The 71,269-nt window shown below is 41.3% G+C and overlaps 4 protein-coding genes across 9 annotated transcripts in view; all 4 read left to right on the top strand.

The window, feature by feature from the left end:
* The first annotated feature begins 6,968 nt into the window (after positions 1-6,968).
* Positions 6,969-12,706, top strand: LOC115386703 (macrophage mannose receptor 1-like). Its single transcript, XM_030089169.1, has 5 exons — positions 6,969-7,108; positions 9,959-10,177; positions 10,488-10,708; positions 10,884-11,209; positions 12,351-12,706. The coding sequence occupies exons 1-5, from the start codon at positions 6,969-6,971 to the stop codon at positions 12,546-12,548; spliced, it is 1,104 nt and encodes a 367-aa protein (XP_029945029.1). The 3' UTR covers positions 12,549-12,706.
* Positions 12,707-14,890: 2,184 nt separating this feature from the next.
* LOC115390766 (macrophage mannose receptor 1-like) lies at positions 14,891-20,989 on the top strand. Its single transcript, XM_030094765.1, has 6 exons — positions 14,891-14,961; positions 15,137-15,298; positions 16,029-16,241; positions 19,018-19,235; positions 19,679-20,004; positions 20,302-20,989. The coding sequence occupies exons 2-6, from the start codon at positions 15,144-15,146 to the stop codon at positions 20,488-20,490; spliced, it is 1,101 nt and encodes a 366-aa protein (XP_029950625.1). The 5' UTR covers positions 14,891-14,961; positions 15,137-15,143; the 3' UTR covers positions 20,491-20,989.
* Positions 20,990-26,954: 5,965 nt separating this feature from the next.
* Positions 26,955-54,096, top strand: LOC115387999 (lymphocyte-specific protein 1-like). The gene is made up of 14 exons (XM_030090918.1): positions 26,955-27,120; positions 36,614-36,754; positions 38,474-38,741; positions 39,108-39,244; positions 39,932-40,208; positions 41,058-41,183; positions 41,372-41,395; positions 42,278-42,319; positions 42,919-42,950; positions 43,228-43,312; positions 43,467-43,607; positions 43,902-44,000; positions 44,997-45,102; positions 53,752-54,096. Exons 1-14 carry the CDS (start codon positions 27,062-27,064, stop codon positions 53,775-53,777), a joined length of 1,563 nt encoding a protein of 520 aa, XP_029946778.1. The 5' UTR covers positions 26,955-27,061; the 3' UTR covers positions 53,778-54,096.
* An 8,912-nt stretch (positions 54,097-63,008) lies between these two features.
* The window catches only part of LOC115393225 (troponin T, fast skeletal muscle isoforms-like), a 15,078-nt gene continuing 6,817 nt past the window's right edge, over positions 63,009-71,269 (top strand). Inside the window, exons 1-5 of one of the 6 annotated variants that reach the window (XM_030098120.1) lie at positions 63,009-63,183; positions 66,850-66,889; positions 66,998-67,011; positions 67,427-67,435; positions 69,015-69,137. In XM_030098120.1, the coding sequence (XP_029953980.1) occupies positions 66,870-66,889; positions 66,998-67,011; positions 67,427-67,435; positions 69,015-69,137 (166 nt within the window). In that variant the 5' untranslated portion in view covers positions 63,009-63,183; positions 66,850-66,869. The remainder of the gene's footprint in view (positions 63,184-66,849; positions 66,890-66,997; positions 67,012-67,426; positions 67,436-69,014; positions 69,138-71,269) is intronic. The other 5 variants (XM_030098092.1, XM_030098127.1, XM_030098101.1 and 2 more) reach the window with 5 other exon arrangements.

The following is a 71,269-nucleotide window of genomic DNA, read 5'->3' as shown; positions in this document are numbered from 1 at the left end:
ATCAGGTGAGCACCTGGGTTCCCCTCCCGTTTTGGGGAGCGTGTCTGACGAGCGCCCTCTTGCAGTGGTTTTGCACCCCCGTGTCACAACCCCTGGTGTGCAGAGGTTGAGAGGGGACGCCATTGTTCCTTTGTTCTCAAGAGACCGAGGCATGCATGTGGTGGTGGTGGACCCCTCCTCCCCCACCTTCCCCCTCCTTTGTCCTGGAGGGGGTCTGGCGAGGGTCTGAGGCCTGTGGCCTGCTTCATCTTTGTGAAGCAGACAGGGTTCACTGAAAACATGCTTCTGGTCATCCTATGAGCCCCAACACAACTATTCTGTACTTCAGGTTTTTTTTTTTTTTTTTTTGATGCATTGTCATATCACAAATTGTCTATGACAATAAATGTAAACTGTGTTGTAGTTGTGTGGCATGGTGTCCCCATGCACTCCCCTCCACTAGAGGCAGCATGGCTTGTAATTACCTGGTGTCTATAAATACACCTGCTCCGCCCTTCCTCTTCCTCTTCTTCCCTCATGGGGCTGACACACATGTGGCTGCCGTCCTGACACCTGTGTGGGATCTGCTGATTTTAACTTTTAGGATTTAATAAAGTTTGCTTTAATTTGCTTAATTAATTAAATTTGCTTAATTAAATTAATTTAATTTAATTTGAAATCACGTCTTTGGTCTGGTGAATCGTTTGAACCTGTGGGTCTTTGTTTTTTTTGTTTTTTTAAATTTTATTTATCATTCAGATCCTGGGGTGCACGTCCCCAGGTGGCGTTGTCCTGGATTTCTTTCTGCTTTTTGTTCACCTCACCACTTGTTCTTCCACATTCGCTCTGTTTCTTTGTTGTTGTTTATTTTTTTATATACTTTGTGAAATGCTATACATGTGTCAAGGTACCTCTTTGGGGGTGTATTAGGTTGTGCGCCTTCTCTTCATTTGCCAGCAGTCAAATTTTGCCCACAGATGCACAGGCAGGCAGCAGATTGTTGATTTGCATGTGTCTTGTAATCACATCAACTTGTATTTGATGTGATTCATGCAGCATCAAGTTGGAAGTTGGTGTCACAGAGATTTTCAGAGACTTATTAAGCATCACAGCCTATTCTTCACTGTTAAGGCTCAATTAGACACATTGAGCCATCACAACAGGTAATGGCACCACATTAACCCTTTAACTTTTCACAAGCTGGTGTAAATTATTTTGAATATCCTTTTAATAGTAACAGGCAATAATTGCCATTTGTTCTAATCTTCGTGAGATGTTGAAATATTCTATTCTGTTGTCCTGTCACTTAACATGATGGATGTTTATGATGGAGGTCGATGATGATGATGATGGGGATGAAGAGCAGCAGCTTGTCAAGAGCCCTGATTGTCCTCGTCCTGAGCAGCAGCACAGTGTCCAGACTGGGATCAATGATTTTCAAATATTACATGAATCACGCAGCTCACTACACCTGGCTTGAAGCCCAGTCCTACTGCAGGCAGTAAGCTTTTCTACTGTTCCTACTTCTGTGATGCCCACCAGTGTGTGCCCACTTGTGTAAATGTATTTTTGTGTTTATTCGAGTTTGCCTTTTGATGTGTTTGTATTATTTTGTGAAAAAGATTTTTAAAAGGTATGATCTGTGAAATGGACATGCAGTCACAACCTTCCAGCTGGTAGGAAGCACTGTGAGCCTGTGGTTTCTGTCATCTGTGGATCACTCTCATAGCTGCATGATCTGGCAAAGGAGAAGCCACTGCTCCCCTTGTCATCATTTCTACTTTATCGTTTCAGGTATAAAACATACTCAGAAAGTGAGAGTGTCCAGGAGACTTGTAAATGTTTTGAGTTTGGGTTTTTGACGAGATGCAATCAACTAGAATGATCAGTAGAGCTCTTAATTTTGTGTTTTTGGGACCACATGGCGGTCAGAAGTGGCCAAGATGGCGGTGTGTCATGCAGATACGGTTAAAAGATATTGTAACAGAGTGGTGTGCCTGGTCAATTTGGATGATTGTATGTTCCTCTCAGCTTTCCCAGTGACACAGAAGGACACACAGGTTCACCGGTTGACAAAAGGAGTACAAAGGTTCCAAGTTGACAATAATTTATTCTCTTCTTAGTTGAGTTTGTTTAAATTATCGTTTTGAAATACACTTAGAAGCGAGCGCTTCATTTCAGTCAAAAGTCCCGTGCGTGGTTGGGTTAGCTCACACCAACACGCCACCGTATCAAGGACACGATTCAGGATAAACATTTAACATAACAGCAGCTCCAGGACGGACAAAGACAGTCGTGGTGTGCCTGCGCTGGGAACGGGGCTCGAACAGGGCAGAACCTAAAATAAGGGTTTCTTACAGCCTGCACACCTGTTGATTAACGTAAAGTTACCACAACAAAATACCGCTTCCTACATCTGTTAGCGGGGCAAATGCTCAAACCAGCACCAGACCATCGGGACCCACGCGCCCGACCTACAGCTGCTGCGGCATGCGCTTGACACGCTCCCCCGGAGCCATTGCGATACTGCAAGGCATAACTTCCATCAGGACCAATACGATGTATATCATAGAAGGGGAATTAGCCTTTACCTGCTCTCACGGAACACCGCTACCAGCCAGCACCAACCCGGAAGTGCAAGAACCAGAGGACAACACAGACGTACAAGGGGTTTTTATAGCGCCCCCAGCCAATAGGCGGAGAACAACACTGTACACTCACTCATCCTGCCACAATATCATATTTATTTGTATGGGCAGCACGACTCATTTCTGTTGGGTAAAGAATGTTTTTATGATTTAACTGGCTCCATGGCATGATTTCATTAAATTTGGTTGGTGAGTATTTAAAGAAAGTGTTAAAAAGAAGTTAAATAGTAAAATGTTCGTTAAAAGGAAGTAAATTCATGTTGTTGATCTGGTTAAAAAATCTTAAAGTTGTGTCTATTTACATGATTCTGTGTTGCACAAGTCCATGAGTATACTACAGTATTTAAATGAGGTGCATATCAAGTGCATGTGTTGCCATGATATTATTTGGTGTGGATTGTGGAAGAATGACTTGTAAAGATGTGACAGATTTGTTTATATTTTGCAAAATGTGATGATGTGAGAGAAACACATGTACTGTGAACTTGTGAATATTTCTTCAGAGATAACAAGAAACAGTGATTTGCTGTTACCTATGAAAATGGACAATGTGAATAAACAGTAAATAGCACGTGTTAAATAAAAATAGCTGCATGATCTGGCGAAGGAGAAGCCACGGCTCCCGTGTCATCATTTGTACTTTATCGTTTCAGCTACATATAACTGCCCACAGGGGCTGCACCCGGTACCAGTAACACTTCACCATAGGCTTGAACACGTAGAGGCTGACAGTCATTTGTTTTAATTTAAGACTTGATTGTTAGATGTAAATTATATGGAAAAAAGCAAGACAAATTCCACTCCTTCCCAACAGGATGCAAATTCTCTGTGAGTTCTACTTCATCCCTACTGACTGCCAAAAGGCTGTGTTGAGTACACGGAATGTTCCCTTCGCGCATGCTTCACGCACAGGCCTTATAAGCCTTGCATTTGCTTCTGCTGTGTAAGTGAGGTACACCCCCTTCCCTAAGTTAATTGCACTGACCATTGTTTTGCTGCTGAGACCACCCCCAGCTCCCGATGGGTGGCGTCACTATAGCCCCTTTCACACTGGCCAAAAAAACAGTTTAAACCCGTTAACAGTGTTGGGAATAACGGCGTTAGAATAAACGGCGTTAGTAACGGCGTTATTTTTTTCAGTAACGAATAATCTAATAAGTTACTTTTCCCATCGTTGCAACGCCGTTACCGTTACTAAAAATATGAAGTGGCGCGTTACTACTGACTGAATGAAGCGCGAGTGTCCGCTGCTGCCGCACACATCAGCTGCAGGAGAGAGCAGGGAGGAGGGGGGAGAGGGGAAGGGGGGGGGGGGGGGGGGTGATGAAGACGCGATGCTGATTGGCTGGTGGGCGGGCATGCCCTGCCCACGTGTCTCACTCGCTGCACGCGCTGACCGGTAAACACAAGACAGAGACGTGGAGCTCGAGCCCAGGACATAGAAAGGTAGCGTTCTGAAACTGGAAGCCTCACTAGAAGACTTTATCCACGTCTGCCACATGCTAGCATGACACTTGTTGCTGCTGCTGCTAACCCGACCCCGAGTCCAAACGCAGCAGGAGGGAGACGAGCCGCTCTGCAACAAGCAGCCAGCAGGCGGCCAGAGCCGAGCTGAACACACTGACTGCAGGTCCACTGGAACACAGTAGGCCTAATGTACAGTTACAGAGATTTGCAATACTTAATGGCCATAAGTTTACATTTGTGTTTTCTTAACAGGCTGCAATTTAGTTCAAATAAATACTAAATGTTCTAAAATACTGTATAAAGTGTTTTTATTCTTCAATCAGTTGATATAAACATCTTTGATGTTATAGATGTTATAGAATGTGGTAATGTGTAGAACATGAAAAATAACGTCAGTTACTTTGCTGAGTAACTAATTACTTTTTCAGTGAGGTAACTGAGTTACTAACTCAATTACTTTTTGGGAGAAGTAATTTGTAATTCTAACTAATTACTTTTTTAAAGTAACTTGCCCAACACTGCCCGTTAATAATCGGCTCCTCATGGCAGTGTGAAAGGGTTTAATCGGCATTTGGACCCGGGTCTTTATACTCTACAATCGACCCGGGGTTTTTAGCGAGTCGGCTTTGTATCAGCTTTTAGTGGGAGGGATACATCCGGGAACTTACATGATGACGTTGACGCAGCGTGGCTATGTTAGCACGCTAGTTGTTGTTCCTGGACGCAGCGTGAGACATCCTTCGTCAAGATGACCCGGCATTGTCAAAATAGCGAGACCAGAGAGCTTCTCTTGATCCGTGGGGAAGAGGAGATTCGTCCACAGGTAATGGGGACTCTGTTCCGCTGCATTGTTTACTTTTGTCGCGCTGATGATGTCATCAATGTGGGACACCATCAGCACAAACACAAGTTTGCCCCCCCCCGCTCATCTGTCCGCCAAGGATGTTGTATAGCGGACTGGCCGACACAGTACGTCGTCTTGTGGAAGTTCGTCACCAGGGTCAAGGGGTCCAGTGTCTCATCAAGTGGGGAATAAAACCGAGAATTGTATTAAAACCATGTTTAAACCACACACTCATGCCTTTGCTTGCCTTCTGCATTTGAGCCTCAGTACAGTCCCATAACATTTCTACTGTCATGGTTCATGTTGCATGCTCAAAGTTCACTTGTATGTTTCACCCTTGTGGTCAATGTTTTTGTGGATGTTGTATGTCTGCTTTACCAAAGTTGTCTGCCCCTCCATTTTGTCAAGAGAGCAAAAACCTCGCATTCAGTTCAGGATTTGCACATTCTTTTCCTGTTAACCGACCACTTACTTCAGTTTCGTCGCAGTATGATATTGATGCATATTGATATTGATGAAAAACTTGTTCTTCACGTTCTAGTAGAATCATAGAATCATTCTATGCTATGGAGGCTCAGGGCCTGCGATTAGGCTGGGCATCCTGGGCACTTGCCCAGGGGAATCGCTCCCCCCCCACCAAACCCACCCCCCGCTCGACAACTCAGCAATTACCCCCCCACGGGGCGTTCGTGTCGGGCTCGCCCAGGGCGCCTGAGAAGCCCGCGCCAGCCCTGTGGAGGCTTTATTTTATGGTCTGCTCATTTTCTCTGATTAACCAGAAGAACAATATGGTCAAGTGCAAACATCACATTTTGTAATTTTTTTTCCCATGCTTTTTAAAAATTGGATATTGGTCAGAATGTAGACTTTTCTGATTAATATGTTAATATATTATGTTTGATCCAGTTTTATCAGTTGTGAGGCCTTTGCATTTCAAAACAATCACTGTGACACCTATTTTTTTCATTAAAACTATTGAATTTGCCAGCATCCTGTGTGTTTCTGTGGGCAAAATGTTTGGTCTTCAAAGTGTCGGTGGAAAGATCCACTTCATTTGCTAACAGTCAAATACTTTACGAGGATGCAGCTTACAGGCAGAGGACTGTTGTTTTAAGTTTTATCTAATTCAAATGATTGTTCTTATGCCTGAGAATCAAAGTAAAGAAACGTCCAGTTGGTTGTTTGGAGGCTCGTCGTGCAGCATCGGCTCCTCGTTGCTGAACTGTTTTCTGCAACAACTCAAAACAAAGCGTCAGGACAGGTAATTGCATCAACAATTGTTCAGTCTGAGTTAATTAAACCCTCTGACATTTGCAGAGTTTACAGTTTTATGAGGTTCACAAGACCAAGAAGGGCAGGTCTGCCTTTAAATCTGTTTTAACATGTGTACAATGTGGAATTCTGGTTAAGACTGATAATTTAAGATGTTATTGACAATAATATGTAGCCATAATATGTTTAATTTTTGAGCCTGCAGTTGAGCTTACTCACATATCGACACCTTTATTTTATGTGCTTGTGACTCTTTTATATATGGAGAGGCCAGAAAAAAAGAAAATTATCTGCTCAAAACATCATTTATAGACAAATGTCAGCACATTTAAAATACATACTGCTAAAAAATAGTCTCAAACTGAGAAAATTTTAATCTCTGGTTAAAAAATTGATTTTGTCAAATATTTTCTTTTACGGTTATGAAATTTTGTATCTTTTAATTACATTCATGAAAGATTCACCGTTCCATATTTTACAGTTTAATTTTATGAGATGACTAGACTTTGAGAAGAAATAAGCCAAAGCAGAATAGCATCAGAAATGCAGCCTCGTAGGAATATTTTGTTTTGTTTATACTGTGATCACTTTTTTCTTTCAATGAAGAATTGAAATAGTCTTTTTATTGCAATGAATACAATCTGTCTCAAATACAAACTTATTAGATATGTGAAGGCTTGATGAAACATGAAATGTTTTGACTTTCCACAAGGACAAATAACTGCTTTCTCTGAAACAGAGTTTCAACAGTGGTGATGATGAAGCGTTTCCTGTTTGGACCCTTTGTCTTCCTCCTCCTGAGCAGCACGGCATCAGGTCTGGGATCAGTGGTCTCCAGATTTTACGTGTACAATAAAAGTTACTACACATGGCAAGAAGCCCAAACCTACTGCAGGAGGTAAGATTTTCTCTCACTGTCTGCCAGTACTACTACTTGTACTGGCCACCAGTCCTTACAAATAACATGATTTCTATTCTTCAGGAAGTTTGCTGTTAAATCAGTCTGTTTACTATTTGTTTGACTTGAAGAAACATAATAGTTACTAGGCGTAACTACTGTTCTACGAGTGTGTGCGTGTCCACCTACGGGCTTCGCTATTGGTAACCTCCTTTGGCACCAGCAAGACACTCAGACAGATCAAAAAAGTTGCCGTGCCAACCATGCCCGGGCGCTGGCACACGCCCCACCCTGCTCCAAGGCAACATAAGCCGAGCAGCTTCCTAAATCTCCCTTCTTGGAATCAGCCTAGGAGAATAGAAGCAGTCCAGTTGGGCTTGCAGGTAGGTGGGCACGCACACACTCGTAGAACTGTAGTTACATCTAGTAACTATTATTTCTACTTTGTGTGGTGCTTAGCCCACCTACAGGCTTCGCTATTGGCTATTGGTAACCTACCAAGGTGGACGCCGTTCATCATTCCCAGAACGGCCCCTGCCTGGTGGACCCGTACCACGGGTGACGCAGTCAGGGCCCGAGCGAGGGAATAGCCGAAAGGGAGGCGGTCGTACTGAAAACACCGGTCTCCAACGGCAAACCTTAGGAACTTCCTGTGCCTCATCAAAATGGGGATTTGAAAATAGGCGTCCCTGAGGTCGATTGACGTCTTCCAATCCCTGGGACAGACGCTTTCCAGGAGGTGTTTGACCATAGCAAACACCTCCTGGTGGTCATATGAGTGTAGAGGATGCGTGAGTCCAGGATGGGTCTTACTCCCCCTTGTTTCTTGGGAGCCAGGAAATAAGGGGAGTAGAAGCCTGAGTGCGCCTCCTCTGCCTCAACTACGTTATCACGCCCCGGCATAGGAGTGAAGACACTTCCTCCATAGGCGCGGCTGTTCCCAAAGGGCAAACGAGCCACATGCGGAGGATCCCATTGAAAGGAGGAGGACGGCGTGTAAATTGAAAGGCGTAACCAGTCCTTAGCGTCCTGGACAACCAGGGTGAAAGCGGACCCAGCATTTCCCGCCATACGTGAAAGTGAAGCGTCAGTGGCTGCACCGCGTTCACATCCAGGAGCCCCGGCTCGCCCGCCCTCTTGGAACATAGAGGCGGGGGGATCATCATAAAAGGGCTGCGTGTGGCATGGATCAGGAGGCAGCGGGGAAGCCAGCCATTCAGGCGGTCCCTGGCGCCCCGCGGCAGCCTAAGCGGGTGAAGGAGGCGTGGTCCCAAGCTGCGTCGGGCCAGTGACCCCGCTGACAACCCTGGTCAGAGGGAAGGCACCACCAAACTGTCCCACTGCAGGGGTGCTGCTAATCACGGTTCTGGCGCCGTGAAGTTCCTCCCCACTCCATCGCAAACCTGTTGGAGGAGGGCGGGTGAAAGGAGCACTCCTAGCAGGGATACGGACAGGCAACGCGAGCAGGGGGGCATTACACATCCCAGTGGGAGCCAGCCTGGGTCTATTATGAACGGTCGCCGTGTCACCAGAGGCTCCCCTCTTCTGCGATCCCACGAGCGCCGGTGGTTGAGCGCGGTGGGGGGGGTCCTCCCTCGAAAGGGCCATGCGCGGCCTCAGCTAGGGGTGGGAGGAGAAGCCAGGTGTCCTTCCAACCCTTGTCAAACCGTGGCAGCTGATGCAGGCAAAGTGGCCATGAGCTCGAGTCGCGTTGAGCCAGTGGCGCCATGATCAGACCTTGGCAGCGGGGCATCCGTCCAGCGCCGCCAGCATTGTCAGGGAGAGACGCTCAGCACTCCTGGCCAGAAAAGGCCTCGGGTGTGTGAGCGGGGGGCGTGTCACATGCAGCCCCCTTGGCGAGCGCGGTGCATATGGCCCCAGCCAGAGTGCCCCCTGGCCGCCCCTGTCCACCGCTTCTCCCGTGTAGCAGCCGAAGAAGAGGAGGAGACACCCCTGTCGAGCTCAGTGTGCCTCTGTAGCGTGAGCGCGATCAGTAGAGGTGTGTTGTGGAAGTAGGATTGCTCTTTAGAGATGTAACGGGCCTGACGGCCTTATTACATATATTACGGTAGAGGAGTGAGCGGGAGGAGGCCTCCATGACGCCGGAGCCTCGTTCCATTTCGCGTGTTCGGCACCCAGGGAAGGCTGCGGTGAACAGAGCTACGAGACGCTCCCCCGGTTCATGGTTCGGAAGCTGGAAACACGGCTCCCATGAAGGCAGCCCGGCGCTCGACTTCTTCCAGCAAGAAGAAGAAGGCAGGCCAACCATGAAGAATGCTGAGCTAGAGGCTTATCTCAGAAGCAGCGGTCGTGCCGGTCCCTCTCGTGCAGCGGAGTCTAGCAGCTGCGGCAGGTAAAGAGCCCAACGCCAGATGGCGACTCGTTTCAGCTCTTTGTCTTTGTCTTTAATCAAGGAATGATCTTATCTCGGGGTGAGAAAAAGGAAGGGAGATTTAGGAAGCTGCTCGGCTTATACGCCTTGGAGCGGGGCGTGTGCCAGCGCCCGGGCATGATTGGCGCGGCAACTCTTTTGATCTGTCTCAGTGTCTGGCTGGCGCCAAAGGAGGTTACCAATAGCGAAGCCCGTAGGTGGGCTAAGTACCACACGAAGTAGAATCTTGGATTTGTAAATGGGTGGTGCCTCCTGATCTTTCTCATTCAAGCTCCACCCATGTCATAAAACTCAGAAGTACAATATATTACAGTCTAGAGCAGGTTTCTGTTTCAAAATGGCCACAGAGCCACAAATCGCCTGCATGTTGCATGTTGGACACCTTTGAACAAGACTGTTGATGATGGGAGTGCATGGCTGCCTTGTTTTTAATCTATCAATGCTTTCTGTTCTAACAGCTTCCACACAGACTTGGCCATCCTCTTGGAGTTGTCTGATGGAGACAAAATGGTCATGGAGCAGTATGATGCGTGGACCGGTCTGCACAGGGGTGGAGAAGGCACACAGGCAGATGACTGGAAGTGGTCTACTGGAAGCAAGCTTTTGTATTCTGAGTGGGCATTAGACGAGCCGAACAGCACTGACAGATGTGCTTATGTTCACTATGATTCCAGAAAGTGAGTGAAAAATTCAATGTTTTCAAATCCTTGAACAGAACACCTCTGTCCTGATTAAAACCTTATTTTCACACTAATTACGATTCAAGGCGTGCGTGTGTGTCATTACTGCAGTCACAGAGACGATATCATATATTGTGTGGATGTGTTTTGTTACACTGTGTTTAGCTGTGACCTCCTTTTGAACTAAAGTAAAATGTACACTTTCTGTCAACAGAAGTGCACATTATTCTCATAATTGCATCTGAAGAAAAATTAACTTAGAAAATTCTGCTACACACAATTAACTTCTCAATATTTTTTGTTGAAGATTTTACCATACAGATTGTCAAGAATATTACTACTTCTTCTGCTACAATTTATGGAAGAACAAGTGGTCTCAAGTATTTATTTCTCAATCAAAGACCTGGTCAGATGCTCTGGAGTTCTGCAGAAGGCACTATATAGATTTTATCTTCTATCCAACGGCCGCCAGCTTGAGAAATGTGAATGGTAGGAACTTTCCCGTCTGGATAGGACTGCACAGAGACGGTAAGAATCACTGATCACAGCTTCTCAGAGTACAGTTGTAGCTGTATGAAAAGAATAAAGACATTTGCACTGGAAGATGGCAATAGATGGAAAAATGCTTTGCTAACAAAACAGTGTTACGGCCCCAAGCAGCAGCAATGATAACATGATAATAATTTCACCATCTGTTCTGCAGGAGACACGTGGAAGTGGAGCTCAGGCTCGTCAGACTTCAGGAGGTGGAGCGGTCCCACGGCGGCTGACATTGGCGACTGTGCCTTCATCTATTCTAGCAACAAAGACATGGCTACTCAAAACTGCTACGAACGACTCCCTTTCATCTGTGTCGACGACAACGTGCTCCTTGTCAAAGAGAGCAAGACCTGGGAGGAGGCGCTGGAGCACTGCAGAAGACTCGCTTCGTCAAACAGCAGCCAGCCTCAGTACGACCTGCTCAGCGTGCAGCCTGGAGAAGACCACCACTACATCATGGGCAAGGCCATGAAGGCCGACACAGAGGAGGTGAGCTCATATTCAGGGGCAAATACAAGAAATATTCCCTTCAGATCTTTTTTGTTTATGGCTGTATGCAGTGAACAACGTCACCAGCAAGATTTTTTTAATTTATTTAGCTAAAAACACAAACTGTGAACAATGTCAAATAGAAAAGTCACAAATTGCAAAAAGTAAATACAATGGACACTGCACAGTTGCCATTATTTTTGCCACTTTAGAAAGTAGAACTGATGGAATTTGAAAACTCACTGCTTTATTCTTTGTTTTCATTGGTGTTTTGGGGTTTGCAAGAAAATAAGAGGAAATGCATTCACATAGGCACATCTTGTTCCTCTTAGGGTCCACATGGTGGTGCAGTGGTTAGTGCTCGTGCCTCACTGCAAGAATGTTCTGGGTTCAAATACCGGCCGGAGCTCAGGCCTTTCTGTGTGGAGTTTGCATGTTCTCCCTATGTGTGCGTGGGTTCTCTCCAGGTACTCCGGCTTCCTCCCACGGTCCAAAAACATGCATATCAGGTTAATTGGTCACCCAAAATTGCCCCTAGGTGTGTGTGTGAATGGTTATATGTCAGCCCTGCGACAGAGTGGTGACCTGTCCAGGGCATACCCCGCCCTCGCCCACAGTAGCTGGGATCAACTCCAGCCACCTGTGACCCCAAAAGGGAGAAGCGGTAGATAATGAATGAATGATCATCTTGTTCAATTGAATAGGAAAAACAAGCCAAGAGTTACAAGCTGGCTCAGTACTGAGTATGGTCCATGTCAGCTCTAGTAACTTATTGGATCTGGATCTGGAGCTATGGCTCAACTTTCTTCTTTCAACATCTACGAGTTTTGTGAAGTTGTGAACCGATCTGGTGTCATCCAGTCAGCGGCAATGTCAGTTGCATTGGATTATTTAAGGAGACAAACAATGGGGGATTGGTGTACATTCATCTTTCTGGACGCAGCTCTGATGCTTTGGCCAGACTTTCCATTATTCATATTATAGGTTTTTTAAAATGTGCCATCTTGATGTCAAATCACAAACTTGTTGAAGCAGCAAAACTGAAGCTCTTCAATTAGCAATTAAATAAATTAATAATTTCATTCCTGGTGGCACTGATGAAAACATTTCAAGAGGGTAACTGACTGTTTCTTCCTTGCAGCTGTGGGTGGGTCTGCGTTTCCTTGCAGGACATTGGCTGTGGGTGACAGGGGCAGACATGCTGTATACTGACCTGCCTGAATGCCCTCTGGAGGGGAGTCACTGTGGAGCCTTAACCAAGACCAACATGACCATCATGGAGACCAGAGACTGCACTGAGAAGAAAAACTTTCTTTGTTACAAAACTGAAAATGTTTAAAGTCATCCAGTACAGGACAACGACACATGGATTTTCTTGTTTATAATATTCTTTACTAGGTCGCTATGACATCTTGATCAGGGAAATATTCTGTTTTGATGATTTGATGATTTCACTCTGTAGAAATCCTGTTTGTGCTTCCTATTTTATTTCTTTCTTTTTTTTAATTATGGTTATTTGGTGCACTTGTGAACCTCTGTATGCTATTGATGTGTTCTTTACTTCACATGTAATAATTGTATGGTCTTTACATGACTTTCTACAGAGGTATAGCATTTCAGCTTCTTTAAAGGTGCATTAAGGAGTTTTTCAACTTTAAAAATACTTATTTTCCACCATAAATATGTTACAAATATTCAATGGTGTGTACAATATGCCCTGATATATTCACTGTAAGTACCGCTAACAGCATTAAATTGTCACTTGAAAGTTGCAGTGCCGGTCCGGCATCAGAATTTTTGGGGGGAGAATTTGAGATGATGTGATGTAATGCGCGCTCCCGCTGACCTGATATTTTTAAGTTTCGTTTTGTCTGCCATTACTCCAGATGCTTAGCGAGCAGCAACTGAGCAGTTTTGAGGATGGACCTTCCAGAAAGTAAGAAAAGACCGGCTTCTAGCACTGCCACAACTCCAGCACAGACCCCAGCAGGCAAAAGAAACTTAAACTTTACTCCAGCGCTACTAAACGAGCAAGGAAGGAGATCTCCTCTTCCGTGCACGTATGGCACCCAAGCCACAGACACGAGCGTTTCACTAAGCTGCAGTTACGCCCAAGGCCTGCAGGGGCCGTTGTTTCATGTAAAACGTGAAAACTCCTTAATGCACCTTTAATATGAGCTTTGTCTTTGTGTTTGGGCTTGAAAATATCAGTCACATGTTGCTCATAAAAACTTATTATGTCTTTGAAAACCCCCGCCCGCCCCCCCCCCCCCCCCCCCCCCCCCCACCAAAAAAAAAAAAAAAAAAAATTCACATATTGGGACTTTGCTTTGGTGATTTCTTTTTTGATGACAAAAATATTTGTGTAGATGTTCGACTTTTGATATTCTGTTGATTGTATAAATAAGTGACATTTTCATCAGATAGTATATTGCATGTGTTTTCATGTCTTTCGTTCTGGTTATTTTGTCACAGTGTGTTTTTTTGAGGCACAATGCATCTGAGAAACACAAACAGCAATTTCATGTTATTGCTCTTTTTAAAATGATCTATATATTTGCAACACTGGAAATGTTTGTGTTTTTTCCTTCCAGTTTGAGTGACTCATGTTAACTGTTGAGAGGCTCTGAACAGCTGATCACTTGAATCATTTTACCTGAACATTGCATATCTCAAAATGTAGGAGAGCTGGAGATTTTAAAAGCTCTCATAGCTCAAGAACTCTGTCAAATTGTAATAAAAGTTGAAACCTATAAGTGTCTTAATTTTGCTCCCATCACCTTTTATCTGATGTAAGTTAATATAAGCTTAAGATATGCACTGCATTTGCAGAATGTGTGTGTGTGTGTGTGTGTGTGTGTGTGTGTGTGTGTGTGTGTGTGTGTGTGTGTGTGTGTGTGTGTGTGTGTAAGTAGATGAGAGCATCACCCCGGAGAGAGCCACGCCCCCAGTAAAATTGATACCAGAGAAACAATGAAGAAAAGACCATACCCAGGTCAACCTGCTGGACTGAGCGGGACGACCCAGATCCAGAGAGGGCGGGGGTGGTCCCCTATGCCCCTCAGGGGATCTAAGCGGAGATCCTGCCCTCGATGCCTGAGGAGTTTTGAATGTGTGTATGAGTGTGTCTTTGAGTTTGAAGCATTGGCTGCATTAAGTGTCTGTTTGCCCAAGGTACAATTTGAAATGGGAGGGTAGCGAGGGCCCGAGCGCTCCAGCAGTCAGAACCAGTTGGGGGTTCTATCAAGTGGCAGAGATCAGATGAGGGGCCAGACCACGGTTAAGTAGCTCTGAGATGTCGTCCCTGTTGTGTCGTGGGCCAAACTCGGGGCCTCCTTCACAAGACTTTATGTGCCAGGTAAACCTCTGATTGGAGCCATCCAGTGTGTGCTTTACATTTTTTCATATTCATTCTTCATCTTTATTTTGAGTTAAATGATTGTGGAGACTCCTTACTGTCAATTTTACTGAAGGTCTGATCCAAATATGATGTACACGTGTCCAGGCACCTCTTTGGGGGTGTATTAGATTGTACGCCTTCTCTTCATTTGCCAGCAGTCAAATGTTGCCCGCAGATGCAGAGGTAGACAGCAGATTGTTGATTTACTTGTGTCTGGTATTCAAATGATTGATGTGATATGTTCAGCTTCAAGTTTTAAAACGTGTCGCAGAGACTTCTGGAGAGTTATCAAGCATCATAGCCTGTTCTTCACTGTTGAAGCTCAATAAGACAAACTGAGCCATCACAGCAGGTAATGGCACCACATAAACCCTTTAACTCTTCATACGCTGGTGTAGGTTATTTTGAATATCCTTTTAATAGCAACAGGACAGGCAATTATTGCAATTTGTTGTAATCTTCGTGAGATGTTGAGATTTTCTATTCTGTTGTCCTCTCATTTAACATGATGGATGTTTTTTATGGAGGTCGACGATGATGGGGATGAAGAGCAGCAGCTTGCCAAGAGCCCTGATTGTCCTCGTCCTGAGCAGCAGCACAGTGTCCGGACTGGGATCAGTGGTCTCCACATATTACACGTACTACGAAGATCACCACACCTGGCTTGAAGCCCAATCCTACTGCAGGCAGTAAGCTTTCCTACTTCACCTTCTGCTTGAGCATGTAGTGGCTGACAGTCATTTGTTTAATTTGAGACTTGATTGTTAGATGTAAATTATATGGAAAAAATCCAAACAGATTTCACTCCTTCCCAACAGAATGCAAATTTCCTGTTCGTTTTATAAAACCGCTGCCGCGGGTCAGATTAATAGCTTTCAGTTCAAAAGAGATTTTCGTAAAACCGATAGATCATATGAATGACAATGTTGCTTCTCAAAATACTTAACCTGACTCCACATCTGGAGATGGGTCCCCGGGCGCTCCCCACAGCTGCCCACTGCTCCATACGGAATGCTTCAGTGGCATCGATGGATGGGTTAAATGCAGAGAACAAAATTTCGTTGTACATTCACTGTATAATGACCAATAAAGTACCTTACCTTACCTTACCTTACCTTAGAATTACAGAATTAGAATTAGAATTGCTACTGATAATTTCAGGTCGAATCCATCAGTTTATGACAAATATCAGGCATGTAACTGATTCAGCAAACAGATTCTATTCATTGAAAGAAACAGTGCAGATGAGTAGCAACGCATGTTTTATTCAATTTTAAACATAAATCCCTGCATAAAATGGATAATGAAATATAAAAATGCCTTACAATCACAATAACCTTTTTATTTATGAACTGGTATATCTGACTCGTATTTATAATATAATAATAATATATACTGTTCACGCTTGTGTCTCATCAGACACCACAGGGACTTGGCCGTCCTCCTCAAGGAGTCAGATAAAGACAACATGGACATGAAGCCATATCATGCTTGGATTGGTCTGTACAGACCAGATCCTGAAGTAAATGATTGGGTTTGGTCCAGTGGACACATCGACGATTTTCCTTCTTGGTCAAACAACGAGCCATACCGCACTGACAGCTGCGCCTATGTCTCCTACGACTCCCAGAGGTAATGCAGGACTTTTCTGGGACCATGTGCATGTGTGCGTGTTTATGTGTTGTACTGCTCTACTGCTTGTTGAAAAAAAAAAAAAAACACACAAAAAGTCACTTTTGAGTTTTATCTTTTTAGCTTGCATTTTTCAAATATGCAAGACTCAAGATGTTTCGCTTCCTGAGCACAGCAGATAAACATGAACTTACAGCCAACAAAACTGCTGTTATGTCTCATCTTACAGCATGCAACAGGTGCAAAGGATATTTGCAGGTTATGTGAATGAAGAAAGCAAATCCTTTTCAACAGGCTATAAAAAATACAGATATAGGAGTAAAGGAAAATGCAAACAGTGTGAAAAGAGGCAGACAGGGTTATAGAGAGCAGATTATTGTAAAAAGGTTATTTAAACTTCAGGGTGTCATTGCATTTTCTTTACTTTTTGATGTCTTTTTAAAAAGTAAAGTGAAGATGATAGATTCCATCAAATTCACTGTCCTAAGCAAGAAAGAATCACAAAAAAGAATCAGGATTCAGTGACTGGAACACATAGGCTTCACTCTTTTCTGTTTTATTTTAGAATGACAAACTTTTAGTTTCTGTCATACAATGAAATTACGAGTGCCACTCTTCATTTTGAGATAAATCATTACGGAGGCATTTTAGACATGCTGTAAGGTACAAACAACAATAGAAGGAAAAAAATGGGGAGTGCAGGTGTTTGTTGAGTAACTGCTAAATGAGGCCTTATCAAGAATCCAGCAGGTCAGTTTTGCCATTAAGAGCAATAAAACCGGTTCCTCATTCATTTTGAAAGCACAATAGGCTGCGCGGTAAAAAGCTTCACTTTGGTAACGCTTCCTTTTATGGTACTGTAATTACCATGTAATAACATGGTAATTGCAAGGTAAGTAACATGTAATAAGGAGAAGTTACTGTAAAGTTACCATGTAATTACAGGGTAACTATGTTGCTAATTACCTAGTACTTTTAGAGTAATTACCAAGCCAATTCCAAGCAAATACCAAGTAACTACCTGGTAGTAAGTATTAATTACTGGGTAATTATAATGTATATAACAACTATGTTGTTAATTGTCAAGTACATACTAAGTAATTGCTAAGTAATTACCATGTAATCACTGGGAAATGAAGACTTTTTACTAGGTATTACTAGGTACTGCCAGGTGTGTACGCTATGTATTTCCCTAGTAGTCAAGTGGTTTTTACTACTTACCCGGTAACTTCTTAGTATTTTCCAGTAACTACAACATTTACCTGGTAATTATGGTTGAACTGTACTGCAAAAGGAAGTGAGGCCTGTTTCCACACTGTTACCTGGTAACTACTTATTCATTACCCAGGAACTGCAAAAATACCTACCTCGAAATTGCATAGTTACTAAAGTGGATTTGTACTGTAAAAGGAAGTGAGGTCTGTTTCCATGTTATTACCTGGTAATTACTCATTTGTTACCCAGTAAATACAAAATATCTACCTGGAAATTACATAGTTATTAAAGTGCAACTATACTGGAAAAGGAAGTGAGGTCTGTTTCCATGTTATTACCTGGTAATTACTCAGTATTTAGCCCGTTACTAGGAAACTTTCACATTACCCCACACACTTGCACCAAAAATGCAGCAAACCCCATCAGTGTCTGTGATACAGTCTCTGAACAGCACACTATATCTGTCAGGAGATCAGAGTTTCCAACAAAAACCACCATCACCAGCCATCAGATAACATTAAGATGAACGCATTATTATTACACTTCCTCACTCCAAACACCTCACTGTGACAGACATGCAAAAACAAGAGAGCTGCCAAAGATAAACATTTTAATCAAATGGAGTTCAACTTCTTATAAAACAATTTACAAAACAGTGCAAATTTTTAGCAGTCAGGCACTTTTTTATTTTTTTAAGAATTAGAACAGATTTCTTTCGCAAAAAATAAAATACAAACAACAGTGATAAACAATCACTATAAATCTTACTTAATTAGAATGTGCTTGGCAATTAACAACATAGTTGTTATATACATTATAATTACCCAGTAATTAATACTTACTACCAGGTAGTTACTTGGTATTTGCCTGGAATTGGCATGGCAATTACTCTAAAAGTACTAGGTAATTAGCAACATAGTTACCCTGTAATTACATGGTAACTTTACAGTACCTTCTCCTTATTACACGGTACTTACCTTGCAATTACCATGTTACATGGTAATTACAGTTCCATAAAAGGAAGTGTTACCCAATTGGTTCAAAATTATTTGAATTTGCACTACAAAAACAAGCAGCTTTTCTCCTGACACATGATGCTAACAATACAGCACAATGCAGCGCATTTTTGACTGTCATTTATCGACTAGTTTATCATGCTGTTGGAGATTAATATTTCTTATACTATTTCTGATTATTTTCTTTTAACTTTCAGTGATTGACTTTCTATTTAGTCAAGCAGTTACTGTATTTTCGTGTGCACCATATTTATTCAGAAACTAAAAGTTTCTGATTGTATGCTGGCAGCATTTTGCTATTTGCCTATGTTGCCAGTGTTTGCATGCTGTTTGTTGAGACAACATGCTGTTGAATGGATTTCCTCATTTTTTGCATGTGTTTTCTCGTGAGGCTGTGCATTTAGGTCACCCTGCTAGCAGTTGTACGTAGAGGCGTGTGAAGTATTGAATGTATGATTTGAAATGGAAACACACCTAAAATACCTGTGAATTCGGTCAACATGCAACATATTCACCCTTTTTCATTCTTTCATTTCTTTTGAAAGGATTCGTGGACAGGATTGTGCTACACATTTCTTTTTCTTTTGCCACGAGATACAAGATTTCCTTTGGTATGAATTCATACCTCTGTCAAAGAATTGGTCAGAAGCTCAGGACTACTGCAGGCAACACTATACTGATCTCGCAACCTTTCCAGACTACATTTACATCAACGACGTTGGTGCCAAGAACTTTTCTGTTTGGATCGGACTGCACAAAGAAGGTTGACGCACACACAGTCACAAACCACCAGTCCTGTATGAACAATTCACCTGTGTTCTTATGAATTAGATCGTATATTTGCTTCTTTAAAGATGGCATGGGATATGATGTGCTAATGTCAGCAGCATGATTGAAATCAGTCAACTGAAGGTTTCCACAACTTCTGCCTATTTGAACTGATGGGACAAATTCCTCTCGAAGTAAAAACTTCTGAAAAACTGTAAAGAATTGAAACCGGCATGATGCATTTCGTCATTGTCTCATTATTTGAAACACTAGAGGTTAAAAATAAACATTTAGCTTGTCTTTGAAAAAGCATTTTGTCCAGTTCCCCCATCCTCGACACATCACATGTTATATTTGGCTTTGTGACAGATTGCAGATAAATACCAACATTTGGAATCATCTGGGTTTTTTTTTTTTTTTTTTTTTCTGGTGCTACAGAAGAAACGTGGAAATGGAGCGCAGGCTTTTCAGACTACCGGAGTTGGGACCAAGGGGAGCCGGACAACAGCTCAGGGTGTGTCTCCATCTCATCTTTTGAGAAAAAGATGGCTACTAAGAACTGCAACGACAGCTACCCCTTCATCTGCTCCAATGACAACATTGTGGTGGTGAAAGAGAACAAAACCTGGGAGGAGGCGCTGGAGCACTGTCGAGCCCTCACTTCACCCTCCAACAGCCACGATGTCTACGATCTGGTCAGCGTGCAGCCTGGAGACGACCAGGACTACGTGATGACCAGGGTCATCGAGGCCGACACTGAGGAGGTGAGCTTATATTCTCTTACAAATATTCACATGATGTGTGTCTATAGTGTGTGCTGTTTGATGCGTCTGTGCTCATAGAAAACTAATGGTGGAATGATGCACAGTTATAAAGTGCTGACGATCAAGCAGCCATGACACAGAATCCTAAATTGCTCTCAATGGATGGGTTTTGACACCTCGTAGCAGCCATCATCATTTGTGTTGAAATGTGATTAAGACTGTGAAGTTCTTTGTTGGCTGCTGACTTTAAAAAAAGAAATCCAGTATAGTGAAATCCATTGACCGTGTTTCCTTTAGGTGTGGGTCAGCCTGCGTTTCCTGGCCGGTTATTGGCGCTGGGTGACTGGAGCAGACATGCTGTACCCCGACCTGCCTGCATGCCCCCTTGACTGGAAGCACTGTGGAGCCTTATCCAAGGCCAACAGGACAAGCGTGGAGACCAGAGACTGCGTGGAGAGAAAGAACTTTCTGTGCTACAGAAAGTAAAGAAAGTTTCCATAATGATGTTGTTTTTCCTCAGTTGGTGTTTTCGCTGCCGCATGAACGTGTGTTTTCCAGTTAGAGACGGATATGCCTGAAATGGGCTGGTGATCCCTCGAATTCTGCATTGTTTCCCTCAGTGTAAGCTGGGATCAAAGCCTCCTGCTGCATAATAAGCGTAATGACGCAATTGCTGAAAATAAAGGCATGCATGTTAGATCGAAATTTCTGCTTTTTCTTCAGTGTATTTGAAACAGTGAACATGAACCGTATGTGTGATCCATGCAGGTTATATGGTTTAATAGAGGTTTATAGATGAACAAGAAAGAAAGATACAATCAAAAGAGGGATGAACAGATGATGGAAAGAGGAAGAAACGTTGCATTTCTCTATTAGTCTATATTTAGTAGTAAATATTTGGATTTTGAACAATTTATTAATGTCATACAATTGGAAACTTTCAGACGTCAAAAAACAGGAATAACTGTTTGCATATTAACTATAAACATCTTAAAGAACCTGTGCAAATAATTGAAGTTATTAGAAAAATAAAATAAAAAGAAAGTATTTCATTTCTACCTCTTTTTTAAAGATTTCAGTGACTTTTATTGATACTGGTAAGTGACACAAGTTTTTACTGAGAGACCTGTTGAAACACACAGGGGAGCAGGTGGATGCGCCTTGGTCCTGAAGATGGCCACAACAAGAAAAAAAATATGATGTGACAAATACCCATAAATTACATCTGAACTCTGAACTTCCCTCGACAGCGTTATAAATGCCTCGCTGCAAGAAGTTGGTGGTTTGCTCTTAAATATTTCAAAGACTTTGATTTCCCAGCGAATTGGTGAAGTGAACAAAAAAATCTGAGTTGAAAGGAAAAAAGAATGTGTTCTCCTCTGAATACAGAGTTTTATTTATGTTTTACATGAGCTGACACGAATCAGCTGCTGTTTTTTTTTTCCCCCTTTTTTTCCTTGAATTCCTCATGTTTGACCATCAGACTCCGCGTCTGCATCCACACTCACTCTGTAATTACAACATCCGTAAAATTTATTATGGGGGAAATGTTAAACACATGAACTCACCACCTCTTCCTTCTTCTTTCACAAATGAGAGGCTGGAAAAACAGTATTTGCAGTGTATCAGGTGGGTGAAAAGAGACCCAAAGGGAATGTTATTGACTGCGGGAGGGTTGACCCCCATCAATGCTCACCTTGTAAAAATCAGTTTTAAGAGTACCTGACAAAGGTTTTTTTTTTTTCCTTTTTATAAGTCACCACAAACATTACCCTCCAGCTGATGAGATCTTTTTTTCCACAGTCTTCTTGTAACATTTATGAAAGCCAAAGTACATCAATTTATCTGTTTTTACTCTGAAACAAAGATTCACTTCAGGAACATTTTTTTCCCTTCTCTTTTCTGCTTTCAACAAGCTTTAAAAATGTCAGCTTTTCTTGGATTAGCTGTCGAACGTTCCTGGTTGACGTCACTCACCTTGAATCCATGCCCTCATCTGTCTGGATCGGATCAGCGGCGGCTGCTTTCCGGCTCGTGACACTGTCTTTTACGGGACAGCTGGCAACATTTACAGCAGTGAAAGGAGACTGACCGGGAGCTTTGGTCAAAAATCGACGACTGAAGTCCTGAAACTCGACTGGAAGTTCTCAGAAATTAAGAAACCGTCTATCTCAGCAAATATAAGGATAGACATGCTAAAATATTGCCAAAAAACTGTAATGTGCTCTTATATAATAAATGCAAGAGCAGCATGGGGCCAAACCGACTCCACCAAAGGAGCAGACAGGTTCACCTACATATGCTGAGGACAAACATCTGCTTCGCATGAAACCCCCAGCTTCCAGAGAAAACTCACCAAGGAAAGCCTGACACTCTGTTTAAACTGAACCCAGCCTAGTTTGTTCTGTAATCAATGTGTAAATATATCTGCTAATTTGTGAGCTTTGTCCAGGCTAGACTTGATCACTTCATTTGGAGAGTAAATGTTCCAAGATGCACAGTTTACATGAAAGAAGCGAAGAGAGAGAGACGCTAACACTCATATTTCATCAAATGAAAGGGAACGTGGGTTAATTTCCTGCATGGATGTACTGAAGCTGATTATTTCAGTATTTGTTATGAACAGGTGGCGTCTAACTGTGTGTCATTAATATAGAACCACCAGTGGTTGGATATATATATCGATGACACTCAGTTATCTGCTGGCTTCAGTGCTCCTCCAGCTATTCTGACAGCTCATGCTGATGTTGGATTTTTCTGTAGTTTTACACCGGGTGCTCATCTTTTTATGACCTAGATTTTTAGTTTTACAGTAGTTTAAGAATCTGGGTAAAACAGAGCCGACACCGCACAGACTGAGAGCAAAACTCCCGCAGTTCACTCAAACACACTGTCTACAGGTCCACATTGTCCAAACAGAAGCAGAAATTCAACTAAATTAAAGCATCGATCTACAGGGAATAATCACATTACTCGACATGAGCAAGTTTGAGACTTTTCAATTAAATGTTACATCTGCAGTAATTCTATTAAATGTTGTTTGACTGCATTATTTGGGTTTGCATATTCTTCCTGTGCTTTATGGATTTTTCTCAAGTATCCTGTCAGCTAAGATTGGCCCCAGACTCAGCAATGAGAACACATGAAGATTCATGAACACAGCATGGATAAAAGAGGAAAAGTACAAAAACTTTTGTCAAATTTAGGTTTAAAATGCACAAACTTGATAACAGTTAAAAATAACTAATGAGTGAAATCTTTAAAATATGGGCTGAAAATGGCAGGTACACATACAATAATAAAATAGTGTAGTTCTTTCAAGGTTCATTACATTTTGATGAAACTGCAGCAGTTCTGCTGACATCCAAAATGGTTTTGAGACGTTTGTGGAGGGAAAATGCTTTTTCTGCTGCTCTTTTATAAAGTCAGCTATGCTGAGCTAAAAGGTCAAATAAGCTTTAAAATCGTGGAACAACAATGGAACATGTCTTGACTGCTTTGGCAGTAAATCCAGATCTGATGCAGCTTTGGAAGAAGCTGCTGACATGCGAACAGTTAACTGTTGAGCTGATGTAAGTGAGCTGAAACTTAACAGCAACATTAGCTCTCCTGCTCTCTGTACAAGTAATTCACACTGAGAGAAACTAAACATGACAGAGGAGATATGGGATTTTTTTTTTAATCTTCTTCTTTTGGTTAATAACAAGATAATTGAAGCTAGTACAATTTATGAAATATAATTAATAACCAATGTTTTATGCTCTGTTTATCATATTAAAAAAAGGGTATTTAAATGGCGAAACTGAGGTATTACTGCTTGGTACTCTCTGTAGTAGTGGGTCTAAACTAAACTATTACATTTACTTTGTCTGACAGAATGTGAAAATATAAGCAGATGTGGATTAACGATGAACATGTTCTCAAGAAAAGCTTTGTAAAGGAATGAGCGAAGTGATTTGGTTTGTTGGGTAACAGCTCAGCGTGTTGTGCTTTAAAACTGACACCTCTCCGCTGAGGAAATAGCAGAGAAAGTGTTGGAGCTGGCGGCCCGGTCCGTCACCGTCAGCCTCACCCCGAGCTCTCACAACAGTCACACTGTGCTAAGTGCTTTGGGAGTGTTGCCGTGGAAACAGCTTTGTGGTGTGTTTGTGAGCGTTTCAAGCTCCAGGGAAGTGGAGGGTGTGTGTGTGTGTGTGTGTGTGTGTGTGTGTGTGTGTGTGTGTGTGTGTGTGTGTGTGTGTGTGTGTGTGTAAATCAGTGTTGGCTGGAACTGTCTGGGTGACCTAATGCACATCTGTGTGCGTTGGACTGATAGACGGAGAGAATTTTTAAAGGGAAAGATCTCATGTATTTGCTCGCAGGGCAGAGAGCAGCCCTCACTTCTCAGTTTCACAACACAAACAAACGCATAAGCAAACAAATTGCTGGAATGTGGGATTTTATTGCTGATTCTGGTGACTGCTGCACTTTACAAATCACTCAAAGCTTTTGCATTGCTTTTAATCGTCTTCTTCAGTTTGCATTGTTTCAGTGATGCACCTTTGCAATTTTGGTGCATTAACTAAACTTAAAGTGTAATGACTGTTTCACTTAATAAGTCCAGCTCAAGTTATATCATAGTTGAAGGAATACATTATAATCTGAATGGTAGAACAAAAACAGGCAGCTGATATAAACAAACAAAGAAAAAATAGTGAACGCTTATTCAAGGTTGCTGACGCGATTGGTTCATTGATGTTTCATACACTGTCAGGGATACTGAATTGGTTCAGGATTAATGAGACACTCCTCAAGTGAGCATGGATTTAGTTTAATAGCATCCATCAACCAATCGATCAGTGAGCAGGACAGTGAGACAGCAGCTGTGCAGCCCTCCAAATGTTCTCACGTGTGACAAAAGAAGCAATAAGCTCACAGAGAGTAAAGGAGCTGCAGCTGATGGTGATTTCATGAAAGCGACTGACAGCAGTGGTTCCAGTATTTTCCACCTGCAGACTGTTCAGGTCGTGATGCTCTGACAGGGACGGTGACGGGACTCAGATCGGCCCGTCGCCTCCAGCAGCTGCTCCTGTTCTGAGCAGCCATATCTTATTCATAACCTGCAGAGCAGTAACCAGATCCAACTCGCTCTTTATTCGCTGCGCCTGGTTCTCAGGCTGCTGCTCATATCAGACGTTTACAGAACAGAACAAAGCGAGTTTCATCTCTGACTGACTGAGCACAGGCTCTGCTCATTACGACCGCTGGCTCGTGTTTACCAGAATGTGAACCCCCACCCCTCCACCGCCCCCATAGAGACAGACATTTTTAACATTTCTTTGTCAAATTCCGATAACATGAACACGATCAAGTGGTTAAACTTTATGATTAACCTCTAAATCATACTTGATCCTGCAGAGGTTGGTTTTTATTCTCGTGTTTTCATGTTTTCTGTGTTCAACACAAATTGGCATATTGTGCTGATTACTGATCTGTTAAACACTTGATTTCCCATCTCACAATTTTTTTAGGATATGAGGTATTCACTCTGTCCTTTTGTGATAAATATAATCCTTTCAAATAACAACTCTGCGCACTACTACTTAAAAAAACCACTCATTTATTCTTTTTCGGCAGGTCTTTGACTGAAACCTAAATTAAAGCATGTGAACAGGCCTTTGCCTGAAAAAAACCACTCCTTCAAATAAAACCATGATGCTTTGATTATTACTAACACAACATCACCATTTTTTCCATCATTACACAACCTCAACATTTTGTGCATGCAGAGACAAAATCACAGAGAAACAGGAAATCTAAAAAATGTTCTAAGAATGTTTCTTTCATGGCAGTCATCCATTAATCCTGCTTTAGAATCTTGAATCAAAGGTCCTTTTAAATCATTACTGATTGAATTACTCAAAGTCAGTCCAACTTTTACCAGTTAATTCAATGCTGAAGAGGTGTTTTCAAACACAGGAAATACTCATACACTCTGAAACTTTCAGCCTGTGGGTTCCAACCTTTGTCGAGTCGTAACCCCATTTTGACAACACAAGTTTCTGGTTACCCCAGAGACTTTCTTTTTTTTTTTTTTTTTCTGGAGTTAGTTTTTTATCATGTTTGTTAGACTATGTTGCAAATGCAGAGTAGCCAGGATTTGTGCACAAAGTGACAACTGTATTTTCCCTTATCAGAATAAAATCTGTATTTGAAAGGTTGAACATTAACAGTTAATAATATCTATCTATCTGTCTATCTATCTATCTATCTATCTATCTATCTATCTATCTATCTATCCATCCATCTAATTCTGCTGACGGATAAGGCACTGTGCTTCCAGTCAACAGGAGTTTCGTGAAATAGCAACACTTATGACAACAGCCTAATGTCAGTGGCTAATACAAAGAAAAAGATAGCACTTTTCCAGCTCTTCAGCTACTCCAAAAGCATCATCACAGGCAACTTTTAATAATATTATAATAGTGTTTGATTTGTTCAAATAATTTGTTATTCTTAGGAGTACAAATTATGTAACATATTATACGGATCGTCATTCACAGTGAACAGATGCAGTACAATATATTTTCAAACTTCAGCGTTTGGGACTGTTCTTTGAGGGAAAACAGCCAGCAGAAGAGTGATTCATGTCCGTACCCGTTATAACAGATTGTCTTCATGTTTAGAGGAATGATTGTGTACAAACAGAGTTACACTGACTCTCACCTATCATGATTCTTCCTTCACAGCATGCAATCTACACATGCAGACAACATTGTCACCAATCCACCGTTATGATATCATCTTACTCTCCCCCTGGGGAGAGTCACATGACCCCTGTTCGGGTGAGAGTGTGAGAGGAGGGGGAGTCAAAAATGCTTCAATGAAAACCACATGGAGGGAGGAGAGAGCTGCGACTAAACAGAAAGAGGGAGAGAGAAGGGAGGAGAGGAGAGAAGGGGGGGGTGCAATATGAGCTGCAGGGACAGAAGAAAAGGAGAGTAGCTGTAGGAAAGGTCTGAGACTCCAGAACCAGGATCACAGCCCGGACCGCGGACCAGGAGCAGCCCAGTCCAGCATGTCAGAGTCCATCAAGAGGAGAAGCTCCAGCAGGCAGCTGCTGCAGAACCTCATCAGGTGGGAGGAAAATGTTTTTCACACAGGATGATCTCAGCGTCTTTACCTTCATAATACAAGCAGTCACGTTTCACTAAGAAACTCAGGAATTTGCAGTGATAATGTAACACATTTACTCCAGTATCAAAATTGAATGGCTCAGGTGGTAGAGATGGTGGTCTGCCAATTGCCACGGTTTGATCCCCCTCTTATGATGAAGTGTTCTTGAGCAAGACACTGCATCCCATCTTCATGTTTGGGGCTCCAGCACCTTGCCTGGTAGCCGTCACCACTGGTGTCTGTGAATCGGACTTAAAGTGCGAAGCATTTAAAAAAGCTTAAGTTGCAGATGAGGATCTGAAAACCTCACCTAAGAACACAACGCATCACATCCACTGGAGGCTCCTGCAGCCTGCTGCTGCAAAGCTTCATCAGGTGAGAGGAAAACCAGGACCAATTTTGCTTAAACTTAATTAGCAACGTTAAAACGTCACACATTAGCATCTGTTACTATGTACATGATGAAGAAAATAAAGCATACACCTCAAAGTAATATTTGCAGTACTTGTCTCTGATATTTGAAGTAATGAGCATTTAACTTCTACGCAGAAACATTTATTGCATTTTACTGCAACTCTAATTTTGCAGTTAAAATTATGAGTGCAGGACACCCGACCAGCAGCCAAAGGATGTTCACTATATATTACTGTTTTTATGAAAGTTATCAGTCATACCGTATAAACAAACTTGTAGTTTAGCGATGTTTTTAGAAACTGTGAAGTGTCTGGTCAACATAAAACCAACAACATAACGTGTCACAATAAGCCATGTTATGGAACTGTGATTCTGTGATAAGCTACACTGGAATATATATTTTTAACATTTTTTTTTTTTTTTTAAACAGACATTGAGATAATGTTTTTCTTTTAAAGATAAATTGTATATTTTCTTACTTTTGCATTAATAAATTAATATTAATATTGCATTAATTATAATTAATACAATTAATGAATTCAAATATCCTACTTTGGTAAAGATGACAACTCATACGTTTGATTTTTATTCACAATTTATTATGTTTGTAAGCATGTGGCCTGCGTTCTTCATTCATCTTAACAATGTTGTTAATAAACAATAATTATTTCCCACATTGTCAGTTATCAATTTATTCCTGAACTGTAATTTAGCCAGTAGCTCAACTTTTATTAACTAATACATAAACATCCAAATCAGGTCGTTGTTGTTGTCTGTTCAGCAGAGGTCTATTGAGTTGCATGTTTTGAGTGATATACGAATTACTTGGGGCAGTTTGGCTGAACCAGGCTTCTCACTTTTTCCCACCCTACTGCCTCCCGGGATCTAACACCTTTGTCTAAATTTAGATTTTATGTCTCTCATAGGAGAGAAAAAAATGTTCCCTTGTAAAAAAAAATGAAGGAGAGGTTTTAAACACCTTAAATTGTTGAAGGAAAGCTTTCTTTCTTTGTTTTTGTTAAATTGAAACCTGCTACAGGTTTCACTTTGCTCTCGAAGAAAAGAATGTCCAACAGCTCAGTTACACTGAGAACAAACACATGATTGGAATAAAATGATATTAAATACATAAATAATGAAATAAAACATAAAAACTACATTATTTCTATATTTACTAGGCCTGCAGTCAGTTTATTGCAGTTCTACTCTGAGAAGTGTTGTGATGGTTTGGACTTTCCCACTTACAAACATGAGAAGAACACAGTATCACAACCACATGTGAGTATATCATACGCCAGCAGCGCTTTCATTGCCTATAATGTAAATGCTACACATAAGTTTATTAACACCTCTTCGACAGTGTCTGCAGAAGAGGAGCCCTGAGGGCATCTTAAAACTAAACTTTATGGAGGAACTCATTTAAATAGCACTAAGTTCTGCAGGTGTAGCAGACAAACAGTGTAATTGTGAAAAAATAATGCTGCCATAACAGCTAATTTTATTCTTCATACCATCTTTTTAAACTGATCTTTTTAAAGCAAGAAAATCTAAATTTGTAAAAGGTGTGGATGGTGTTGTGAACTGCAGAGAGTGTCAGTGAGGCATACATGCATACTCGTCTAACCACTGACTATATTACTACAAGAAGCAAACTTAAGGTAAAAGTGATATTAATTAACATCAGCTCTTTGGCAGTCAAGGAAGTTTTGCATGTGAAGATGTGCACATACGTCTTTGCATATCGCTTTATCAAACGCAGGGTTGTGTGGAGTCAATCCCATCACAGCAACTGAGGCAAGTTAATTGTGATGTGATGTCATGTGATGTCATGTGATGTCATGTGATGCCATGTGATGTCATGTGATGTCATGCAATGTCATGTGATGCCATGTCATGTCATGTGAAATAGTAACAAAGTTGTTTCTGTCACGCTCAAGCTGCTCAGTGAGCAGGACACAGAGAGACAGCAGCTCTGCAGCTCTACAACTGTTTCAGCTCCCAAAAAACATCATAAGCTCTGTGAAACAAGTCTCAAAATCACTTCTAAGTTAAATAAATTTGTAAACAAAATGGGTACCTTGGCTGTTTTAGAATTGTTTTCTTTATTCATTGAACTTGAGTAAAATTAAATAGACTTAAAGCCAAGTCTTTATGGTGATGCTTTCCAAATTCGATAGACAAGAGATGTTCATGTATGTACAGATATAAAATTTCATAGGTTTACCTTCAAACTCTCAGAGCCAAAGAAAAGAGTAGTCTGTTTTTTTTCAACCATTTTTAAAGCGGTTTCATTTTTGATACGCTATCACAGAAAAAAAAATGTATATTTACAAAACGCAGCTTCTGAATCTATTCAGTTGAAGCCACGGAGGGTGGATTTCATTTTATTCACAGGTTTTCCTGCAGGGACTATTTCAATGAGATAAACTGAGTTAAACTGAGGCAATGAGAATAATAAGCCTTCTTCAGTAGCAAAGGTTTCTGTTTTCCATCGCGGCTGCCCTCCAGAAGGATGCTGGAAGCTGTGTGACCGGACTGAAATGTCTCCCCTTAAATGATCCTTATCGCTTTAATCCAATCAGGCTGTTGCTTTGTTTGTTTTCTGCCTGTTGCCATGCAGATTTTCATTGCTGTTATTTGCCAATTTGACACAGTCACTTCAGTTTTTTTTCTTCAATTATTGGCATGGGAGCCTCATTTGTTTGGTTGTTTTCTTTTAATATTTGCGTCTCTTTCCTGGACGATGAGCGACGCTGTCAGCGTGCGTCTTGTTTTTCTCCTCGAGTGGTGGAACATTGCTAAGTGACTTCACGAAAAGTGACACTGAGCTCCGAGTTCAATGGTTTCTTTTATAGCTGAAACTTCCTTAATGGCCATGACATCATCTGGCTGAGCACTACACACACACACACACACACACACACACACACACACACACACACACACACACAAAGAAAGAAAATGCTGCTCCCTGGGCCACCATTGCCTCATTGTGTAAATGGTGGAAAAACTGATGCGTATCAGACGGATCTCCTCTATAATTTGCTCATTCCACATTTCTGCTTCGCAACATCATGACGTTAAATGTCTGAGCAGACCCTGGAGATACGGTGCTGTGCTGATCGTCCTGCAGAGATAATACACCGTAACGGCACGAGAGTCTGGCACCACGCATCACCTCATCTTCAGCTGTTTTTTTTTCTCATGGAAGCTGATTTTCATTCTGAAACAAATGTTTCACACAACAAATCAAGCAGAAGAGAAAGGAAGTGGCAGCAGAGATAGTCAGTAAGAGTGGTGTGGAGCCCGATCATGATGGCAGGTTGTAAAGGGAGCTGGTTGTGAAACCAGGACCTCTGCTGCTCAGTAACTTTCCCCCGGGCCGCACCAGTAAGAGACTCACAGCTCTCCTGCAGAGCAAATAAATATTGTTTTCTCGTCATTTAGGGCTTTTCTCTCAGTTTGCAATTTTTTTTTTTTTCAAAAAAGCTTACAAAACGTCTTTTTGTTGACGTTGTTTATCTCAGTCCTCACTGTGGTTGCTGTCTGTGTCTTCTAACACTTCTGACATTTCACTGTTCTCTTGCCTTTTAATGAACATATGCTCCTCCATTTCAGAATTTGGGGATTTTTCTGTTAGTTCTTTTTTGTCTTGTTTTTCGATATTGGCTTTGCGCCTCTTTGTGATCATTTTGATCTTCTTTGGGTCAATTTGTATGTCTTAGCTTTTGTTTTAAGCTTTTTTTTTTGGCTGAATTAAGTGTGCTTCTGGGAGTTTTTAATCATCTTGCAGACATTTCGTGTGTCTTCCGTCATTGTGTATCAATTAAAAATCTTAGTAAGGTAGTTTCACTATGTCGTTGTTATGTCTCGTGGTTGTTTTATTGTCTCTGTAGGACTTTCAGACACTTTTGGGGCTCACAGGGCGTATCTCCAGGAGGCCTCGCTGTTATGTGATAGTTTCATGTTACTGAAGACAATCCTCACGACAGACTTCCACTGAAACAAGACAAGCTAACTATCCCTCATTTACACTCTTTATTTCAATAATCAAATGCTGGAATAAAATCTGGATGTGATTTAGAACCCTTGCGCTGAACGTTTCACACTCATGTGTGCTGCTGCTCCGACCCGCGACTCCCTGAGCTGCACATTTCCATCTCACCTTCCGAATCATACTTAACCCGTCAGCACTCTGCTTATTCGTTTTCTTTGTGTGCCGATGCATAACTCACTCAACAGCCGATCCACCTGTAGTCCAGCTTCCTCTTTCCTCTCGGGAGGAAGCGAGTGCTCCGCAGAGCTGTGCTTTACATTAATGCTCTTCATGCTCCACATTGACATCATAATCTATTCCACATGAGTTACCTCAGAAGATCTGGGCATGTTTATCGTCTGCGCTGCACCGCTTAATGCAAGTCAGAGTCGGCCCTTTGGATTTTTAGACAGTGTTTATTATAAAGCACAAACGTTTTTCTTCACTTTAGTCATTTAGAGGCTCGACTGGACCCACTCGCTCTCCCTCAGCTGTCACATTGACACACAGATGTGATAAATGCCGCAGCATGTGTGTTCATCTCATGCGAAATTGTACACAATTACACAGAAGCTGCATCTGCTTTATTCCATCATCTCCGTGTTTTGAACGAGCAGCTCTCCTTTCTGCAAGTGGAGGAACAAATTGATGAACCGGAGAACGTTCTCATTGCCTTTCACCCATTTTCAGCTGGAATGGCTCCACTTCGCTGTGACCTCATTTTGAACAAATGCAGTTGTGGATGATGGATGGACGTACGACTTTTTTGACACGGCAAATATATCCAGATGGAAACATGAGGCCCTGAGGATTACATTTACTGCTCATCTTTCTGTTTGTTTCATGTGTTTTGGGTAGTTTTCTGACATGTTATAAAGTTTAGTCACCATTTTTCTGTCGGAACAGATCACAGCGCCACTCACCGTGCAAATCAACACCTCTATTTATCATAATTTAGCTTCTAATAGAAATCAGGCGTTTCCTTGTTTGTAACCAAAGTCACCACAAACAAGGTGATTTATGAAGACGCCACTTTCTTCAGAGACGTGCATAATTCTGTACACTTCTATAGCCACTCAAAGCAACAAGCAGGTAAACTTAATCCAGACAATAATGACATTTCCTTCTTTTAATTAATTTTAGAAACATATAGGAACCCCTTAAACAGGATTTTAACTGGATGGGGTCCAAAGATTAAAATTTTCAGTAGTTTTAATGTTACAACGTCTTCATTTGAGACACGAGACACTTCTTAAATCTCTGTCAAGCAGTAATAAATGTTCTGAGTATGTCAATGTACTGTAGTAATCCAGGAAACGGAGGCTCAGACAAATATCCAGTTTCTGGCTCGCTTATTTGCACAGACGGTTCAGTTCAATGTGTTTTCAGAACACGCGCATCTCCGGCGCCCAAAAAGAACAACAGGAGCAAACTTTCACCCCGGAAACACCCCTTACTCCAGAGTCCCTCCACAAAAGTTCCAGGGGAATCCCACTATACATAAGTCCGCTGCAGCAGCTGCTACAGTACTGAAGGTAATCCACTTTTTGAAATAGTCATACAAATCAGCTGGCCAGGGATCCAGGCAATCCAAATAAAATGAAACAACCTAAGTCAATTTTGATTGTGATTTTTGTAGTTATGCACATTACAGAACCAGTAGTTTTGTGCGCCAGTATCCGGATACTTCTACACTGTTGCGAGTGCTTTAGGCCAAATCTGCTATGGACTCATTCATTCCTCTATACCCACTTTATCCAGAATGTTCAATAATTGTGAACTTTTCCCATTTTGTGAAGATCTGATAATAGTTTATTTCTAAAAACCTGAATGGATTTGCCATAAAATGACATCTCATGCTTGAAACAATTGTGTCTTTCACAAAGGTGTTTGAAGTCGCAGGCCCCAACGCTCCAAAGTGCCCCTTTCGCTTTTCCCTTTTTATTACACTTCAAGTCCAGACAATCAAACCTGAGCTCATTCATTTCCTTCTCCAATGAAAATAGTCTGACCGAGGAGCCAAAGCAGCTCCGTCACATATCAACTTATTTTACAGCAAACCAAACCCTGAGTCTTACTTTTCACTAAGTGTTATTTAGGCCACTTTTCCAGATGATGATAACCACAGTGTGTTTTACTGAAATCCCTTCGCAGCCAGTGTCCTCAGCCTCACCTTTAACCATCGACTTGTTGTTGGGTTTGTGTATTTGAATTAGCCTCGTTCCACATTTATGCTGTTTTTCATTCAGACAGACTTATGTATATTTAATGAACAAAGGGGCTGACACACTGGGGAAAAAATAATAATTTTTTTGCAGTCCTGCATTGAACTGGCCTCAAACTGGCCGATACAAAGATGGATGGCCTGCATGTTTTATGTATTACTTCGGTGAGAGCCAAGAAAGCTCAAAGCTTTGGCCTGTTTTTGTTCCATAATAATGATGCTAATTCCTCCATGTTGCGATCGTGAGTGATTTTATGCTGATCAAAGTTTCCAGAGTGAGATCATCAAACAGCCGGCACAGAACAGAGAAGAAGTTCAAACGAGAATCCAGCATAGAGTAGCAGTGAAATGAACAGTGCTGTGTAAATTAATACATTTTATGCTTCAGATGCTTTTATGGATCCTGTTGCTGGTTGAGGATAAATTCCAGATTGCATGAGGTTGTGCCACTCATCCATCTTCTTCCCCTCTTTATCCACGATGGAGTGCAGTGTCACGTTGGAGAAACCCAAACAGCTGTTCCAATAAGAATCAACAGTCGATGAGTCGTCATGATCTGTAGCTCTGTTTTGTTTTTTGGTTTTGTTTTTTTTTTTTAGCTCTGTAGCTCTTTTTTGAACTGAAACTCATCTTAAAATGTATGAAATCAAATCTGACATTTGAATTCCGTCTTCAAATGTTGCACATGTGCCCTCTGGAGAAAAACCCTGTGTTGGTTGGATTTCACCATATTTTTTTTGCATTTCATAAGAGGTGCTGATTTATAAATTTTCTGGAAAAGATACTGAAGTTTGCTTCTCCAAAATTCGTGTTATGTATCCCATACACTCACCTGTTCCTCAGGATGTTTTTAGCTGCTCTAAACTGAACTTCAACTTCATTTTCTCGCCACATCTTCAGGATCAAACATTCAAGCTGGAGATGTTGATTACAAAATAAAATGCACATATATCACCGAAAAATTGTTTTAAAACACATCAACAGAATGAATACAACAGAAAACATTATACTAAACCTTACTCACTTCGTTTCTCATAGTTCCAGTCCAATACAAGGTTCCCTTTTAGAGATGGACAGAATGTTACAACCACAGGCGAGTACTGGGGAATCCAGCAACTCGCCACTTTATTTGCCTTTAATATAAATGTTACATGTAAGTTTATTGACACCTTGATGACAGTTTCTACAGTAGACGAGCCCTGTGGGGATCTTAAAGTTACGTTTTATGGGGGAACATTTCGGTGCAGGTGTAGCAGACAAATTGGCCTTTAATGGTGTCAGTGTTGTTATGGAGACATTAATTATGCAGGAAAAAAAAACATGGTGTAAGCACCGTAGGAAAACATGGGCTGTAATTACATAAGTGAAATAGTGAATATACATATATATATGTATATATATAGTGAAATAATTCACAAGCTGTGAATTCTTTCATTATCTGATGATGTAAACAGTGAAGTTAAGAAAAAACATTTCCTTTTTGACATTATGCTGACGCTGCCGGCTTGACCTCCAAGTCCCATTCAATCAAAAGTTAATTGAAATCCTACATTTCCAGGACTTTTTTGTATTCCGCTTTCCTGACATTTCTTCATACGGTGAACGAGGCATTGGTCAGTCTCCATGCCGCTTCCCCCTCATCACGTCACCTCCTCCCACTCCTCCCTCTGGCTTCCTCTATTTTCCTCTACAGATTGAAACTAAGTGAAGCAGCACAGCAGCTGGCTCAAGCTCCTCCAGATGTTCTGGGACAATAAAGGGAGTTATTGTGATCCAGTCCCACCCACTGAAAGAAGGAGGATCAGGCAGAAAAAAATGTTGCTTTCTTTGATCGAGAACGCATTTTTTGTTGTTGTTTTTTGGATAATGTAAACTATTTCCCAATCTAAACTATTATAAAAAAAAAAAAAAAAACAATGATATTGTGCAACTGTGTGACAACACAGTTACGAAACCTTCCAACAAGCTTTAACTTCTTCAGTTATTTTCTTTCCTAATGTTTCATTATAAGGGGTTTTCTGTGTGAAAGGGATCTATGAAGCTAAAAGTGAACAGCTTTGTGCTAAAACCAGAAGAATGGGGTCTACTCATCAAGTCATCGTTTTCTATCTTGGTGATGTATAGAATAGGTTTAATGATAAGATATTTCTTACATTTAACCATGCGATATATCTGGAGACTGATGGATTTAAGCTGAAGTGTTAAGAGTTAAAGGCATTTCTATCGTTCATCTGCTGGCCCTCACTAGTCATACAGCTTAGAGCCGCATTATCCCTCCAATCCAGCCTGTGGGATTAGTCATAAGTAAGTGGAAAAAGTTATGAAGACACCGATTGGAAATGTTCTGATAAAAGGTAAACGCTGTTTCTAATTTAATTTAAGGCGGATTTCAGTGTTTTAAGATTACTGCAGGCTGGAGGCTGGACAATGTTTACAAAGACAGGACTGAGTTTCAAGAGTTTCACCGCAAGTTGCATAAAAATGGCCTAATTTTTCTGGAGGATGTTCAAACTTTTTAAGGATCTTAAGGATGTTTAATTAAACTCAGAGTTTTGGTCATGTATCCATCTCTCTTCAGACTTAAACATCAAAAGTCACATTGAGAGCCGATCCAAGGAAAATTTCAAAGAAGAGCCTCATCTGAGATGGCAGTGCTTACCGCTGTGCCAATATGCCGTCACTTCAATGAGGGGTTTTGAAGAAGTGCTCCAAACGTTCGATGCTGGGACTCGTTTTTGAATAATGATCTGACAGCTGGTTGGTGTCGGTGCCTGCTGCAGGGTGACGGCTCAGAGGAGCCAGGAGGATGCTGAGGAGGTGGAGCGGGAACGGAGGAGGAGAGCCAGGGACAAGCAGAGAGGAGAGGAAGGCTTCTCCTGGCCCGAACCGCCGCAGCACAGCGACCTGCTGCACAGCACCGAGTGAGAAATCTGTTTCATCCCCTCCTCACCAAACTGACTGCAAACAGGCTGCATGGCTGCTTCACAGCGTGTAAATATCGTTGTGGAATAGATGATTGCACACAAAACCTGCAGTGATGTGGTGGCGAAGTTCAGTTGTTTGTTTTTTTTGTTTTTGTTTTTTAAAGATTTGTGACATGAACATGCAAAAAAATATATATTACAAAAGTGTCTCAGTTATCTGTTGATACTTAACTTACAGAACTTACAGGAAATTTAAAATCATTAATGTGGAGAGTACTTTAACAAAACACACACATAGAAGATGCAAATTCCACAGTGAATCACTTTGGAAAATTTGCAATCTAAAGAGAAAATAGATGCAATACTGAGGCTTACCAATAACAGGCAGAATGGAAGCAATATTTGTATTATGATTTACTGATATGTTTAGATATCTTTAAGCATCCTGACCCCCCCCCCCCCCCAAATGGTTTAACTACTGATACAATATGTCAGAAGCACTGTTGAATTTAACAGTACAAGATAGACATACAAATAAAAGATCCCCTATTTATAACATTCTCCTATTTTCAAGGTCATTCTATTTGTTGATGTTTACAGCACCAGTGTACTGCGCCAGCAGTGCTGATTAGAGAGGAAAATGCTTGTGTGCATCTTGTCAGTTCAGATCAGTGCTTCTGCAGGTAAAGGAGCTGAGAAAGCTGCTGCGCTCGCAGCTTATGGTCTGAAGAGGAATCTCAGGGGGTAAGAATTCTCATTATACTGCAACTGTGAAACTCATTAAAGGATCATCAGACACTGCACTGTAAACATAAAATCACGATCTCTCTTCTGAAATGATGAAATATAAAGAAGGTGTCTTCACGCTGCTTTAGGTAATGTGAACCGGGATTCAAATAAGGAAAATAAAATAGATCCAGTATGTGCCATCATGATATCACCAATTAATGGTCAGAATCATGAAAAAAAGAAAAAAAACTCAATATTGTAACTCCAGCGCCTCCATAATACAGTATATATACAATATCCTAAACAGCATAGAATAAGTTCTAAACTACAGTCAGAAAAGACACAGGTTTAATCTGTTTAGTGTCTGCTGCTGCAGTCCAGCTCATCGGCCTGAGCTGACCTGAAACAGGATGCAGGGAGCGTCTTTGTTTGGTGTTTCCACGGTTACCGTCTCTGTTGTTATGGAGCTTGAAGGTGCACGTCCCGTCTGCCACCTGCTGCAGGTCTCTCATCACTCTGGGTGATACATGAGATCTCTGCTGACCTGGATGGAAAACCCAGCAGCAGCTGCAGCTCACTCCGTTTGTTAAAGCTAGAAAGGCTACTTTCACTTTCATTTATTGAAAAATGCAGTTAATTCAGCTCAAATGGAGCATTTCCCTCTCTACTCTCTCATCTGCAGGTCATTTTACCATGGCTTGATTTTTGTGTGTGCTTGCAAACACTATTATTGGACTGTTTGATTATTGCTGGTTCGCTGCACCATATTACAAATGAATAAATGTGAATTTTTTTGAGGGGTAATTGTGGTTTGTCATTGAAGGGTGGCAGTGGGTCCTGAAGCCAGACCACTGTTCCAAACCATTAGCACATGTGTTTTCTTTTCTTTTTTCTTTTTTTTTTCTTGTTTCTGCTTCTCAAGAAAAAAATCACCATCAACAGCTTTATGTCACCTCGTTCCACAGAGATCTTTTGTTTTCTACGCAGGTCTGATGAGGAGCTGAAGCCCAGCTGCTGCTTGGTTCTGGAGGAGGATGAAGGCTTCAGTGACTGGAGCCACAGGCTGGAGCATCGTAACGAGCAGGAGGTGCAGGATGACTGCAGGGCCAAACAGCGGCGACCCGGAGCGCCACCGGGCCCGGAGAAGGAGAAGCAGCAGGAGAAAGAGGAGGAGCAGACGGAGGGAGAGGAGCTGGAGCAAAGCAGACAGTCTGAGGCTGCTGCTGCTGCTGCTGCTGCAAGACCTCCAGAGAAGGTCTGCATTTTATCACTGCAGAGCTGCAGAGGTTTCTACCTGGCAAAATATCAAACAAATCTGCTTGATTCTTTCTGTTTTAAACACTTCAGATTATATTCATCCACCGTCTGTTATCAAAGTGAATACCGATGAAAGGCTGGAGTCAATTTTAAATTGTCATCAGTGAAAGGCTCGGCGTCAGTCAACTGACCATCCTAAAAGTCTTTTCAGACAAGCTTCTTCCTCTAAGGATGATAAAAGATGTGCCATTGAAACAGGATTGATTATCATTAGAAAGTCGTTCAGGAGCTTTTTCAAAACAATACGTCAGGCTGGAAATACAGCAAAGTGATATGTGTGTGCAGTAATGCGTCTTTATCGTAGGCATCCAGCAACAAAAAGGAGTGCAGGACGTCTTACAGCTCATCGGTCTTCCTGACGCAGGACGCCAGGCCTCTTCATGCCACAGGCCGATCAGCTGACAGGACGTCCTACCTGGCAGCAGGGACGATGAAGCCTCGGTATGCTTCACTCTTTCTCTGCGTGGTTTCATCTCAAATTCCTTGTTTGGTGAGGACAGTGTTGCTGGGAACAAAACAAAATGTTCATGAATGAGTTATAAAACCTTTTTTTGTTTTTTTTTTTGTTAATCAATTGTTCCTGGCCAGTTGAAGGTTGCTCTTTGGTGCATGTCTACCGAAAACACAAAATGTTGTATGAGTGTGTCCCAGATTGAATTTGGCCTTTCAGAAGCAAACCAGACTCATGATAAAGACCAGGACGTATCTAAAGCCAGCACTGCTGTTTATGCAACCGAATCTACAAACAAAATCTCAACAATTTGGAGACGGAAATTCAAGCAAACATTTCTCAAGAGCAGGACGAGTCACTAGACATTTATTTCCTTTTTGCAAAAAGATGAGGTCAAGAAAAACTTTACTGAAGTGTTTCCAATAATTAGGTTTTTGACAGTCATTTGGTGCAGCTCATGGAATAACTGAAAGATGAAAACTGGGGAACCTCGAAACAAATAGAGAATATGAATGTGTTTATAAGCTACATCCAGACAGGAAGAACACAGGAAAGACCTATTAAACCTGCAACACAACAGAAAACGAAACGCTGTTATTCTCTTCCCTTAATAGTCCCCAGTCTGAATCCAAACTCCTTTGACAGCAATAATGCTAACAGCTGTAGTTTCTCCACAGCGGAGGGACCTGCAGGGTGGATGGAGAGCTGGAGCCGGAGGGGCGGAGTGAGAGAGAGGACACAGCGGTGGAGAAGCCTGCAAGAACATTACAGAGGGACTGGAGGCCCGCAGTCACTCAACAAAGCCCCAAAGAGGAAGAGGAGGAGGAGGAGGAGGAGGAGGAGGAGGAGGAAGAGCTGAACTTCACAGGAGGAGAGGAGGACTTCCACTTTAGGAGGGAGCCGATACACAACAAGGAGGAGTTGAAGGAGGAGGGACACAAGGCACAAACCAAGGTCAGCATGGTAGACGCTCTCCTGAAGTACTGTGTATCTACCACACAAATCAACATTCTTCAGCATCACCTCCCTCCTCTGGGAGTACACCAACCCTTCCATCTTTTTCATTACTACACTTATGAATAACATCTCCAAACCTCTTTTTTTTCTGCACATTGCTACACATTTTTTTCCATTCAGCCTGTTACCAGAGTGTAGCCGTAGTGTCTTTGATGGCAAAGGATTAATGAACAACTGGCAAAACCAGAACAATTCTACTTTTAACAACCTTTTTCAGCATAAACAAATCTATCACAGACCCAATCTGTAAAAATCCCCCCACAGAGCCAGCGGACCTCCACCACCAGCCGTTGCTAAGGTGGTGGAGCAAAAGTTCCTCCAGTCTGTCTGTTGGAATCAATGAATCAGTTTTAAATGGCATCAACATAGTTGGTTGATGAATAAGGTGTTTGGTATTTCAGCTATCTGACTATTAATGCGCTCTCACAACAGGTGGGATAGGAAGCAAGGATTTCTACCTCCTTTTCTTCTGTTTTAATGAAATGCACACATCCTCATTAGAAAAATCTCCAGTTCGCAGTTTGGCTCTAAATCTGAAGCAACAAAGTAAAAATGTTGGCTTGGCTTGGTATAAGTGAAATGTAGCTTGAAAGCAGATATGATGAAGTCTGGTGAAGAATTCCAGTCTTTAGCTCCAACTCTCTGCCAGCTATTCATTAGTGCTCTGCCACCAAATAAAGCAGGAACAACTTTCAAGTGTTTTCATGCTGAAACTCCTCTTAGTTAACTAATTTGGAATCAAACTGTCGATTGTAAAGTAGTTTTTGCTTTAACGTTTTTTTCCAGAGATCAGGGGAGATCAGGGACAGGAGGACCGAGGAGGTGAACGCAGAATCTGACTTCTCGGTCTGCAGCAGCATCGACAGCGAGGAGCCCTTAAACTGCTACGGTCCCATGAGCCCCACATTCAAGGTAGCTCATAAAGCAGAGGGTGGTCGTCAGGTTTTTACAGGTTCCCCTCATGAGTAGAGTGCACATTGTTTTTCTTGTTGAGGTAATGTCTACAGCTGTGACGATGAAATTCCTTTTTTTTTTTTTTTTTTGTTTTACATGTGTTAACCATGCTGAACTCTGCTTTTGTCTTTTTGCTGTCTTTCCAGAAACTCCTCATCCAGTTCTACCCAGTGAGTGCAGTGCCAATATGTTTCATGTAAAGGTTATGGTGGTATTCAGTGTCTGAAAGATTTCCAGACAAAGATTGGCTAAGACTAACACAGAATAAAAATTGTGTGAAAAATGAAAACAAACAAGCTTTTTATAAAGAGATTAAGTTTATTTGAGCAAAATTCAAGTCAACTAATGTCTCGGCCCTCAAGAGTATTTCAAAATTTTCATCTTGCTCTTTTAGGAAACTTGCCACCCTTTAAAAAGCTCATGTTCACAGGTGGAGGATCTTCCTCTGTCCTCTGAACAGCAACACAAAAACTGTCAAAAGATTAGTATAATTACCATCAGCCTGTATCTTCAGCATCTGTTATTCATGAATAGTCCTTGATTAAACATTACCTTTACTATTTTCAAGTTGTCTGAATGTTTATTTCAGCTCTAATTGCTGAAATGCTGTCATTAAAAGCAGTTTATTTCAAAAAGCAACAACTTTTTATAGCTTCAACCTACAGCCAGCTTCATCTGTTTATAGTTTCACAGCAACTCATACAGCTGTATGACCATCAGCAACACACAACTTCAGGAGAGAATAAAGAGGAAGTTACTTTTTCAAGTATGTAGTTACCTTCTTCTTCTGCATTAAATCCACTTTACTACTTTGTTAAAAAAAAAGGAAAATTTAAAACAGATTATTCATCTGATTGAGGGAGAGACATGTGCTATTTAGACTCCGTTATTTCTGCCAACGAATGGATTAAGAACTAAAGCTGGATTTCACAGCCTTAATGAATTTATCCGGGGGAGTTTAAAAAAATGGCTTTGAAATGACTGAGGGCAATGGAAATATTAAATCATCGTCGGCAGCGATCTGTGCCTCAGCTCAGTGTTTCTCTCTGCAGGATGAAGCCAACAGCCGAGTCTCGGCAGATGGAAAATGCACGGTGAGCGCTGCTCTTCAAAATGGCCAGGGTCAAAGATAGCGGGTTGTGTCCTCCAGGGCCGGCTCGACAAAACAGACACACCCAGAATCTCCCAGCAGCCTCGGTGCAAAGACAAGGAAGAATGGATCTTTGTTTTCCACATGTCGATTGAACATGCAAAAGTTTGGAAATGATGCTTTAAAAAAGGCTTGTATACCAAAGAAGGGAAGTAGAGTGTGTGTAAATGTTTATTAGTGTTGTAAAGTGGCAGGATACGCTGCTGCAGAGGAGGAATGAGAGCTCCTCGGAGGTCTGTGGTTTGGGTCAGCGCTAAATAGCTTCAGTAATTATAAGTTTAATGAAAGATCATTTGATGGTTTATTGGATTTGCTGGATTAGAAATCACTCATGTGTAAAAATGGATAGCTCCGTTTTATTTTGTGTGTTTATTTTATGCGTGTTTCGCTGAAGAAAACATGGATTTATTTTGTGTTTTGTATTTTTAATGTGTGTTCGCACAGAATGCAAAGTTGCTTTCACACATTGCTGTAAAAAGAAATGAGTAATAAGTGAAAATCCAGTGTATTTTACATCTCAACTGTGCTCTTTTCCTCCTTCAGATAATAGAGAGAACAGAGTCTCTGAGGAGAAGGTGAGGCTGAGCTGGGAAACATAACCTTGTTATTAACTAATTTCCAAAGTAGAAAACCTTTATAGTGAGCCAGCATACAGTACATATATAACTACATTACAACTGCATCTGTTTTTAATTATTCTAAATAGAAAACTAATCATTCACATTAATGGACAAACTGTTTTTCACTTAGTGGTACTAATGTTTTAAATTAAGATCTTTTTTTGTGAAGTTTAACTAAAATCTACACAGAATGTGAGTGAAATAATCTCATCATGTGTGTTTTCACCTTAAGCACCAGCAACATAAAGAAGACGCCTCCACCTGGTCCGATTTCCAAAATCGACAAGAAGCTGGAGCTGTACACTCACGCTCTGGAGGTAAATCTGCTGACTGTCACTCCACTGTGGACGTCCAGTTCTCCAAGTTGTGTCCAATACAAGCAGCTTAATCACAATGCTTCTGTTATTCTACTGGTCCAAAGCAGTATTTTACATTTCACCCCTCCTTGAATGGTCGTGTTATTCATCTCAGGTCTCCTCAAAGGAGGGCAGGTCAGGTTGCCAGGCACTGACAGACCTGATGAGTCCCACTGAGCCTGTCGCAGCTAAGAAGAACATGTTTGAAGCTCGAGAGGCCTGTACCCAAAACAACATCTCAGTCACGCCACACAAGGTCAGTTTGATCTCCACACAAACTCACAGAAAAGGTTAAAAGGTCAGTTGCCCGTCATGTTGATTTTCACCGGAACCAAACTTTCGATGCTTCTATGAGAAATGTTGTGGAGAGAAGCCTGAGTCCAGACTGTGTGATGCATGTGGCGCAGCTTCCTCACTGTAAATTGTGCTTTATCCAAGATCCGCACATAAAACGTGCAAAAATAATGGATTACTTGGCTCCATGAAGTTTATATAGGTGATTGTTTGGATTGAACTGATGCCAGGAATGTGTTTTCCACTGCCGCCTCAGGACGCAGATGTTTTAAAAGTTGGTGTGGCTGATCTCATCAACCAGTGGGTGAAAGGAAGTGAAGATGGAAGCAGGTGTAACTCGCCGTTCAAACCTGCAGTATGTCAGACATTTTCCTCCCTATATAAACCACCATGTTTGCATGAGATGTATTATATGTATCTGCCTTGGGCTCCGTGTGTTTTACGAGGCACGTTACCCTGCTTTCATCTCATATGTGCATATTTTCCACCCGCTGTTTGGACCATAACTATAACCACAGTTTGTTTGCACTGACGTGATTCATTTAACTTCTCCCAAGTTTTTGGATTGAAAAACATCTCTTTTTCTTCTTTTTCTTCTTCTTCTTCTTCTTCTTCTTCACTGTGTCCTCTCTTCTTTTCTTTGAGAATAAAACTAACTTCTGCCTTTCTGGCTTTATGTGGGTGTATTGTGATTTCCCACGCTCGGCTGCAGCTATGCGTGCAGCTACAACCTGCAGTCACTCCCGCCAAGAGCAATTAAATCACCACTTTATGATGTTTCCAGCACCCAATGACCTTTAACTGTGGACTCAAACTGAACTGGTTTATTTGGTTAACATTAGACACATATGTAAGATTTAAGAGTAGTATTAAACTGTCAAAAAAAAAAAACCCCTTTAGAATTTATTCTTTTTGGGGGGAATTCCTTTAACTCATTTCAGTCCTCCATACTCTTTATTTTTTTGCTGACACTCCAGCCTCTTTCCATCTGGCATGAATCAATCAGCCCAATTTAACTGAACAATCAGTGAAAGCCTGCCACCGTGTGGTCGGAGCAAAAAAAAGGTTTCTGTTATTGATCTGCTCAGTTAGGCACAAGAATTGAATGTTATTTTATATTCAGAGTTATATATTTTAAAACACTGAATGACGACATGAAAACTGTGTTTGGGAAACACAGATCAGCAGCGCATAAAGCAGTGGGTGTGTCCAGCACAGATCTGTGCAGGACAGAATAAACGGAAAGAAGAATAGACCATTAAGAAAAACTACTTGTTCCAGTCATCCTAAACAGTGAATAAATGTTGATGTTAAAAATTATGTTTTTCAGTGACTTGTCTCTGTTTTTCAGGAGAGCTCCTTGGGTAAAAAATACAAGTTTGTGGTGACAGGTCACGGAAAGTATGAGAAGATTCCCATTGATGACGGCTGCAGTGACAATGTCAGCTGTCAGTCAGGTAGGAAAAAACTATCAATCATCCACCGTCCGTGCTCATGACACAAACTGATGCTGAAGGTTTTGAATATTCACCTATTCAATATATGTTTTTATGAGTAATGATGAAAACATTTCCAGTTGCATGATGAATAAAAACTGCTGTGATGATCCGTCATTGCAGTTGAAGTTGTCTTATGGCGACAAATACAACTAGTTTTACGTTTTTAAAGATGAAAAATATGCAAGAAAAAGCACTTCAACAAATTTTAGGATTTTAGGCTATTTATAGAGATCAGAAACAGAGTTAAGCAACAATCCGAGATAGCACAGAATGTTACGTACTCTTACTAGAACATATTTAAACAAATCTTTTAAAAAAAAAGAGAGACAAGTACAAGGAGAGAGTTTCAAAACATTTTTTTTTTTTTTTTGCATTTTCAAAAATCACACAATAAACAAAGGCATGTTAAAGCATCAGTGTAATAAATAGGGCTGTGTTTAGTTTGAAAGGGTTTAGTCTCCCTCATCAAATGAAATTCCACGTCGAGATGATCTTCTTGCAGAAAAACAGCATTTTTGTTATAAAGTCCAGCAAAGAGACAAAAAGGGTAAAAATGAACCTCTGAACACCTGACCAATCTAGCCCCTACAACTGTACTCCATTTCCATCAATCAGTCTTCATAAAGCAGGCCTGTACTTCACCATCATCATCATCATCATCATCATCATCATCATCATCACTTCCTGTTTGTGATCAAACTTCATCCATAGCTTCCTTTACTCCAAAATAAGTTACCAAAAATGTAATCATTTTCAGGTGACATTAAGCTTCATTTCTCTGGATCACAGGATTTTTATCTAATAATAACAGTTAACAAAAAAAAACAAAAAACAAGTTTTTCTAATGAGACACTGCTTTTGATCACTATCAGTCCCACCAATGTTATGTCAGCATTACCTCTAAGTCAGTTTAGTTATCAGAGAGAAAACTTTCTCATCGGACTATCTTTTAATGCATGCACAAAAACCACTTGCCTGTGTAGAATAATTTCTCTTTTTTTCTAACAAAGGATGAATAAATGTCACGTTATCATCGATTGATTTCACATGGGACTCTACCACCAGTCTTCTTAATAAAACCCCAATATTTCACCCAGTTCACCTCCTCTCAGATACAGCGTAAACCACTGAAACATTATGAACTGGAGTTGAAAAGTGCTGATTTAACAGTCATCCAGCTCTGATTTGACCTAAACTGTTTAATGTTACAGTGCTAACAGTTACAGCAGATATCAAAGTGCTGAACAAAGTTAAGATCTCACTCGATGAAGTCTTGAGGTAGTGTCCTATAGCTTAATTTTGTTTTCAGTGAATGTTACAGTATTTCAAAGAAATCAATAATATCCCAAACCAGAAGTGTTTGACAGTCTCAAGGATCACTCCAAAAGTGGATTCATACTACGAACAATGCAATCAAAGTATCGATCACGTGCGCAAAGAAATCCACAGATCCAATCTGATCCATCAGCTACATGTGGCTTCCTATCTTAATGGGACTGACCTCCTTTTCCACTCTCACCTGCACAAACCCTTCTGACCGAATCCAGAACCTCCACCCTCCTTCGTTTGTCTGTTTGCAGTTCTTCCAAATCCATCTGCTCCAGGAATGTAAAAGCCCAATTTACTACAGAGATTTAAAAAAAAAGAAAAAAAAGAAAAGAAGCCTGCCAGAGGTGTACACTAAAAGCAAAATGATGTTTAGAAAAATAGAAAAAGATAAAACTTCAAAAATATATTATTCTTAATCTAATAACTGACTCTTCAATACATGCATCCATAGTTAACTCTAGGCTTTCAGCAAATGAAAAATAGTATCTATGACGTTCCTTTTCTTGTTTAATTTATGTTTATTCTTTTAAGTCACATTTTAATTTGACTTTGTTAAAAGTGCTTCGATGCCACCCATTTTTAAAAGCTGTAGCAATATTTTTGACCCCATATAAGGTCATTTCTACACTACTTTTTACATCTTTAACATTCATAAATGATGCTAATATTCACAATATAATGAATGACTGAGTAAAGATTTTTGCGAGAAAGTTTTTAAAATTCATTCTCCCAATTACGACAAGTTTTAACAGTATATTCATTATGCAGTTATCAATCACATTTTGCCAACATTTAAATTAAAAAAAATAAAGTTTTGACATTGCTTTAACTTTTTTAAAATTGTTATGGCGATAACCATACAGGAGATGGTTCAATGACAAATGCTCTTTCATTCATTAATCCCAACTATCAGCATTCATTATTCATCAGCGGTTGTTGATGGACCGAATCCTCGGGCCTTTCTGTTGAAGTCTTTACGTTCGTCGTCCTGAGATTTGCGTTTTATCAGCCCTCTTTCGAAAACTGCTGCTATTTTTGTGAGGGGCTTCTCAGCAGCTTCCTTCAGTTTCCTGGCATCAAATCTGGGGCTGTAAAGTAAAAGTGGCAGACGATTGACAAAAGAAGGAACGTCCACCTGATTGTCCTTGGAGGGCTTTTTCTCTTTGTCAGCGTCTTTCTTGTTGCCGTTCAGCTGGTACATGATTTTCTCCTTGGTGGAGAACATCCCAAAGAGAAGTGCGTCCCACATCTTCAATGCCTTAGGACCTTCTTTGGTTTTAACCACCTCCTGATTGGCCGATGGTTTGTCATCGGCTGCATCTTTTGTTTCACGGTTGCCTTCAGACTCAACCGGAGGCTTTTGCTCCGGCTCCGGAAACGCTGGTTCTTCTGCCTCCACAACCATGTGCTTCTTCAGCCGCGTCCACCCGCTGAGCTTACCCTTGAGGCCTTTTGGCTTCTTGACAGCCTTTTGCTCAGGAGACGAAGCGGCAGGCTCTGCATTTGCAGACGTCCCGTCAGCAGTTGAAGATGCAGTTGATGTCGCTGACTTCGTGGAGGGTTCGGCTGCCGGGGTTTCCGTCGGCGCAGGCGTTGCCTTCAGAAGATCCTTGCCTTTGAGTCCAATGTTTTGCTGAGATGGCGGTGATGTTCCTCTGTTTGGGGATGGAGCTTTGACTGAGACTGAGGCCTGAGGCAAAGAGGCAGGAGTGGCAGAGTCAATCACAGCAGCTTTAACTATGGGGGCTTTTGTGTCAGTATCTGTGGCTGACGGTGCTTGGGAATTGTTCTTTAGTGGTTGCTCTGTTGATGGCTGAACCTTACTAGATTGTGGGTTAGCAGGGGCCTGATCAGGGAGAGACTTTGAGGTGTCCGTATGTAAAGTTGTCACTTCAGCAGTCACTGTTTCTACATTGGCAGCTGAAGCTCTTTCATCTACCTGCTTAGCTTTTGAATCTGCTTTCTGATTACGTTTACTGGTTAAAATATCATTGGTATTTGCTGCAGTACCTCCAGGGGAGGAGAGTTTCCCTGCTTTACTGGGATTTAATGGTACAGATGTTCTTGTGTCTTCCATTTGAGAAGGTACATCTATCTCAGGAATCGAAGGGTCCTTAGTTGTAGTTGGTTTCATTTCTTGTTTAGACGCCTCTCCTGAAAGTGACTTGTCAGACCTCTGATCCAAATTAGTTAATGCATTATTTTGCAACGGTTCAATAAGAGGGTTTATTGGCTCTTCTGTAATGGCCGGTGATAGTTTTGTTTCTGACAAGTTGTTGGGAACAGGGCTAGCTAACTGAAAAGAGACTGGGGTTTGAGGTAAAGTCGGAGTATAGATCCGTTTAGGTGTAAAACAATGTCTTCGTTCTGGTAGAGGGGAAGCCCAAGGTCTAGTTGATGTTCGAGGGCTATGTGGGACTTTCAAATCTTTTGAGGCATCATCAAGAGTCTGATCATTTGCAGCAGTGCAGTTATTCAATGTACTCTGTGAGATGATTTGAGTATTAACAGCGTGGATTTTAGTTTCTACAGATTTTTTAGTTTCATTAATAGTGTTAGAGCTCAAAGAACCACTGCTGGTGTGGATATTATTATCAGACCACACAAGTGGACTCGCAGATTTTGTGTTCTTTTGCTCTACACTAATACTGAAAGCATTAGTTTTATTGTAACTAGCAGAAATGGAAGTTGCCGTTTCAGTTTTAGATTTGGCTGCAGTTTTTGGACTAGCCAGAGATTTATTGGCTATGATTGGCTGACTGATAATTAACTGCTCTTCTACAAGTTGCTGGGTGTTAAATTGTTTCTCACTTGTGTCAGATGACGTGGTATCTGTTAGTGGAATGGGATTAGGTGCAACCTGACCAGAGCCAGAGAAGAGTTTAGGGTTTATGGCCTGGACTGGTGCAGATCGACTCCATGGTCTATCTGGTTTCATCTGAGGGCTTTTTGGCGGGACCAGCCTCATTCTCGGGCTCAAAGGCACAGCTGGTGCAGTAGCATGCATGCTCTTAAGTGTTGACATGCTAGATATTTTTGTTTCTGCAGTTATTGGCTGAGTACTTTCCAAGTTAAGTTTGTTGGGAACTTTGATGTCAGCAGTAGGTGTTTTATCAATATTGTTTTTCAAACTTAATTTGTTTGTCTGTGCAGTTTCTTGCTGAATAATCTCTGCACCTTCTAGTTTTCCAGGTGAAACTGTGTTGCCCGAAGAATTCACCTGGTTTGAAATTGGTTTGTTTTCAACACTTGGCATGTTTTCTTCTAAAAGATCTGAAGGTGGCTTTGATTTTGTTTCAGCAGTATATTGTGTATGAACGTTTGCCAATCCAAAAGGTGTAGTGGGTAAATGCTGTATTTTCCCAGTCAACAACCCTGCTTTCTCAGGGAATACCTGTGCATGTACTTCCTTTTCTACTGTTAAGCTGATACATCTGTTTGTGTCAATGTTTATATTAGTTGATACTTCAGCAACTATGTTTTCTTTGCAGGGCAGAACCGCTTCTTTAGTCTGAAGAGAAGTTTTGGTTGCTCTTGTAGCTTCACTTATTGCACTACTTGTGTTTGTGTAGAAATGGCCTTCATTTATTGCTTTACTATTATTACTACTACTGTACTGTACTACCGTCGTGGTCTGTGGGTTAACATTTTCTCGATTGTGAGATAGCTTTTGTGCTTCTTTAACTGGCACATTTGGTGGATTTGTCTCTGATGGAACCTGAATATCTGGAGTGGGTGGTTTATTAGTGATAACAGGATGTGCAGGGATGCCCACTTTAGATATCACTGAGGAAGTATTTAAAATGGCTATATTTGGTAAAGTTGAAGAGGGTAAACTGTTTGTGTTTTTTATAGTTTGATTTTGTTTGTAAGGTTGACCCTTACCATTGAGTAACTGCACTGATTTGGTTCGTTGCTCAGGCGAATACACTGTGCAGCTGCTTTGTGAACATACAGATGCAGTGACAGGCTCATGAGGTAAAACTGATGCTATGGAGGCAACCATTTTTTCTTCAGTGAATTTGTTAAGCATTTCAGACTCTATTTCATTCTTATGAGAGCTATGTTTTGTAATAGCACCTGGAAAGGGCAGTGATTTTGCCATGTTTGTCTTGTTGTGCTGTGTAACCTCACTGCTTTCTTCAATTTGCTGTATGATTTCATCTATTTGTTTGAGTGATATTGGTTCAGCAGGCATTTTACAAGGAGGAAGGGTCTCTGGACTGGGTTTAGTGGATTTTTGCATAGCTGACATGGATGGACCATCTGTGATGCCGCTCTGTGAACCAGAAGACTGAACAATTGGCTTAGCATCATTAGTGTGATGTTTAACATGCTTGGCAGGGGGCTGAGCACTGACAACATAAATCGATGACTGACCGGATCTATCAATTTGATGAGCTTGGGCTGCAGTCATGTCTTGCTTCGGAGACTGGTATTTAGCATTTATTCCCCCAGATTGCCCTGTTGAGTTTTTATTGGACTGCAAAACTGAAGGTGCTTTATTCGGATTAGTGTCTTTTTCTGTGACATTTCCAATCTTTGTTTTATGTCGTGTTTCTGTATTTGAATCTACACGAGCCAAGGTGGAGGAAGAGCTGCTAACCGTTAGACATGTAGTTGTTTGGAGCGCTGCTTCTATGGTAAACTGTGCTGCACTTTGTGTGTGTGCCTCACCTGCTTTAGGTATTGGTAATGAAGATTCAGAGAATGAGGCTTTTGGTGTGGATACATCACTTGTGGATTGTTGCATTGAATTCTGTGCCAAGCCAAGGGAAAGCTCAGGTTTTATTACATCCACAATAGAAGTTTTAGGCGATTGTACTCCAATACCATGAGCTTCAGATTGACTTTCCTCAACAACATCTTTGCTATGTGTGAAAATCCGTTCAACTGGAAGATCCGAATCCTTTGGAAGTGAAGCCAGTTGTGAACTCTGAACTGAAGAAGATATATCCATGTGTCCATTGAGCTGTCTGTGAGGCTTTGAGCCTTCCAAAGATAGATCCGTTTTGTCCGTAGGGGTTTCATTAACCCTGGGTGATGCAGGGTTGCAATGGGATGGCATAGTCCTAATGCCACCATAAGCAACATATTCTGATGGAGTAAGCCCATAATATGTAGACCGTGATTTGGGCTTTGAGGTTGCCAATGACATTTGACTTTCCAACAGTGATGACAAAGATTTTCGTGCTTCGAGGACAGGAGGGCGATAGGGGGAAAATGCAGAACATGGACTTGGCGGTGCTTGCATTAAAATCACTGGCGTTGGGTTGATATTCTTTGGAACAGAAAGAAATGAGGGAACCTTTGGCAAAGAGGAAACTTTGTCTTCTGAAGCTTGGTCTGTTATTAACTTTGGGGTGACAGTTTCTTGTGCTGTTGGTTTGACCAGAGACAAGTCAGATGCAGTCATGTTTTTGCTGTGGTACATTTCAGTGTTGGTAACACTCAGATTTATTGTACTGCGTTTGATATTTGGAATTTCTATCTCCTTGTAATTGCTGGATTGTTGAATGGAAGTTATGTTGGCATCAGCCTGATTCCGTTCCTCTATGGGAGCTGGGGGTTTCCTCGTGGCACCAGCCTGAACCACTGACTTGTGTTGTGGAGCCTCTTTTGGAAAAACTGGTGCTTGTGAGTCTTGGGAGGAGTTGAAGGCAGGACTTGCAGCAAATAAAAGTGGGTTCGGTTTTGATATTTCAAAAATGGGTGTGGAAACTCGACTTGGTATATATGCAGGAGTATTAGGTCTCACACTCTGGGTCCTGATTGCAGACGTTTTCTGCTCAGTTTTCACAACAGACACAGCTGCCTTTTCCCTATTTGCAGCAGATAATGGTGGTTCGGAATAGGACTGGGTTATTAATGTCAAGTCCTGGATAGATGTGGGTTTGGAGAGCTCATAAAATGTTGCCTTTGAAGTATAAATCCTAGTTTGTGCGGTTTCAGACCTTGTACCATTCACTGCTTCAACCAGGGATATTTTTGAAGCAGTGATTTCAGGGGACATCTGGCTAGGAGCAAAGTTGCCAGTGCTGATGGGTCTAGCAGTCCAAGATGATGTCTGACTCTGAGAGTTATCCGTTGACCAGTTGTTTGTCTCCCTCTGGCTGGAAATAAAAGGCTGTGTGTGAGCGTTTGAAACTGATAGCAGCACTGGGATGGGAGGTAGTTCTGCAACTTGAGAAGGTGCCGGGCCCAGACCGCAGTTGAGGGTGGCCGGGGATAGGGTCAAACTGTGAGTCGATATTTTAGGGCTGGATTGCGACACAGTGGCTGGGGGGACAGTTGTCACTGACCCATAAGAATTAGTTATCATGTTTGAATTGACAGTAGGAGCCCATCGCGCTGCTGGAACCTGCTCTGGTGGCAGTGGGGGTGGTGATATCGAAGGTGGCATCATGAAAGGGCGCGCATCATCGAACAAGAAGGAAGAGCACTCGAACAAGGGAGCCACCTGGTCTTCACTCGTCCTGATCTGAGCTGCACGGGGCCGAAGGTTGAAGCTGCCAGTTTGGCTGCAGGTAATGCTCTGAGGATGAGGGAATGCAGATGCAGAGGGGTCGTAGAAGGAGCTGAAGGGGAAACTGGACACTGACGGCTCTGCGTTGTAGACCGTATCGGGTGTCCTCGGTGGGCTGGACTGATCACTGTGCTCGAGGTCCGTGCTCGCTTCGTTGACAGGCGACAAGCAGGAACGAAAGGGGATGGGCGTCTGAGATAGGCTCCCTTTTTTCTTGGCTCTCTTCTTCTTAAGTTTCTGAAGCCTTGCATTGTCTTTGCCCGGTTTTGGCAGTAGGGGTGGAGGGTACTGCTGGGAAAGGTCAGGCTCCAACCCATTCGTGTAGCCAACTTCCATCAGCATTTTGCACTCCTGAAAAAAAGATGACAGACATTTTAACCACCTATCTTTTGTCAAAATAGAGAGCAGACCTTACAGTTTTTTTGTTGTTGTTTTTTTATGCTTTTTTTAGGTAATCACTGTAATAATTTATGCCAGGCAATAGAATTCTCCAATATATAACTGTTGTTTCTATTATGTCTCTAAATATAAAAGCAGGAATCATTCAGAAAGTGCATCTTCAATGCCAGAAAGCAAAGGACATAGACCCATCATCACTTGATTTACTTATTCAATAATGTTCAATTATATAGTCATCATTTAATATTGGATATTTGATGACAATTATATATTCAGCTATTTAAAACTAAACAAACTATTTAAAAATGGATAATAAAAGTGATACCAATGCTGATCTTTTGTTTTCTTTACAGCTGGACCATACTATGAAGATTTGTGAACCACTTCTGAGGGGTGAAAGAAACAAAACAAAAACTGCCACTATCGCTTCATCATTGTTCTTATTTTAAGCTTCAAGTTGGTTAAATACTTCAATCTTGCTATCTCCTGTGATTTCCTGGCACAGTAAAGCAAAGTCTTTTCTGTTTAATCTGACAGCTACTCATTTCGTTCTGTGAAAAGCATCTCAAGGGAGTTTATGTGTCTTTAAATACGACTAAATAAATCCACTTCAAGTGATTGCTGATGTTTGATTCAACACTTTTTCATCCAGCTTTCTGTTTTTGCCTCTGTTGATTTACTGCCAAGCTGTCACCATCATCTTCTCTTCTTTTCTTTTTTTATTCATGGCTTAGTGTATTCAGCTGTTTCCCAGCCGCACTGATTTAACCCATGCTAATGGCTCCAGGACAAGCGTGCGGCTGACCTTAGAAAACTATGAGCTCCTATGACAAATGTGCTCATTAGCAAGTTTTGAAACTGTTAATTGTGTCCTGAAGATGCTCCATGAGTGCAAGAAGTATCTTTCTTGGAAATAGAAAGGCATGTAAAGCTGCTGCTTATGGCAAGCCTACTTTGAAATGATGACAAACGTCTCATGAAAATAGTCTCTCAAGGAGACTGTCAGATTTATAAATGACCGATGCAAGAAATAAAAGTAAACCCGAAGGATGATGACTGACGCATACAGGAGGGTGACCAAGTTCAGGCAGGGAGGAGGGGGCTCCAGCAACAAGCGAATATCCATAACCAAAGAAGCATAAAACATGCTAAGTGGGTATGAACCTTTCAGGCAGGGATTTCACAACCACACAAAACAAACAGCAAAATAACATTCTTTCCTCTTCATTTGGAATTATTTCAGACAATGCTGTTCAAAGATGAGACCCCAAAACTACTGCTGAAGGTTTACCTTTTTTAAATAACTCCTAATATGATATAATATATATATTCTTATGTGACTTCCTTGGGTTTGTTTACTAAATTTTTACTTGTTTGTCCTGACAAGAGTGGCAACCTGACCTGAATTGTTTCCTCTCTGTCTGAATACTCAAGTGTCTTTGAGTGGCATTAGAAAAGGTCCACAGTCTAATTTTAGCCCGGGGGAAATAAGAGCAAACATCCTGACACCGACCACCTGCTGCCCGCCGTCCAGCGCTCACAGAAACAGCCTCACTCCACTGGAAATCAATCCGACGCCCAAATCCTCTCAGAGCTGCTCCGACTGTGAACTTCGCTTTACGTTTCAGAGTGATGATTTCTTATAAATTTTTATTTATGTCAAGCAGAGCCTGGCTTAAGATCAAGTTAAGCAGGAGGATTATATCTTGTGTGATATTTTCTGTTCTTTTCTTTTTTTTAGTCGTTTAGATTGAAGAAGGTGTGGCATTGAAAGCGTTGGGGCGAAGTGTCCATGCTTAAACACCTTGAGATGTTTGCATTTTTGAATTGGAACAAATGTTTATTGTGATTCCCTGTTGTCGGAGTGACTCCTCTCATCACAGTGACAAGGAGGCCAGCTGACACATGAGAAGCCCCTTTTAAGGCTCTGGGGCTGGATGTCTGGGAGGCTTCCACTGTAGCAGCTCAAAAGAGGAAAGTGTAAGATTAGCTTTGAGATAAAACTGTGCCATGACCTCAATCTATCGAGGTTTAAAGAAGTCAATTAGGCCAAATACATCAAGATCATTTTATTATTATAAAGCTGCTGCTTAATGATTTTGAACCACTTACCTGAAGTGGCAGTTGTTTGTGTTTTGCCGGACAGGCTGCGAAGTGAACAGTAAATAAGGAAGCAGGTAGAAATGGTATTTTAAAATTGCATCAAGGCTTAGAAACTATGTAACCCATGTGCTGGTGTGCAAGTGTGCTTATCTGCTGGCTTGTGCATACTTTAAGCAGGTATGGCACCACATAGTGCAGAAACATTTAAAATGCCAAACATTTGCATTGCAAGCTCTCCCTCTCGTGGATATAACGTCTGATATGCATCATGCGTTTAAGATTTCAGATCGTGCACGTGCTTCTATCAAATCTTATGCATCGTTTGCAGGTTAGCACCTGGCCGACAGGTTCAGCGGAACCACCAGCTTGTCAATCAACAGACACCGAGTTTGACTGGTTTACCTTCGGCGAGCGGCTGTGAGGACACACTGCTCTCTGCTTGTTAATCCCGGCTCAGAGTGCCACCGGGCCGTCTCATCCTGAAGTAAACTGCAGCCTTAGAGAGCGAGCCACAGCGCCCGTGGCCACGCCAAAAATAAAACTGTTGCCTTCAGTGCATGTTGCAGGGACAGATGGGGGTTTCCAGGCCACCTGAGACGGCTGAGGTGCAGCCCCTACAGGCGGGCAACAGTCGCGTCCACCTGAAGGAAGGTGGCAGCTCAGCCGGTCGCTGTGGACAACGTTCAGCAGAGACAAACCCTGTGTGGTAGACATGAATTCAACTTGGTGTGCCGGTCAGTAGGCCTCACTGGAGTATCATTGAGGAACAAACTGCATGGGAATATAACCATGGCTTTTATTTATCGCTTTCAAGTACAATGAACAATGAGTGTTGCAACCTACTTTTGTCATTAAAATGAAATACCATCCTCATGAGAGAATTCTCAGTAGTTTAGAACCTTCTGTCTCTGACTGCATTCGGGAGTGTCCATCTATCCATCGTCTGAACTGCTTTATCCTGTTAAGGGTTGCAGGGCAGACCAGCCATCCATGGGTGAAAACAAGGTACGTAAAATAATCTCACATGCTTGTTTAACCGCTATGGGAGGAAACCCACTTGCACATGGAGAGAACATGCAAACTGTACACAGAAAGGCCTGGACAGTATTTGACAGTATCTGGTGGTGTCTTAAAGTCAGCCAGGATCTGGTGTGGCCGTTTGCCTCATGCAGTGCAACACATCTCCTTCGCGTAGAGTTGATCAGGTTGTTGATTGGTTCACTCCTCTTCAATAGCTTTGCCAAGTTCCTGCCCACCCACACGTCGCCGTGCACGCCGTCTGCCATCTGTGGCCCTGTACAGTGAACATTTGATTCGTCCGCGAAGAGAATACTTCTGCAGAGTGCCAGACGCTATCGAATGTACACTCAAGTCAGTTACAACGACAAACAGCAGTCAGACCGAGACCCCGGTGAGGACGACGAGCCAGCAGATGAACTTTCCTGAGGTGGTGAAAACGACTGTAATGAAAACAGTTTAATCTTCTGAACTATAACAATCACCACTTCAACAAAAGCAAGAAATACATTATTTCCTGACTCCCAAGTTCAAAGCTTTCAACTTCCTGAAATAATGTATTTTTGAATTGGATGTATCCAGACAACCATTATCAACAGTCTTGTTGTATTCCTTTGAAGACATCCAAAATTAGCATGGCAATTTATTTGAGGAACTAAATAGCAGGAATTTTATAGTGTCGTTCGACACGATAAAACTTTGTTTTCTTGGGTGGAACTGGGTGTTTGTACAGGAGGCAGACTGCAGAAGTGAGTCTCCGTCACCTGGAACAGCACTGTGTGTTTAAATAGGAGGCCTTGGTTGCCCCAGGAGTAGCAGATAGATGGCCAATATGAAACATAGAGATGATTGTTGGTCATTTCAAGTACAACCAAGCACAATTTGCAAACTGCAATTGACGGTCACTGTTTTTGCTTTTTTGTTTTTTTTTTTAATCTGCTGCACAGCAAATCGACCAAAAACCACAGAAACCAACTCACCTCCAATAACGTGTCAGTCCACTCGGGGCAGTATTGCACTTCCTGTCAGTCTGCTCTGGAATAATAACTTTCTCTTGTGCATTTAAACAATTTTAATGCAATTTCACTCAAACAATTACAACAAATAACCTTTTACTAACTAGTGTTAAGATTGTAGTTTTCATACTTGCATTCGTCACTTTGGTGGGAAACTGGGAGACTGGAGGTTAGGATGGTTTAGTCAAGTATGGAAGAGAAATCACAGTAATGTAATAAGCGGCCGGGCAGGATTAGAAGAGGAGGATCAGTCAGGATGTCCACAGATGCAGTGAGCAGGGACATGCAGGTGACTGATGTGAGAAAGGAAGGAACTGGAGGCAGATATGATCCACTGCAGATACAAATAAAACATGAATATGATTTGTTTGCATTCTCATTATCCGGAAAGAATTCCACAGGTCCATGAATCCTGACAGCCATTAATAGTATTACCCTTCAATACAAATTTATTAGGATAATTCCAGCATTTAACTAACAACCAGAAAACAGTGGTGTAAGAGAAACGCTGCGTCAAATCCTGACTTTCCTCACCCGAACTGCCTGACAGCGATGGAAGCAGCAGAGAAAGTCACTGACTGCCTGGCGCCAGAACTGGAAGATATTTCCACAACACCGTATCTCAAAAGAGTCAGCCACATCATCTGAGACCCATGCGGCCTTGTTGGACCTGCTGCCCTCTGACAGGTGCTGCAGATCAATGAAAACACACAAAGTTTTCATCTGACGGCTGTCTGTGCTCCTAATAGAAAGTGTTAATGCTGCCAAAATCTATTTTTGACAGAAAATTTTCGTTTCATCTACTTTGTGCTTGACTCATGTGCCTACACCTTCGCCAATTTGTATTTATTATAAATCAATCTAAGTTGCGTTTTTTTTGTTTTGCAAATGTTTTTTGCTTCGTCCCGTGTTTTCATGTCTGATTTTAACACCAACAGTTGCTGTGTTAAACACTGAAAGTTAGGTTTATTCTCAGTAATGCTGGAGAGTGAGCAACATTTGGACTGATCCACTTACATCCACACTCATTCATTACAAATTCAATTGAGAAATACACTGTAATTTGCTGGGTTTTTTTTTTTTTTTTTTTTTTTTAGTATTTTGAGGGTTGTTGCTATGTCTTAACTCCTCACTGCTTTCTTTATTGCCAGTATCACCATAACAACACACAGTAACCAAAGTCATTATTTCTTGATTCATTCTGTGTAGTTATGGAGAGCATTTTAATATGAAAAACAATGATTTCTCTATCCTGCTTTTTTTTTCACCAGAATTATTGGGACGGCAGTGTTTTCTTTTTTTAAGTACCGACACATGCAGAAGTTTTTAGGGTGTTTTTCTTCTTCTTTTTTTATTTCCTAACAACAGACAAAGAACTGCAAACAGAACATTTGCTGGACAGCTGATGTGACGCACACAGTGCGACATAACTCTCATAACTTCCAGAACAATGCTGTGTGCCTGTGTGCCGCACTGAAGCATGTGGGATTATTGTGTTGGTATTTTTACCAGCTGTGAACTCACTGAGAGTTAAAAATGTAGAAAGGAGTCAAAACAAGAAACATACATTTATAACATTGTAGATACATACGTACTATCAAAAGAAACACCAGGGAGGTTAATTGGTGACTCTAAATTGCCCATAAATGTGAATGTGTGAGTAATTATCCTTTCATACTGTGAGTGTTGTCCCTGTTACCCTCTGGCCAACAGTCCAATATATACTTTGGGTACATCTTCACCTCCATGCAGCCATAAAGTAGATGAAGTATTATTAATATGGAGGATCAGTGGAGGTCTGAGTTTGCGGTAGGCATAAATCAGTATGTTTAGGTTCCTGCATTTTGTCTTATTTCAAGCTTCTTTATCTTCTTTAACTCTTTATCTAACTGTTTATTAATTTGGTTAATGTTTTTTGCTTTTGTTTTCTACTAAACTTTTGTGAAAATGAACTTCTTTACAGCAGCAGTGTTTAAAGTTTAAAGTTTATAGTTTATTAATGGAATCAGACCGGGATTAGACCGTTGTGAGACAGGTTAGTTTTACCCTACTGATGACGTGTTGTTGCTATTGTAGTTGCAATAGTGTAACTTCATAGCCATCAACACACTAGCAGAAACCCATTAAATATCATCAATTTTTGCAGTCATAACGTCTGTATTTTGTATCTCTTCATCTCAAACCCTCACATGGATGAATTACAAGTAAGTATCTCCTTGACTGCATTTGGTTGAAGTATAAATATGTAGCTGATCACACATGTTCAGAATTTGTTTACATGGATATTTCATATTTAGTGCAGGGTTTTTGATGCACTTCATTTTTGTTTCTGTCGTTGATTTGTTCTTAGAAAATGTATTTTATTCCCGAAATTCCATTGCTAATGTTGTAAATGTAGGGAAAATATTTGTTTTAGCCACAGTCTACCATTGGTTTCAGTCTGAACGTGCAGCTATTTAGATTTGATGGGATGTACTTTTTGTTTTCTTTCGCTCTCTCCTCGTCTTGGATGTTTTAGTCAGGCTTAGTATTTAATATGGATTAAACTGTGAAACAATACTGTTTCAAGCTGATTTTCCTTGTATAATCAGTGTTTTATGAAAAAAACAAAAGATCTGTACAGGAGGAACATGCAGACTTTGAAGAGAAAGGCCCCCAGACACCAGATCCAACCAGATATCCAACCACTGCCACTGAAACTGAAGAAAAAAAAAACACTGGTCCAGTTGGGATTTCATTGACACTGATATTCAACTATCAGACCAAAACAACGTCAGAACATTGAACAGGGCTGTACCAGAACAGTCAAACCAACAGCAGGTTTACAGAGCAAAATGATGAAAATCTGCAGAAATATGACCCATCATGAATCGTCTTAGCATGTTTGGTTTACAGGAGTCAAACTCCATTCCTGAAGGGCCGCAGTCCTGCATGTTTTCCATGTCTCCCTGCTTCAACACAGCTGATTGCAATGAGGCTCCAGGCTTTCTGCTGGGCTTGGCCAAGAATCTTCACGAGATTCAGGTGTATTGAAGCAGGCAGACATGAAAAAAAAAAAAAAATGCAGAACTGTGGCCCTTCAGGACCGACTTTGCCAAGAGATCTGCATTGTAAACACTTACTCTCTGATCATTAAAAGCACATCAAGGTTCAGATGGCAGTGTACACTAAGCAGCTCTGACAGATTAATCACACAAGGGCTCATGTAAATGCAACCAAACTTAACAGGTGTGAAAACACCAAGAGTGTGCTTTCACACACCCAAACCTACAATCATCTGTGGAAATTATGAATGGGAGCTCTGAATTAAGACATCTCTGCTCCTGTTAGCTCATGTAATTCACACACTACTGCATTACCATTTATGACAGTAGCACATTAGAAAGCAATTAAAATCATTATTAACAATGCAGCCACAGTTGCTGGAGTTTCACTGAGCTCACAGCTTGTGGATTTCATAGTGTAAACAGTTGGAGAGTTGCATAGCTGCTGTCTCCTCCTCCCCTGCTCTGCTCTGTATCCACAGCACCTGTGCTTCCCTGTATAGAAGCTGTTTGTTGTCTGTTAGATCATCCACATGGGGAATAAAATGAAACAAACAAACAAATAGACTCAAAAACAGAGAAGGAGACTTGCACATGAAATCCCAAACCCATAATGTCAAAATGGACGTATGAACAAAAGAAGTAATTTGTGATTTCTGTGTCAAAGGACTTTAATCTCAGCTTTAATTATTTCACTTCCGCTGTGCTTTACAGCCCCACAGTGTTTCGCTATGTTAGTCACATTCACACACTCACACACACTCACACACACTCACACACCAGCGGAAGCAGCTGCCATGCAAAGCTCATCCGATCCACTGGGAGCAGTTTGGGGTTCAGCTCAAGGACACTTCGACATTGAACCTTCAACCCTCCGACTGACAGGCGACTTGCTCAACGACCCACTCGACATGCTGCATCGACAGAGCCACAGCTGCATCAGGCTGACGCAGCTTCAGCTGAAGTGTCACAGTAACGCCTCATTATTCATCCAGTCCTGGAGCGCTGGCTTCACCTCAGACATATCACACACACACACACACACACACACACACACACACACACACAGTCTCGTATTTCTATCCTTGTGGGGACCTTCCATTGACTCCCATTCATGTCCAGCCCCTAACCCTGACCCTTACCCTAAACCTAACCCACACCACAACAAAGCCTAACCCTAAAGAAATGTTTTTGCACTTTTACTTTTTTCAGTAACAACAACATGGTCAAGAAAACACTGTTTCTCCTACTTAGGACCGGAAAAAGGTCCCCACAAGGCACGTCGTTTCACGTTTTGCTATCCTTGTGGGGACATTTGGCCCCAACAAGGATAGAAATACGAGAACACACACACACACACACACACACACACACACACACACGCTCAGTCTCGTATTTCTATCCTCGTGGGGACCGTCCATTGACTCCCATTCATGTCTAGCCCCTAACCCTGACCCTTACCCTAACCCTAACCCAAACCACAACAATGCCTAACCCTAAAGAAATGTTTTTGCACTTTTACTTTTTTCAGTAACAACAACATGGTCAAGAAAACACTGTTTCTCCTCATTAGGACCAGAAAAAGGTCCCCACAAGGCACACACACACACACACACACACACACACACACACACACACACACACACACACACACTCACACACTCACACACACTCACATTAACAGTTACCAGCAGTCTGAGTGTCACACACGGGCCTCAAAAAGCATGTTCTTTGTACTATGAGAGGAAACTGTTGAACCCAGAAAAAAAACATGCGCACACATAGAGAACATGCAAACTCAGAGAAATTAAAAACCTGTAAATATTATACAGCTGATTCCTGCTTGTGACTCTAACTCTACACTTCTCAGCGACATCCTTTAATGTACGTGTCAAACTGTTGCTGATCTTCACACATAAGAGAGAGAACATGGTTACATTCGTTTGTTTGCTCTGAGGATGGAACCAAATCTGGGTCTGATTTTGTTTTTGTTGCTCCACAATAAAAGCCAAAGTTTTAGAAGTCTTGTTTGAAATGTGTTGATTTTATTGTTCCACAAATCACATTAAATGGACCGACTGACTGGTGAGATATATGTTCTATTATTGTTCCATTATTCTGCCTCCCTGCACTGATTGAGTGTCTGACTGATTGACTGCTTGATGAAGTGGCTGTCAAAACACGCGCACGCGCACACGCGCAACCAACACACACAGAGACTTTCCCTCCATTGTCTGAATGCCAAGCTGATGTGTAACGCCCGCTCCCTGCCTTCTATCACTGTAAATTTAGCAACAGAAGCTTCTCAGCTGCTCCTTTCCAAAACCTGAGCCCTCCTCTTCCATCCGCAGCATTTCGCCCATCTCCTTCTCCAGGGTCACGGGCTGCGCCGCCCGACCCCTCCCCACCTTTTCCTCACATAAACATATATACCTCACACACAAACACACACACACACACACCTCACGCTCAACCCGCAGCCAATAAGGGCCGGATGAGCTCAAGTATCACTATAACACAAGGACTTATTCTCTGAGAGGAGCCTGTAGTTCCTTACAGAGCTTCACCTTCATCGCTGGAGGAGGATCTTCCCTTCATCTCTCAGGTGAGTCGCACACTTTTAACCCTCAAACCACTCAATTAATCAAACTGATTTCTAAAAATTTCTTTCCTGTTTCAGGAAATATAAGTAGTTTGTGGATTTTTTTTTTTTTTTTTTTTAATTGGCTTTGGTGATAATTTGGGTGTGTAGCAGGTGAAAAACGAGCCTGGAGTGCACAGAAAACATCCTCCACCACTGCAGGCTGTAACCTCAGGAGGAACTTTTGAGCGAGGTGTAGACATGTTCAGCTGCATGACAGACACATGTAGTTTATGTTTGGGATGTTTGCAGTTCAGCTTGAGGGCTGGGGTCCCATCAGCTCAGCTTCAGCTTAACTTTCAAAAAGAAAATGGAAAAAAAATTAAAACAAACTGAGAGAAAACAACAACTTTAAGTTGCATTTCTCAGTACTTTACAAGAGGATGGTCACATTTTTGAACAATGAAATGGTAGCGAGTTTTAACAGGGATGTTAAATATGATTAAATACAGTCAAATTAGATCATTCAAACAAATTAGATACTGGCAGAAGCATTAGAATGTTATAAAAAAAAATAAAAATCAGCTGTTTTGGTGTCTACGCATCAGTGCTGAATTCGTCACACTAACGTTTCCTTTCAGATAGCACTGCTGGCGCAGAGGACTGTGGGTGTTAAATAAAACCTGCTGAAATGCCTTTAAGCCTGTCAGTGCCGTGCTGTGGCTTGGAGAGGCTCACAGGTGAACAGCTGACAAAATGTAGAGCTCAGCCGCATGATCAAAATCGGATTCATTAAAACCACAAAAACTTTAATTCATTTATTTCTAATTAGCTTTTTTTTTGTTTGTTTGATTTGAAAATGGAAAAAAAAACATTTTATTTGATTGACTTCAAACAGCACATGCCTCAATAGTCACAGAGGAGACAGAGGATTTAGCATCATGCTTTAGGCTCAGTTTAAATAGATGTTGAAATGTCAGATTTGTAGATTATGTCATTAGTCTCCACGGCCGTTTATTCTTCAGTTTATTCCTATAATTTTTATGATGGTGTGCTCCCTGGAACTGATACGCTCATACGGATATTTCGGTTGCACTTGAAAACAAGACCAACTTCTTGGAGAGTTGAGGTTTTAAGATGGCGAGATACATTCCCACCCTTCATGAGGCCAAGTCTCTGTCGGGGTCGTGACTTGTGGATATAATCTTCCCCGATTGGTATTTCAATCTAAATCTGTTCTGGATTGGCCGGTGATGTGATTTTCCCCGGCGGTTTCACCTGTTTCATCGGTCTTTGGGTTTCAACACCGAGTTTTAGTTTCAGAAAGAGCCAGAAACACTTCTCAGCATCCAGTGCGCTCATAGTGAAGAAATGAAGCGGGCATCCACTAAATATACTTGGGTGCTGAAGTGTCGGCATGTACTGAGTGAAGGCTGGACACACAGAGGTGAGGCTGCCGCCGGCTGCCATCGATGCCGATTGGCCGGCCGGTCTCTCAGGATCCTCCCGCCGGGCCGAGCTGGAGGATTAAAGCTGCTATTTGGACACCGTTCCTCAGCTGATGGGTAGAAATGTGATCCACAGCTAATCCTCCCAGTCCTCTGCAGCTGTGCTCAGCACTAAGTGCGAAGGAGTCATCCAAAGACACTTTATATATATCAAATATTGTGCAGTTGAATATAGAATAAACAGCAATTTGACGTCCATCGGCAGAGGCCCTCAGCGCTTCCCTTCAGACTCAATTAAATCGTTCTTGCTGCTTAAGCTTCACGTTAGAGCCTCGAACGACATTTTCACATCGAAGTGTGTTTGGGGGTTTTCCTCATGGAGGTTAAACTGTGAAAGCTGCAGTTGTATTTAGAAGAACAGTCTTAGTGTGGATTTATTGCTCCAAAAGTCAACAGCGTGAGTGAAATGGATTCATGCACTTATTTGGGTGTGATGCCTTCAAATGAGTTAATCAAGGTTGGTATTTCGTGATTTACCTCCTGCTGATGTCAAGTTAACAGGTTTGTCAGATTGTTAAGATTCTTCCAGATTCCTGTCACCACTCCAGTAAATTGTGAGTTGATTTTATTTTAATTTTTCCACAGCATAGGGGTGAAAAATGAATCCATTTCAATTTTTTAAATACATTATTCCTTATTATTCAACTTTAATATTATTTGAACTTCATAAGTAAACCTGTGTTGATTGTGAGAAAGTCTTTCATTGTTTCAGCTCTGTACATTCTCTCCACTCTGATTTATTTCATGAAGCTACAAAATGTAATTTATTTGATTGAAACTTTGAAAATAAGCCCACAGCACCAGTCCACAGCCACAAAGAAAACCCACTGAAGACGCATAAAGTTAAAAAGCTTGGGAGTGAACCACAAGCATATAAGCATTGTGAGCCCATTCAGGATGAAAGTTTCTATGTCTCTTTAAAATATTATGAATTAATGATTTTCCGTTGCCTCTTTACAATCAACATGAATCTCGATATGCTAATGAGTTGCGTGACACACATCTTGAAATAGTCAAAGTCAAGTCACTAAAAGAGCGAAGCGTTGAATATCTTTCAGGCCAAACGAGCCTCACATGATAGCAGTGTCAACGATGTCTAATGTGCCGCAGTTTTTCTGTGGGATTCTCACACGTCAAAACCAACCTGTAAAGAGGGTGACACCCGCTGAACAGCTGAGCAAACTGTCCTGGACAAGGTGCCAAAACGCTATTGGGGGGGGTCGCATGTGATGAACCGCCACAGCCCTGTCATCATATAGTCAACATATCCCAGGCATACTTTTCCTGTTTGAGAGTTTTAAAAAAAAAGAACAAGTCTTCGTTACTTCACATTGCTTTGGGAAAGTTTTCAGTTTCATAGTTCATTTTATTGAAGGGAACTTTTTCCATCACAATACTGATATTTTAATTTATTAAAAACAAAATTTAAAAAAAAAAGGAAGCACATCAAAATCATGGTATGATACTTTAAAAATCACTATAATATGATGGCTCATTTGTAAAAATGTGGTTGGTATTTTCTCAGCATCAGTCTATGATGTCTTCATGTAAAAGTTACTTCTTTTTGTAAATGACTGGCAAACCATGAAGAATTTATCACTACTTTTATTTACGCCCTCTAATAACAAGGTATTTGTTTATCAATTATTCATTGAATTAAACTGGAAGCAGTAAAACTCAGAATTTCAAAAGAAAATAAAGCATCTGAATGCTGCCAAACTGGGAACTTCGTACTGCTGAAGTGGAAGTTTCAAAAAGCAAATCTGGCATCAAACCCATAATGCAGGTATGCATATTAGTGTTTTTAAATAGCAATAATGTATTATAATGTAAAAAAAAACAACTGTAAATGTCACCATCTGTCACATTGAACTATGACACACACACGTTTATTTTTAAGAACACTCTGTGCGTGTATGTCTCACAGCACCAAGTTAAAATCATGCAGACTGAATATTTTATGACTCCGCAAATGAAGTTCGATACTGAGTCTGGTTTCCAAACATTTTTACTGCCACAGGTGTTTATTAGAGTCACATACTTATGCTTTCATGACAATGAGGAGTGAATGGTAACAGGAGACCTCTGGTATTCCTGCATCAGGACGCACGTCTGCCTGGGGATTAAACCGGTAACCTTCTCATATCTGCTCCACTCACCAGCCTCTTTGTCTCTTCCTCAGGTGAGAAGTCTGCTGTCAACATGTCTGACACTGAGGACATGTAAGTCAACCCAGCTCTGCTGCGCCACTCTTTTAAATAGCATTTACATTTTTAAAGACTGTTTTTTTGGTTAATTTTTTAATTTCTTTTATTGTTTTTCTTTTTCAGAGATCAGGTGGAGGGTGAGTAACTGAAACTTTTTTCTGTTTCTACTACGTGCAGTTCATATGAAAGAATGACAACATTGCCAAGAGTGACCATTTCAGGACATTTTCTTTGCTTTATCTGTTACATAGATATAAGTTTGACTTGATGAAAAACTTTAACCTGACAAAAATAACTCTTTTCTTCCTTGTGTTGTCACTGCAACATGGTGCTTTAAATAGATGCTCTCACTGCAAACTGCTGTTCCTCTTTTCCAATGTAGATCTTCACAAAATGTATTTAGAAGACGTGTCAGATATATTGATTTTCATGTTATCTATATATCCCCATTTTTCCTCATTATTGACATCTGTATTGACATTTGAATGAGAAAATGAATTGATCTCGTGTTTATGTTTCTGTTTTTCCATCATATCGTCTCCTTGATTCAAGAAGAGGAAGGTAAAGACAAACGAACCCAATCCACTTTTAAGAGCACTTTCTCCATTGCACTAATTTTCAGATGCCTTGTTTCACCCTTAATTTGAAGTGGTTGACAGTGACACTTGCTTCTTTTCTTTTTCTTTTTTTTAAACAAAATTCAATTAATTACATGCATCATTTACACAAACTCAAGAATGAACATTTGAGTGGATTTTTTTAAAAAAATGCTAAAAGTGAACTGTTGTCTCACATTTGGATCTGCTTTTAAGAGATAATAAGTACTACATAAGGCTGATGTGTAGCTTTAATTCTTAATCCTTGCAACAAAAAAAGTATTTATCTAAGGTTGAAGCTTTATTTTGGTTGTTTCTTTATTTGTATGTGTAAGGTCATTAATATCCTAACCTGTAGGTGAGCATTCAAAGACATACCGACTTTTTATTTTTGTAACTAACATCCAGCTGTCAGTCAAACACTTTCAAGTTAAAGGTGACTTCTCTCTGGCGGAGTGATGTTTGGATCACATGCTGAAGAATAAAATGCGAAAGAGCCTCCAGGCCATTTGCATTTCTTTTCTTGGCACGTGACAGGTTCACATGGTCATCTGTAAATCTCGGGTTGTTGACCTTATTCACACAACAGACGTATGATGAACAAAAGAAGACGGAAACTCCCTGAAAGAATGGTCTGAAGCCGGAAAAACTCATCTGGCATCGCTATGCAGTCCTATAGTGTAGAGGTTCAGTATTCTCAATGCAAGAGAATTTCAAATAAACAGTGTGGACATGAGCAAATTCAGTTTGAAACAATATCAGTTAAAGAGTTTTGAAATATATGGTAGCAAAAATGAATTAATGGACAATTCAGACACAATGTAAGCTCACTCAGTGCTTTACAAAGAAATGAAGGAAATGCATTAAGAGGAGATGATTGGGAATCATCTTGAGAAATTAGGATTATGACATGAAAATGGATGAAAAAAGGTTTTTAAGATAAAGTGAATAAAATAGATAAAATATATTGTTTAAATTTGGACCCCAGTTCATGAAATTTTAGGATCCAGTTCTGGATTCATGAAGGTCACTTAGATGACAACTTTTATCAACGTAGTTATTAAGATTTTTTCAGAATAGATGTCTGAATATTCTGAAATAGTAATGATTAAAAAAATGGCTGCGTTAACACTGGGAACATCTAATTTAAATTGAATATAAATAACATGAAATAACATTTAAAAAGGGAATTTATCTGCTATCTTCAAAAGTACTACTGATTTTACCCAGAATGCAAACGAAATAATAACATGTCCATTCAGTTTTTCATTCATTTGTGGAACGACTGCTCATCATTCAGGTACTTTTTGGCTTCGGACGTTCAATACGCCTTCTGTGTGAAAGGTCAACCGACTCGGTCTCATCAGCATCTGTTTCTCTCTCTCTGTTCTCCAGCAGCGCTCATCCATCCATCGTACTTGTCACTAAAGTAATCTCTCACTTTTTGGTTTCTAATGGCTCTGTCATGTCTGTGGTCTCCATTAACGGCCTTCTCCGACACTCTTCCTCTCCCCGGCGGTTTGGTGCATGCTGCGTGCCCGTAGCCCAGGAGGAGGTAGTAGAAGTAGAAGTAGCCCCTGAGGCGGAGGCCCAGGTAGAAGCAGAGCCAGAGGTAGAGCCTGAACCAGAGCCAGAGCCAGAGCCAGAGCCACAGGAGGTGGTGGAAGGTACGTGGCATGGCCGCTCCGCTCACCTTTCTCCTGCAGGACATCCAGCACCCCTCTGTCAGACGGCCGGTCGTCACGGCAACGACACACAGCCAGACATATCCACCCCGACAGGCCAGAGTGTGCAGTCTGAGAGGACGACTCAGATTTCACTTTCTGTTCAGGCAGAAAAAAACAGATCATCAGTCTTTACTTTGTTTTATTAGTGCACCTCAAACTGTCACTATGAATATCTGCAGGTTTCTTCTCCAGGCCCTGATCGCAATGAACAGATTTTAGATAAGAGATCTTATTCCTATGCCAAAAAAAAAAAAAAAAAATTAAAAAGAAAATGAAAGAACACTACACTACTAAATAGACGTAGGTTTTACAAGCAGAAGCTCTAATAATGGTAACGCTGCTTTCAAAGAGTATTTTCTGCCAGTGTCAGTGACGATGTCTGCCACAAAGTGTTTCTGATTTTATATTTTATCTTTTAATTATGCATTTCTCTGTCTTTATTCACAAAACAAACCTCAGAAATGTAAGCTTTGTCTGGTACATTTTCCTGTTTTTGTTATTGTCACACAAAAAAACTCAGCTGACCTCTTGGGTTGGATAATTTTGCAATTAATTCATGCAGCTGCTTCTCAAGCTTCTGTTTAGCCACTTTCCACTTTAATCGCCAATTATTTATAGCAGCCCCAGTTTGACAAAAAAGAAGGAAATATGTGGCTGTCAGAGTCTCAAAAACCATGATCACCACCATTTGCACATTAAAATTGACCCACAAACATTTTGAGATACATTTAAAAATCAGACATATTTACACCATAAAGATTAATTAGGAGAGATATACTGTTACCTTCTTCAAAAGCAGAACCAGTTTCTCATAATTATCTCTTCTCAAAAGAAAGAAAAAAGGCTCCATTAAGTGTTGATGCTAAGAGAAATGCTAAGGTTTGTTTTATTTTTTATTGCACCCACATCTTTTTCAGCCCTTTATTTCCTGCTTTTGCAGGTTTTCCGACCACATTGAAATAAACTTGCACTAGAATGTTAAAAAAAAGTTGATTTCTTTCCTGCAGATAGCATCAGGTTACCATTTCTACAAGATTTCTTTTGAGCTCATCGTTACAGCGAGTTACTCGGTGCAGACATTTGGATCACGCCTGTATTCTTTTCTTCTAGTGAAAGACTCAGAGTATTTTTAGGCCCTAATAACAGCAGAATCGTAAGTTTGGAGACACTTGGTTACTCGGCGGCGTCAACAGACAACACTCTGAATAACCGTAACAGCTGCACTGTGTCACAGTCATTCTCCACACTGCTTGTCACAAAAAAAAAAAGCCACCCTCTGTGTCACTGTAGAGCTCACTGCGTCACACATTCGGCCTTGGCTGTATGAACTCTCCACAGTGACCACACCATTCTGTCACACAGAGCACTTTATCACTCGGCGTCACGTGTGTGCGTTCTGAACATGAGCTGTGCATATAGAGTCAATGTTGAAAGAGAGAAGAAGAAAATCGGCTGCCTTTTACATGAATCGATTGCCCTGCGTCATCCACGGCCTTGCATCCATTTTCATATCCCATGTTGTTGTTAATGACCATCTCCATTGTTTGCATATTTTGGCAAACTCGTTCGTCTCTTGTCAAGGCCACAGTAGAGAGGATGATGGGTATTTCAGTCATGTAAAGGCCGTTTCTTCGCCTCCCTTCTGGCCATGTTTAGCATCATTTCTTTTTTGTTCTGTGTGTAGACGGAGTGACATTGGCAAATTGCTCCAAAGCATTTACATTGGGGTGTTGCAAAACAACCATCGTCATCCACTGAAATCCTCCATGGAAATGTTTTGTTTCTGATCATATGTATTTTTGATGTGTGATGAATGTGTCTGCAGAGGGAGTCGCTGCAAAAGTCTTGTTGGTTTCATGTTTTAGAGTTGCGGCTTCAGCACAACCAATTTAGGCCGATAAAAGTCACATTAGAAAAAGAAAAAAACGCCGCTTTCCAAACTGAATCTGGCCTGCAGTGTTGTGCAGAATTCGTGTGTGACCTGGGACTTGTGCAGTTGCTTCCTTCTGTCTCTAAAGTTTTGAGCTGAACACCCCAATCTGGTAAATGTGCTTCCTAAGCTGTGCTTTGTA

Source organism: Salarias fasciatus, chromosome 1 (assembly GCF_902148845.1).
Source record: "Salarias fasciatus chromosome 1, fSalaFa1.1, whole genome shotgun sequence".
Lineage (NCBI taxonomy): Eukaryota > Metazoa > Chordata > Actinopteri > Blenniiformes > Blenniidae > Salarias > Salarias fasciatus.
This window is presented reverse-complemented; position numbering and strand designations above follow the sequence as displayed.

What these genes read in the sequence shown, in the direction of transcription:
- LOC115386703 (XM_030089169.1), top strand. Translation starts at nt 6,969, where the DNA reads ATGAAGCGTTTCCTGTTTGGACCCTTTGTCTTCCTCCTCCTGAGCAGC. An exon ending in GCCCAAACCTACTGCAGGAG is followed by an intron (nt 7,109 to 9,958) that starts GTAAGATTTTCT and finishes CTGTTCTAACAG; the next exon opens with CTTCCACACAGACTTGGCCA. An exon ending in GTTCACTATGATTCCAGAAA is followed by an intron (nt 10,178 to 10,487) that starts GTGAGTGAAAAA and finishes TTTTTGTTGAAG; the next exon opens with ATTTTACCATACAGATTGTC.
- LOC115390766 (XM_030094765.1), top strand. Translation starts at nt 15,144, where the DNA reads ATGATGGGGATGAAGAGCAGCAGCTTGCCAAGAGCCCTGATTGTCCTC. An exon ending in GCCCAATCCTACTGCAGGCA is followed by an intron (nt 15,299 to 16,028) that starts GTAAGCTTTCCT and finishes GTGTCTCATCAG; the next exon opens with ACACCACAGGGACTTGGCCG. An exon ending in TCGAGGCCGACACTGAGGAG is followed by an intron (nt 20,005 to 20,301) that starts GTGAGCTTATAT and finishes TGTTTCCTTTAG; the next exon opens with GTGTGGGTCAGCCTGCGTTT.
- LOC115387999 (XM_030090918.1), top strand. Translation starts at nt 27,062, where the DNA reads ATGTCAGAGTCCATCAAGAGGAGAAGCTCCAGCAGGCAGCTGCTGCAG. An exon ending in CCATGAGCCCCACATTCAAG is followed by an intron (nt 41,184 to 41,371) that starts GTAGCTCATAAA and finishes CTGTCTTTCCAG; the next exon opens with AAACTCCTCATCCAGTTCTA. An exon ending in ACAGAGTCTCTGAGGAGAAG is followed by an intron (nt 42,951 to 43,227) that starts GTGAGGCTGAGC and finishes TTTCACCTTAAG; the next exon opens with CACCAGCAACATAAAGAAGA.